The 72,089-nt window shown below is 32.8% G+C and overlaps 1 protein-coding gene across 2 annotated transcripts; it reads right to left on the bottom strand.

Moving 5' to 3' along the window:
* Positions 1-13,378: 13,378 nt before the first annotated feature.
* On the bottom strand, positions 13,379-47,708 carry LGSN (lengsin, lens protein with glutamine synthetase domain). Of its 2 annotated transcripts, none has more exons than XM_074310597.1 (4): positions 47,518-47,708; positions 26,541-27,438; positions 19,396-19,574; positions 13,379-16,645 (listed from the first exon to the last, which is right to left on the bottom strand). In XM_074310597.1, exons 2-4 carry the CDS (start codon positions 27,322-27,324, stop codon positions 15,446-15,448), a joined length of 2,163 nt encoding a protein of 720 aa, XP_074166698.1. In that variant the 5' UTR covers positions 27,325-27,438; positions 47,518-47,708; the 3' UTR covers positions 13,379-15,445. The 2 variants fall into 2 exon arrangements, with proteins under 2 accessions (XP_074166698.1, XP_074166699.1); XM_074310598.1 differs by lacking the exon at positions 47,518-47,708 and adding an exon at positions 32,651-32,853.
* Between the last annotated feature and the right edge of the window lie 24,381 nt (positions 47,709-72,089).

Raw genomic sequence — 72,089 nt, 5'->3', positions numbered from 1 at the left:
AATTACTTCAACCAATGAACTTGCTCCTCCTAAGCATGCAAGCTCTTCCCCAGAAATTCACAAGTAAAACTCCCAATCATGGCCGGAACTAGAGAATTGTCAAGTACCGACTTAGCACTTAGTAAGAACCTAACAATAAATGATCATGAAGACAGAATTCCTAGTCTGATACTTAAAAAGTATCAGTACTAAAAGTCCTCTCTACTCTACCTTCTCTACTTATACTATAACATCCATCCCCCAGAGAAGGTTCCTCTTTAAAATGTACATTCCTTGATAGCAAGGACTCATGATTACATGTTTTTGAATTGTCAGCACTTAGTACCAAACCTAGTACACAGTAAGCACTCAGTAAATGTTTTCATCTATTACCCATCTATCTATTGTTTATCAACTAACTTTGCAGTGTTTTCTAGTGATGGATTCTCAATAAATATTAGTTAAGGCCCATTTATCTTTTATCACAGTGAAGCAGTAAATTAACACAGGTTAAAATAGGCATTTTTTGAAAACTCCAATTTGACCTGTTGTGTGTGTGTATACATATGTATATACAGTGTTTGCTATTTATCATTTTGAAATACATTATCAGGTTGTATGATTGTATATACACATACTAAAATCATAGGATTATATAAGATTTAGAGCTAGATAGTCATCTAGTCTAGTCCCTTTATTTTAGGGGGATGGAGAGAGAAGCAAGCCAGACTGATTAGAAGGTTTATTCAGGATCATTCAGGCAATATGTGAAAGAATTAAGATTCAGATTATTCATTCCTATATTACTATTCCTATACTATGCCTTCTCTTTTAATCATTTAGCTCTTATAGGTTGCATTATATTTCTGCTTATATAGTATTAAGAATAATAGTGTATATATATAGCAATAATAATAATAATAATACATTTTAATGTATACTCTAGGATATAATAAAAAGCACCTACTTATAATGTGGAATAAAATATCTTCAAATATTCCTTAACTTAAAAGTAAGTTACTGTACAGTTTTATATTTTAAAAGCAAATCAAATCAATGTGACTATTATATATTTATACTAAAACATTATTATTTTGTTGTAATAATATTTAATACCCCAAAAAAAGCACACATGGAATTATTCAGAAATTAAGTAAAAATACCAGCCACATTTCAATCATATGTGTTTAGGTCTTTATTGAATTTCTAGATAGAAATTGATTCATTCTATGTCTAACAATTTTACAACTACTTATCTTAATCCTTCAGGAATCCCATGAATCTCATAAGAATAAGCATTTTGATGTGGATTAGAACCAATAATATTCCTTCACATGCACTGTGATTCTTGCTCATAACTTTCTACAAATTGTCCATAAAGGATCTATCCAAATCATTGGCATGCTGCCTCCGGAACTTGAGACAGTAGCTTATACTTTGTAGGGACTTAATAAATAATTGCTAATAGAATTGATTTGGATTAATATATTCCAGAACAACACTCTGATTATCCAACTGATGTTCCTTATGCTTGCAAAAAGAAAAGTGCCCCACTTTATTTCATACTTGTGTTCATTCCCTTGACTTTTTCACCTTCTTTCTTGTGCAAGTCAATACTAGCAATATGCTGCACTCTTTATACCTACTATATGTCTTTCCATTATGCTTTGGATTTTTTGACAATATTTTAGTCTTCTGAGATGAGGGAGTTTTATAATATATATTCCTATATTATCATTAAGAGAATACAAAAATATGGGCTTTGGTGGCAGGGAGTAGCTTGGTAGCATTGAAAGTGCTATTTCAGATTCTAAATCTTATTTGGCCTATTTTCCCCCTATTCAGTTCTGGGTCCATTTCACTATCCTTCTACAGTAGCTATTCAAGACATATGTACCAATATATTACCTCAAAGGCCACTTATTCAGTAAATGCCTGCCATAATCAGAGCAAAGCATAATCTTTATCCATTTAAAAGCTTTCAAGTTTGATTTGTTAAGCAAATTTCTTTTGAATGACTATTGATTTCACTGAAGAACACCTATAGAATGCCAGGTCTTAATGAAACTTTTTCATTTATATGCAATACCATCTGAGAAAATCTCACTACCTATAGAAAATCTTTGTTTCTTTTGAATTCTATGCAGAACATTAACCAATGACACAAACACCTGCATGTCAATCAATCAATCCATATTTATTAAGTCCCTACTATCTTTAGCACTATCATAATTCTGAACAAAATCCAAAACACTTCAGATACAAAAACAAAAAGATACTTCCTATCTTTAAGTAGCTTACAATCTAATGAGGGAATGCAACATAAAAAAGGGGGAAACTGAAAAGAGGAGGGGACAGTACCTTGAAATGAACATAGTGAAAAGTTCAAAGAACCAATGAAGTTAATGCATCTGGGCAAGAAATGAAAAGATGTCTGGCCAGGTTCCCTCTCCTTAAATGGAGATTTTGAAGTGCATGGCTCAAACCACCAATCAGAGTGGGGAAGGGGAATGAGGATACTAATTAGATGTGAGTTCAAAGGTTGATTGAATCTTGAAGGATGATATTTACCAATGATGAAGTTCCTGGCCATATGGTGGAAAGACCAAAAGAAATCCAAAAAAATGTATTTTGAGAGAATTTAGACTCTATCCTCCTATTTTATACTTTTTACAAATAACCATATTTTTATTAAATAAAGTTGTAGCTGTTTATGATTATATTCATCAAAGAATTTTATATAGTTTTTGTGTATTTTTTTGAAATCTCTAATCTTTTTTCTGAGTCAGTTATTCAAATGGAATTTATTAAACAACTACTATGTGCTAAGGATACTAAGAAAAGGAAAAAACCCAATCCCTATTGTCAAGGAGCTCTCCTAATCAAGACAAAATGCAATAACTATGTACAATAAGAGATACAGGATAAATTGGAAATAATATTGGAGAGAAGCCATTAAATTAAGGAGAATTGAACAAAGCTTCCTGTGAAATGTAAGACCTTAAGTGACAACCAAAGAAAACTAGGCAAGGTAGAAAGCAGAGATAAGGAAGGAAAGTCTTCCAGAATCAAAGACACCCAGAAAAAACATTTGGAATGGGATATGGATTGTCATATGGAGGAACAGCAAGAAGGAGAGTAAGGTATTAAAAGTCTGGAAAGGTAGGAAAAATTAATGTTATAAAGGATTTTGAATGTCAAACAGATGACTTTGTATTTAATACTGGATATAGGAGAGCCATTAGAGTTCATTAAATGGAGGGGAGAGAGGTAAGACAATTTAGGAAGATCAATTTGACATCTAAATGGAGGATAGAGTTGAGTGGAGAATTCAAAACAGGGTAATCTATTAGAAAACTATTAGAAGACGTTAGTAATCCAAGCTTGAGGTTATGGGGCTTCAGGAAGACAAAACAGGGTGATCTCTTAGAAAACTATTAGAAGACCCTCGCAATCCAGTCTTGAGGTTATGGGACTTCAGGGAGATAGATCTGTGTCAGATCAGAAAGGGGAGCTTATATGAGGGCTTTTACAAAGGTTAAAATGAAAAGGATTTGGTAACTAATGTGAGCTTCTCATATTTTGTTTTTATTTGTTCATTTATTTTAAATTTTTATCAAGGAAATCCTTAATGAATGCATAGAACTTTCTCACAAAGGTTATAAAAATAAAATAGAAAATGTATGGATTATCAATTGTAGATACCCTTGTATATACTCATATTCTCCATTATCTTTTCCATTCTTCTGTAATTTTTCCCTTGGATATATCTTGAAAGGCAATCCCTGGGTACCTTTAAAATTGATACATCTCCTATACAGATTTCCTCCAAAAACATTTATTTTGTAAGGTCCTAAAATTTTTCCCAGAAATTAATTTTGATGGCTATTTCTACTTCTTCATAATATTTAAGTAGTAGAATTCAAACCAACTTTTCATGATAGTTTTATGTTGCTTAATTTTTCAAGGAATAAGGCTATTTCTCCATAATAGGGATATAATTCATATAGTTGGATTAAAAATGAACACTAGTACATAAGAAATCCCTGTTTTACAACATAATTCATTCCTAGAAACTATGGAATAAAGCAGCTTTTTATGATGAAGTTGACTGAAAAAAAAAAAAAGATGCTATATTTCTGGGATCAATCTACTTCCAAAAAGTAGGATGGAGGAGCATCCTTCCCCACTTGCCTTCTCCAGGTTTGGCTGTTCAAAATCCTTTTACTATTCACATGACTTGGATTATATGGAAGTCACCAATTCTATTCCTTCCAGAGAGAGGGTAGATCACAAGGATTTACCACCTGACTTGTCTTTGTGCCCTTGGAACTCAAAGCACTGTCATTTGATCTACTCATGTAGCCTAAGGACCTAGCCATCCACCCTTAATATACTTAGGACTCATGGATCTTGCTAGAACTTCCTTTTATATGTTATTAACCTTAACTCCTTTTGAGTGGAGTGTCTCTCACTTTTTTATTTGTATTCCTACCACTTAGTTCAGTATTGCATAGGAAGCACCTAACAGATGGAATTCCATTTATTCATTCAGTATATTTGCCGATAAGCATAAAAATTAGTCAGTGAGTAAAATGAAGTCTTGCTGTCTATCAGCCAGGATCAAATGAGCAAAAATAATTATTGTAAATTTCTATAGGGTAGGGACTGGCATACGTGTATATGTATATGTATATGTTCCTTACACTTTTTTGAGGGAAGATTTGGTAGTGATATCCAGACCTCTGACTTTACATAGATAACCAGTACAAATCTACAACTGTTCTGAAAATTAAAATATTTCAGAGTTGCCTGAGGCATTAGATTAAGTGACTCACTCTGGATCACTGAGCAGTATGTGTCAGAGATCTGACTTGTATTCAGACCCTCCTAACTCTGAGGCAAGCTCTCTATCTACTATATCATACTGCCTCATATATAGCATGTATTTAATAAATGCTGAGTGAAATATGGACTCTGCAAAGCAACACAAATCAAAGCAACTCTAAAATCTCACCTCACATCCAGTAAATTGGCAAAGATGACAAAACATGAGAATAGTCAGTGTTTGAGAAATGATGGAAAGATGAACACACTAATGCATTATTGTTAGAATTACAAATTGTTCCAAGCATACCAGAAAGCAATTTGGAAATATGTGAAGAATGTGACTAAAATATTCACAAGCACTGACCCAGAAATTCCAATATACTCCCAAGGAGGCCAAGTTAAAATAAAAAAAATTTAAAAAAAAAGGCCCTATATACTCGAAAAATTTACAGCATCACTTTTTGTGCTAGCAAAGAACTGGAAACAAAGGCATGCTTATTGAATGGAGAATGGCTAAACAAATTGTGCTCGCAAGCATAGTGAAATACTACTGAGCTGTAAAGAAATTATGTAAGAAATAATAGGAAGACATATAAACCAACACAAAGAAAAGTAAATAAAATAAGAACAAGAATATATGACTACAACTAAGTAAATGAAAAGAAAAAACAAAACAATAAAAAATGAATGTTGCAAAACTATAATGTTCAATTTTGTATACAAAGAAAATATCTCCTTCTTTGCAAAGATAGGGGATAATAGTTATAGAACTTTACATATATATTAAGGTCTGACTTTTTAAGATGTTAATTTTGCCAAATTTTTCCTTAAATTGTTTTCAATTAATAAATACAATTCTCTAAAAGGTTGAAAAAGGATACAATAGGAAATGGTTATGTAAAAATAAGAGATATCATTAAAATTTTATTTTAGAAAAATAAATACAAGAGTAAAAATCAAGGATTAACCATAATTATAAGCACACACCAAAAAAAGCTTAGTTTATTTACTGACTTTTCTTTTGTCTGGATTTGTGATTTTCTTGATTTAAGGAATTATCTGTAAGTAAACTTCATGGATTTAAACCCAGGTCTTCCTCAGTGAATCACCTCTCTATCCACTGAATCATGTAATTTTCTCATCTCTTTGGGAATAATGAAAGTGGGCTATTATTTTAATAGACTACAAAATTTAAACTATTTGAAAATTTTTAAATTGGGTAAATATCTTATCACCACTACTCAAATAAAGTCTTTCTTGTTGCTTACATTGGTCAGCATGACCTTTTTCATGAGTATAATTATCTTCCTGATATATATAAGCTTTTTAAAATTAGTCATCTTATGTCTTGTTGCTATTTAAATATATAATCACATAAAATGAAAGCAATTTTTAAATGTGTGGACTTCATTAATATTTATTCATTTATCTTACTAAGATTTCATAAGTTTTTTTCCCTTCATTTAAGAGAAATGATTGGTATGTGAGGTGAGGAAAAGCCTTCTAAAAAAGACTCCAAAGATTGATAACATCACTATTCTTGTCACTGTAAGAGAATATTAAATGTCACATATAGGGCACTGAGACAGAATCTGTATTAAGCAAGTTAAACAAACAGTCCCTGTTGATCTGCAGCATAGTATCAGGGTTTAGAAAGTATATGAAAGATCTAATCCACCTTCTCCACCCCCCTTATTTTTCAGGGGGGAAAATAACACTTAACTGAATTACCCAAACTCACAAAGGCAATAAGCAACAAAGCAAACCAGGACCTAAACCTAGAGTTCTGACTCTATCTGGAACCCTTTCCACTACCCAATAGTGCCTCGGTGGTCAATTGATTGATTGACTGATTGATTGCAAACAAGAACTATTAAATTCCCCTAGGAACTTTGCATTGCTGAGCATAGTTGAATACTTATGCAACAAAAACGTTCTGGTAATCTCTGGCTAAAGCCCACTTTTCTCACACCCTATTTATTTGCTACAAGAAATTAGTAAACCATCATCAAACAAGTTAGATATTTCTTGGGCTTTTTGAAGATCAGGGACATTGCTTTCTATAAGTTATAAAAGCAGAAGTACTAAACGTTATCTAACTTTTTAAGGGCAATGTTTTAACTTGGCTGATCCTTAGTCATCCTGACACCCAGTGATTCTCCAGCTTTTGGCTAGTGACTCTTGGCACATTATGGTATTTTGCCATAAGAAAACCTGGCACAATAAAAGTTTAAATTGGCAAACTAACCAGAGTAATAGAAAACTAGAACACATGTATGTGATTTCAAGTATAAGTTCCAAAATTCTTAATGAAATCCTTGCCAGTGTCATCCTTTCCAGAAATGTATCCCCAAAATGAACTGAATATATAGTTCATTATGGTCAGAACCGGGAATTGATTTCTACAGAACAAAGAATATTTGATTCATAGACAATTTGAATATATTATTCATGATGTAATCATTCCAGTGGAACCCCAAAACAAGAAGAAATGCTACTGTAGCTTTTGATCACCTTCTGTCATAGATTATTCAGTAATAAACTTTTCCCCTTGGGCCCCATGTATTTCAGATTGATTTAAGATTCATTGCAGCTCATCCAAAATTCAGAAAAATCTGGATTAATTTCAGATTACTTCATATATAAGTAATATTTCAGGGATTTCATATTTTCCATGGAACTTGAATGTAATCTTTTAATATCAGTGGTATTCTCTCCTTCCAAAGTATATGCAAATGAGTTTGTCTTAAATGTTTGTTATCCTAAATCACAAGGGAAACAAGGGAAAATATATCCTTTTTTTGACTGTTTCTATTAATCTGCTGCCAAAAATTTGTGAGCTTGGGTTGGTCGAGGTCGGGGGAAGGGGAAACTATTACTTGGTCATTTTAAGAATGATTGTCCTCAGATTAAGTACAGAGGTTTGCCAAAGCCATTAAAAAAAGTTCCTATTTAATAGTACACTGCTGCCCTCTAGCTCACTTTTGAAATTTTGTCTGTCTCTGTTCTAAGGCAATAACAATCACTAAAGATCCGAGATGAATAAAAATCCATAATTTATCAATGAAACATCATTACCACCTCTATAGGATTCAATTTGTGCTTTGATTAGTTAAGGGGCTGCCTTTCTTTTCCTTAAGAGAGAAATAGATTCTGATTATGATAATTTCCATTATTAAAATTGTCCTCTGAAATTCAATGTCACTTTCCTTCAATGAAAAAGCTTTGTCTGAATGTCTGTTGTTAGCATACCCCTTTGTGTCCATCTTTGAACATTAACAGCTCTTCTGAAACCTGATTAATCTCTAAGTTCCTTTGCATTAGCCATCCCCATGCCATACTCCCTTTTTCCTCTGCTTCATAGAGACTGATTCTTTCCTTTAAGATCCCACTCCAGCACCATCTTTCCACATCTCCCTTAACATTTGGTGCCCTTCCTCTTAAACTACCTTGCATTTAATTATTTTGTATGTGTATGTGTATATTCATTAACTTAGCATTTATATTTTATGATATATATTTCTACATATATGTGTGTATATATATATATATATATATATATATATATATATATATATATATATATATATACACACACATATATAAATTCCTTAAGTAGCCTTCCTGAAGAAGCTATATGACACAGTTAATACAGATCTGGATTAGTAGTTCAGAAGATATGAGTTCAAATTCAGCTTCAAACATTTAATAACAGTGTGACTTTGGTCACTTCACCTCTGTCTGCATAAGTTTCCTCAATTGTTAAATGAAAGTCATAATAGCACCTTCTTCCTCAGATTGTTGGGAGGACTCAGTGAATTAGTATTTATAAAAAAGCATAGCATAGTATCTGGCGCATCGTAAATGCTTAATAATGCTTGTTTCTTCCCTTCCTCTCTCTTTAGATATAGGAATTATTTCATTCTTGTTTCCATAGCACCTAACAAAAGTCCTGACATATGCTAGCTAGTAGCTTGATAAATCCTTGTTGATTGACTGATTAAAATGCACCATGTTACACAATTCCCCAGGGGATAAGATCCATAACTATCCATCAGATTTTTCCATATCCCAAAGACATTACAGCATCATTCAAATTTAAAACTTTTGTTTATTCCAAAGGGCCAATGATAAAAAAAAAATGTGATCCACCTCCAGAGAGACATCTGATGAACTCTGAGTGCAGATTGAAGCAAATTTTTTTCACTTTCTTTATGTTTCCTGCTTTTTATTGAAGTGTACTTTTGGGGAGAGGGGTTGCAACATAGTTAATATGGAAATATGTTTTGCATGGCTTCACAAGCATAACTGAAATCATATTGCTTGCCTTCTCAATGGATGGAAGGGAGGCAGAAAAAGAGAATATTTGGAAACCAAAAGACTTTTTAATGAAATATTTAAAAATGAATGAATAAATAAATAAAATAAAATAAATTATTTATGTTTGAAGGAAAAAAGAAAGAGCACTCTCACCTGGTTATATTTTGCAAGAAAAATTTGTTTCCTTGAACAATGTTGGAATGTGAAAACATTTTCACTAACTTAACAATTGTGTATGAGAATACCAGATTAGAAACTATGGCACAGATAAGACAAATGACCTGCCCAGGATCACAGAGTTCACATTTTTAAAAATCCCTATTACCTAATTCTTCTTTAAGAGAAAACATTAAATATTTAAATTTACACAGTATTCGGATTTATCTTTCAAAAATTCAGTTTCCATAATACCAGGCATTTAGAAATTTCTTTAACATTTGCAAAGATTTTCACCTACTTTATCTCATTCAAACTGCATAACAGGCCTATGGTATATGTCTTGAAGATCTTTCATTCCCCCTTTGCAGAGAAAACTAATGCTCAGAGAGATGTTAAAGGCCCCTTTGTGTCAGAAGATGGATGTACACCGGAGTATTCCTGTCTTCAGTGTCAGCATTCTATCTGGTATTCTCCTTCCTGATTAGTGGTCAGTGGAATATATTGATTGAAACCATAACAAAGTCCTTGAAACAAGAAAGAAATTGAAGTCCACAAAGGCAAATAGAAAGACCCTTGAACAACCCCTAGTGTGCCTTTTCAGTGACTAAATTGTTGTCGTGGTCTGTATGTGGAGGCTTGAAATAGGTATCATGAGAGAGATATAAGGCCTTAATGTAACTTGTGCAGGGTTGTGCTTGGTAAAGACTAAAGTTGGAATGCATTTGAAAAGCTGAACAGAAAACTGCTTAAAGATGGCTGTGCGTTTCCTCCAATACACTTAGAATTAGAATATTAGAGTCAGAAAGGATCCCACAAATTACATCATCCAATACCCTCATATCACAGGTTTTAAAAATCAAGACTCATTAATGCTATAGTTTTATATACTAAGGGTAACCAAGAACTTTCAGAACATAAAGATAAATTCTTTCTATAAGTTTGCCTGTACAATTCCTGCCGATTTTAATTTAAGCCTAATTGGCACTAAAGAATTCCATGGGCAGAAAGAAATTATAATATTAATAATATCTATAAATTAGATAGCAATTCTTAAGGATTTATTATTCCTAAAATTCTTAGGATGGCTACTTATTCTTTCTTCTTTAAGAGAAAACTTTATTTTAAATTATTATATTAAAATTATCATAGCATATTTTGATATATCCCATTATCATAATATTGACATTATGATAAAATTATTGTTGTTGATCTTCAAATATAACTTTCAATATATTCTCTTTCTAAAATGTTTACAGAACTTTCTGGTCATCTCTAATACTTAGAGAATAGGATATAATTTACACATATTTTATCAATCTGTTGCTTAAATAATTTTAATTCAAAATATTAAATATTATTTCTTTTTTATACATAAAATTGCCAGTCCCTCCATGAATTTGAGTTTTTGAAGTTTCTTCAGTCACAGATTATTTTTTTATTTACATTTATATTATAGCCCTGTAATTTATAAGCAGTATGATCTTAGGCAAGTTTTCTTTGTTTCAGTTTCCTCATCTTTAAACCAACAAAACTAGATGGTTGCTATATGGATATTCCCAGCTAGAATTCTAAAATAAATATAAATATCTACTTCACAAGTTTTTTGAAAGGATCAAATGAGATACTGCATGCAAAGCACTTTATAAACCATGAAGTAGTATTTAAAAATCAGCTATTATTTACTCAAAAATGTATTTTGAATATCCTGCCAGAATATAGATTATTTACTATTTCTCTTTAACTTTCTAAAGGACCCTTGTGTTGACTTTTGTAGAGACAAGACTGTATAGATTCATCTTATTCTTGCTATCCTCCAGTCTTCTTGGTAAAAACCAATCGAAGACTGCCTTTCTTTGTTTTTTCTATGAGATTTCTGCCTATTCTATGTCCTATTCACTTAGAGTTTTACCCTTTGCTTTCTATAGTCACATATGAAAAATTAATCTATGAAAAATGTTTTACCCTTTCCAAATAACACATTTGTTTTTTGACAGAGACTTTCTGGAAACACAATGTTTTCAGTTTAGAAACGTCCCTAGCCCTGGGGATTTCAGCTTTGTGGCATGTTGTTTGGGAAGATGTTTGGAGGCAAGATAATTTTTATAATGGTTCTCTTTGTACATACTAATGTTGGATTATATCTCTGTCATGTGCATACACATCTTATATAAATAGAAACACAATTTCCAACATTTTTAATAGGCAACCCAAAAGAAAATGTATTCCCTCACTTAATAATTCCACACTACATTGTAAACATCTTTGTAAGTCAGTTTCATCAAACAAGTGACTCCAGAGATGTCAGGGGGTGGGCTGTGCTGCTGATAAGTGCAGACTTCAAAGTGTGCTTTCAATTTGTATTCATATTAAAGTGCTTAAATCTTCCATTTCATTCAAATCATCATTTCAAACTTGGCTGTTATTATATAGCGGTTTCAGACACAGTCAAATGAGATTTGGCATAATAAAATGTCTTTGAAAATAGACACTCCTTACTGTGGTACTAATGTTTTAATTCCTGGTTTCAAGTCATCATACTTTTTTAATTTACACATAGTATATGTACTCATTTAATAAGCAACTCTAAATTCAGTAATCACATTTCCCCTTAAGCTTTGATTAGAACAATTAGAGGAAAGCAAAATAAGAAAGCAATTTCCGAAAAGAGATTCATAAAAGATTATTTTCAAGCTATAAAACAGCCCTCCAAATAGTTTTCAAAAACCAGCAGGCTTACAAAAATCACCCACAGCATTTAAAATATGCATAGTCTGGCAATTCACTAGTTGTGGCACCTTGGATAAGTCACTTTATTTCTCGAGTATTCAATTGTAACATCTGTTAAATGTCAGGGTTGGATCAGCTGACTGCTAAGATGCCTTTGTTATTCTCTGGCCATAGCTATTTTCCTCAGGTTTCCAGAGTTGATCTTGTAATCATTGTTCAAATCAGTAGGAAGTATATCTGGGGTCTCTCCCTAACCTCATTAATAATCTCTTAAGTGCTAAAAACAAGCCATAGTCACCTTTAATATAGCTGATATAGACCTGTAGGTTACTGGGATCTGTCTAATGGACCACAGCCAGTGTTTGTTTTTTCCTTTTACCAAAACATCTTCTGATAGATGTGTTTGGAAGTTAAGAGTTACTAAGCTATCTAGTGAAAGGATTTTTCAGTATTTTTGGGTTGGAATTGTGCCAGGAGGAGACATTAGTCCTTAATGATAAAGTGTATCATCTATCTCCAGAGAAAGAAATGATTCTGTCTAAATATAGACTGAAACTTGCTATTTTTATTTTTTGCTTTATTTCTTTCTTTTATTATTTCTTATTTGTCTTCTTGTACAAAATGACTATTATGGAAATGTTTTACATGTATAAATTTCATTGGACTGCTTACCATCACAGGGACAAGGGAGAGGAAGGGGAGGGAAGGAAAGATAGAATTTGGAACTTAAAACTAAAAAAAAAAAAATTAAATTAAATTAAAAATTGTTTTAACATATAATTGGATTAAAAATATTATATAAAAAAGGAAACAGATCCTTCATGATATATGTATATCTGATACAAGGGTGACATATGTTCATATGATGAAGAAATTTGCCAATTTGAATATTAATAATAATAAGTTTATGAAAACTGCCTCCATGACAAAATAATGTGGTAGGTAATGGAAATATTATCATTTCCATTTTACAAATAAGAAAGCTGAGGCTTCCAAGTCAATCAGGGACCAGAGTCCCATAGCTAGTGAGAGTCTGGAACTGGCTTTCATTACCAGTGCTCACTGGAATCCATTTAATCAAAAGGAACAAAGCCAATTATTTCTTTCTGAGAAAGTAGTTGCAAAATCTTAAAACTTCTTTTATTTATTCATTCATCCAGTTATCTATTTATTTGATTAAGTCTCCAATAAAAAAGAGATGAAAAATTATATCTGATGTCAACTCATCTGTCTTAGTCACCTTTAACAATGACATTGAAAAGAGATTGCAGTGTCTCAGCTTTGGCTTGTAACAAGTGACCCTTAAAATATTAGCAAAGGGATGGGTGGGGTCCTGCAAGAATAGAAACACATGCATCATGTCTCAGATGCCAGTAGAAGAGGTTTTTATTTCTAAATAGCAATACACACTGACAATGAACTGTTATAACTTACAAGTGAGCAGAAAATTATAATGAGGTTTTTTAGCATAATATGAACATGATTTATACAATATGTTGTATGTTGTTATCAGTCTGTGTCCATTTATAAAAGAAATACACAAGTTTTCTGGATTTGCATTTCTTCATCTGTCAATAGAGACTTTGATTAGATTCATCTATTTATTCAATAGATATTCATTAAAAGCTGGCTATAAACAAAGCACTGAAGAAATAAAGTAAAAAAAAAAAATTAGACACTCCCTTTCCTCACAGGAAAAGGACATTTGCCTTCCTCCTTTACCTTCTCTCTTTGCTCCCGGCTGGACCAGAACAAAGTCTTAGTAAAGACTACTACCAGTCCCTTTATCTTCTCACCTCACCACTTTTCTAGACTGGATACCCAAATAAAGTCATCAGCTCTGTGCCTTTCCATGAGACAGAACCGCCAAGGATTCCATCTGCCCTTCCTCTTTATAGCCTTCAAATTCAGGCATTGCCATGTAACCTAGCGACTATCTAAGGATCTCCCCCCAATTTGTCATTGGTCTCCACAAGGATTTCCAGGTTCTTTCATCTAATCTACAGTTGCACTTTCTTTGGTGTTATTTCCCAAGTTTGAGAGCCATGAGAACAAGGGCTTTTTTTTTAGATCCCTAGGGCTTAGCCCAGTATCCAGCACATAGTGAGAATTTAACAAATGCTTTTCATTCATTCATTTATTCACTGATAAATCTATTCCCTCAAAGAAGCTTACATTTCTGTGCATAATCTCTGAGTTACCTTCCTCCTTTAAAGTTCTGTAATTCTATGAATTTCAAATGGATTCTGCTTCAAAGAATGTGATAAATCCAAGATACATCTTTTTTTTCTCTTGACTCATTGTTATTTTTGGATTTTGAAAGTATATGACATTCTGAAATAGCTGTTATTTGGTAAAAAAAAATTTTTTTTTTAAATGGTAGTCTCTTCTAGGTTTACCTCGATCTTCTGATTCCTATTTCTTCTCTTCCTCCATGTGAATTCATTAAGATTATATACATGCACATATATATGATACATATATGAATTAATTTTACTTCCCTATGTGTTCTAGTATAGGTATATATACTGTATTTAGACCTTTAAAAGATTAAGCTATGTCTCTCAGTTAGGTGGGAGTTCAATACACAGAGAACAATAAATGAATGTTTTTGCCTTTCTGACAGCACAAGGAAAGTATGCAAACTTATCTCCTAGAATTTAATCCTCTTCCCTTTAACTTTATCTCATATTTTCAATGTTTGTTATTAAAAGGGTTTTTTCCTAACCAAACATACCATTCATTTTAGTCTGTATAATATCAAATAAAGTCATATTTAAGAAGTTACTGATCAGAGAATTATAGACTCCTAGAGCTGAAAGAGATATCAGAGGTTATCTTATCCAGTTTTTTTCTATGTATTAATCCTTTCTACAACATACCTACAGCAATCATAAAGGGGAAACCATGAAACGTATTTGAATTTGGGTTGTTTGTTGTTTGGGGCTTTGGGTTTTTTTTTTTCTTTTGCTATTGATCACCGATTTATGAGAGATTATAGGATGCTATGATCACAGATTTAGAGGTAGAAAAGATCTGATCCAACCCTACCTTTCTTCATTTACAAATGAGAAAAATTGCATCCAGAGTGCGTTAGTAACTTACCCAAAGTCCCACAAGACCTTTTTTGTTTGCATCCCATCTCTCACCACTACATCAAATGTTAATGTTCTTTCTCTTTTATAATGACTTTATATAATAATTTTTATTTATTTATGCACATATCATATCTTCAAAACACCACCCTTCTCCTACTAAGATCTATATTCTTTGAAGACATTATTTTTGCATCTGATTACTCCAAACCTAATATAGGGCCTTATAAATAGTAGTTACTTTTAATAAACATTTGCTGAATTGAATTAACTTGAATCTTCAGGTATTTAAGCAGTTGTAGTATATTTGGAAGAGAGGAAAATTTGAGTGTCTTCTAAATGAAATACTCTAGGAATTTATTTCTTTCTGATTCAGTTTCTTCATTTTCCAACTCATACTGCTTCATGGCAACAAAATAATGGATAAAGGTATCTCCCAGAGCCTCCCGCAAACATTTATCTTCTCCAAGTGCTACTAAGGCATCTTCCAATTTTAAAGGGATTTCTGAAGGTTTTGTTTGAGCAAGATTTTCACTGTCACCTGAACTATCCAAGAAGTTATTCTCACTTTGGATTCCATCCAAACCAGCAGCAATGGTAGCAGCAAGTACAAGATAAGGGTTTGCTGTGGCTGAACCTAGTTTGTTTTCTATTTGAGTGCCTTTCTCACCATGACACTTGATATTATAAGAACAGCTATTATCATTATACCCCCATGTTGGGGCCACGCATTCCTTTGGTTCTTTGAAATCCACAGAATAGCGTTTTCTGCAGCTGACAGCAGGTGCCATTAGGCAGCTGAGAGCAGCAGAGTGTTTTAAGAGCCCTGTTAACCACTTTTTTCCAATGTCTGTGAGTTGCTGTACCCTGGAACCAGTGGAAAACAAGTTTTTCCTCCCACTGGTATCCCACAAACTATGAGCCAGAATTCCTGAATTGTAAAATCCTGTCTCAGTGAAAAAGCTGGCTAGATAATTATGCTTCTTTGCCACTTCTTTGCTACCTGTCCTGAAAGTGAAGGCATTATCTGCTGAAGTAATGCCAAATTCTGGCCAAAAAGCCACTTCCATCTGACCAGGTCCAATGGAAGAAGAAAAGCTCTCAATATTGACCCCCATGTGATACATTCCATCAACAAGTTCCTGAATGAAGAGCTGGTCATGACTGCTTAGTAGCATTCCCATGGGAAAGGATATTGTCTTTGAATCTATGACTTCAGCAACACCATAAATGCAGAATTCATAGGTAAAGGCAGAAAGCAGAGAAAAGCCTCTGTCCCGTAGATGGCTCAGCTGTCGTTTGGCAATATGCCTGGGAGAGGTCGAAAGAGGGTTGCCCATTATGGTAAAGGGATCACATATCACTCTTGCTGTTCTTTCAGCCCATGGCAGAGGTCTAAAGGTTGATAACTCAGGAATCAGGATGATGTCACTATTAAAACTGGTTACGCTTAGATGATCCACTTCACTGTCTTTAGGATTCAGGGTCAGTTCAAGATAACCTCTAGGTATGGAAATACCATGGATTGCTTTTTCCTAAATAAGAAGGAAATGTTATAGAGCAATTGGGATTAGAAATTTGGAAGCTGAGCAAGAAAGAGTTGTAAAAGAAGTAATTCAAAAGCTACAGAGTTATTACATTCTTTAAAGAGCTAATAGAATTTTTTTAATCTATTATGATGGTTTACATACACACACACGCCCTCCACAAGGTTAAAATGGATCTTTATAACTATATATGGTAACACTCAGGTCTTAATCCCCATCCTGGTTCATATGAATGTTGTGAAAGCAGTTCTAGAATCAAGAAAATTGGATTCTAGTCCTGCATTTATCACTTACTACCTGTGACTTTGAACGAGGTATTTCATCTCTCTGAACATCAGTTTATTCATCTCTAGAAGGATAAAGTTGGATTAGATGGCCTTCAGGTCCCTTCCAGCTCTGTATTTATGATCTTATACTTTTCATCTTTTCAAAATCATTGAGATTTTTTTTTTGCACTGACTTCACATTTGAAAAAAATCAGTAACATTTCTAGTTGGGAACTATTTCCCTTGTTTTTCTTAACAGTTCAAAGACAGATCTCAAAGAAAGAATGTTTCACAAGTTCCTTTTAATGGAATGAATGATTATATTTATCTTATCACCACATTATGACACTGACAAAATATTGGCATATGTATATGAATTACTCATAATATTTTACTAAATTTGTTTAGGGAAGATTACCTATTTTCAAGTCTAGCTGCACTGATTTTCATCTATGGATTGTCAAATATGAAATAGTTTTATTGCTTTATTAGCACCTCTATACTTAGCTCATCTTTGATTTAGCACTTTTTGACAAGTATAGGCTAATTGTAAAATAGGGATAGGATTTTGACCTGTAATTTCATAGGCACAATGATTCTTATATGCATCTCTTTAGTAATACTCATTGCCTAGATCAGGATATACTCTTAACTTATTTTCTTTTTAAAAGTCGCAGGAGTTTTCTATTAAAATAAAATATTCTCATGTGTATATATTCGCTTTATCAAAGTAGATCATATATAACCCTTTTCAGATATTAGTTTTATTATTGTTTTTCAGTCATTTAAGTCATATCTGAGTCTACATGACCCTATCTGGGGTCTTCTTGGCAAAGATACTGAAGTGTTTTACCATTGCCTCTTTCATTAACTTTGAAGATAAGGAACCTAAGTCAACAAGGTTACATAATTTGCGTAGGATCACACAGTAAGTGTCTAAGACCAGATTTGAATTCAAGAAGATAAGTGAGTCTTTTTGACTCCATACTTGGCACTGTACCACCAAATCTCAGTACTACTAAGTATTTTTGAGGTTCCTCCCCCCCAAAAAAAATCATTCTGACAATATACCTCTCCAAACACAGTGTGGCTGGTTCTCAGACAACAGCCTTTCTAAGTGAGTAGAATCATAAGACCTTTCTAAGTGAGTAGAATCTGCCAGAACATTTCAGCAACAAATAAATAAATAATTAAATGAATAAATAAATAAAATAGAGCCTGCATGGATTAGTTCCCAATAGATGATTATTAAATTTTCACCTCAGAAGACAGGAAATATAATAAATGAGGGGCTGGTTTATTATATTATTGACTATCTAAATTTTAGAAAGTGACATATATGTAAACATTATTTTCTGAGAAGTGGTTGTTAAACATTTACAAGCACACCCTTGAGAACACACAGCACTAAAATACTGGGGCAAGAATCATTGGATCATAGTAGGTTTTGAGCTGGAAAGTACCTTAAAAATCATCTAGTTCAAACCCTTTATTATACAAATGAGAAAAGTCAGAACCAAAGAGAGTAAGTGACTTATTTCAAAGATCACACAGGTATTAAGTGGCAGAACGGGATTTAAATTGTCCTCTGACAATAGATGCAGTGCCCTTCCTACCACATTAGGCTTTATTGAATACCTCTGATCAATAATTAACAATAAATATATTATAATCTATTTTCCATTAGAGCTATATCACACTTTTTATACAAATAACAATTATACATTATAGTGATATCCTACAAGATAAGAAAAAAAAAAAAGACTAATTTGGACTTCAGAAATATTTAACTCCTGTATTTGCTCAGATACTACTGTACAATATTGGGAAGAGAAAAAGAGAAAAAGGGGTTTGCTTAGCTGTCTGATTAACATTTTCATTCCTTTGGCAAAATCCAAAGGATATGGCCCAAATTATATTCCACCTTAATCTAAACACTGTTTCTGGAGTGTGAGGGGAGGAAAGAAATGTGCAAATCTTTGTTTTTTAGTATATAATGTCTCCAGATATTTTAAATGTCATCCAAAAACTAATATTTTTATTATAATTAGTAACTATAAAAGGATACTTTTATTTTTCAAAAAATTCATCTCATTGTTCTTGTTTCTTTTGACATTTGCTCTTGGTCTTATAATTTATTCATGTCAAATAAAATATAATCTTCATGAATGTGACAAGCTAGGAAATATAATTTAGTAAAGAGAAATTATTCAAGGGAAGAACTAAATTTCCCACCCTAATTTATGTTGTATTTCTGCTAGGCTAAAGAAGAGGCATTCTTAATTGAGAAGATGTGTTTAGATTCTGGGGAAACATTCAGTGAGCTTGGAGAAAGGCTGAGAAAAGAAACTGAATGAATGCTTGAATTCTAGCTTGAATTGCTTTAGAGATTCCAAGCAATAGATATAATTGTGATTTACCTGCTAATGGTCATAGAACTACATAAAATTATATCTTTAATATAAAACTTACTGGAAAAAAACGAGCTGGAATGCTCTTGGATCTAGACACTCCATGTAGGTCTGTTGCTTCAAATCGGACAAAATGTATATTGTCTCTGGTCATCTCTTGTTTTATGTGCTCCACTCTGGAGAACAAGGGAAGTGGGATATGAAATCTAGGGTTGTTGGTGTCATGATCCTTGGAACCACCTATTTAAGAAAAAGAGAATTCAAGTTATTGAGAGATGAAAGATTTTATCTATGAATAATTTTACTGTAAAGAATGAGAAACCTGAGAGCAACATAAATGTAGTGATTAAAACCATTATATTCTCAGACATTCAAAAGATAGCTATTAAGTGTGGATTCATTATTTCATCTCCATATAATCAGAAGCCTTCCTTCTTGCCCCCACAGCCCCATATATCTTCCCAACTGTGCTGCCTCAGAGCAGCCTAAGAGGTTTTTTTATCACTTTTGCCTAGTTGGGAGTTAACACTATTTGCATAAGTGTATACTATTACCATATGTAGGTGCTTACACAAATGCCCTTGTTTATGTAAATGAGAATAAATTTACATAAATATACAACCTTGACACCTTGCAAGCCTTTCTTATGATGAATATCTTTTAAAATATTTTAATTTTCTTTCAAGGCCTGAGAAGAACATACTAAAAGTTTGTAAGTGCTTAAGAATGGAGTTGGGTTTCTGTCTTTTTCTTTAGTACATCACACATGTTATATCAAAAGTATTTTAAAGAGGAAAATGATTTTAAGAAGGCGTTTTTATTTATTGGATAATACCTACCATCACCAAAAAAAAAAAAAAAAAACTCTCAAAAGAAGGAATGTCAAATCTATAGCATTAAGACTGAATTGATCCTTAAGATAAGACAAAAATATGACACCAGGCAAAAACTTCTTGACTAAATATGAATTACTTAAAGATCTGATTCACTTTCCTCAACTCTAGTCCAGCTTGTATACTAGGGATAGCCAGTGCAAACAAACCTCATAGTCTTGTTTCTCAGGTTCCTTGCCCAGGGTGTCCCTGTCCAGTTCTTTCATAACAATGATTCACTCTGAACACCTTTCTATCCCACAAGAAACAGAAAGCATTGATTCTACACAGACTAATGACAAAAAACTGGGAGAGTGAGGACTAAAGACATGGTCATCTAAAACTGATCCAGGGAAGAAGAGTTTCCATGATCAAGGTAAAAAGGTCCTAGAAATCTACTTTTATTTACTCCTTGCTCATGGAATTTACTCTGGGCAGGGAACAAACAACCTCCAGAACACTTAGAACACTCAGCTTTGGTAATCTGTAAAAAGAAAAAAAGTGTATGCAAGTGCAGTAGAAAAGGAAGGAATCAAAAAGTGAGGAGGAAAACTAAAAACAAGCTGCTAAGAGTATAAGAAAAAAAGAGAGAGAAAGATTAAATATAAGTAAATTATTCAAGCAAATAAACAGTAAGATCTTTTTAAAGTAAAAAAAATGAGTAAAAATTCAAAACAGATTTGCAGTTTCATCTTTTTTTTTTTACTCTACTGTTATGGAAATGCTTTTTTTATTTCATAAACTTATTTTTTATTTAAATTTTAAAAGAAAAGGAAACCTTCCAAAGACAACCCATTTCATTCTTTCCTATTCCTAATTGATAGCAAATTTTTCCTTACATTATATATTTTGTCTCTTGGGAGCTTACACCTATTTCTTCTACTTTGACTCCTTTAGGATCAAAAAGAAAATCCAATCCCTTTTTCTACAACAAAGTAGAATCTTATAGATCACTATTATATTCCTCTTAAGTGCTCTCTTTTCCAGGCCAAATAAATCTATTTCCTTCTATTAGTCCTCATGTGCGATCTGTTGATGATTATCTATTATCTATGATTATAGATGATTATCTATAGCTTACATAGATAACCTCTAGGGTTTATCTTGTCCAAACCCTGATTTTGCAGGTGGGAAAAACAAGACCCAAATATGTTAAATATATAGTTCATGATCATGTAGCAAATAATGATACAGCCAATATTTACTAGTCAGGAACTTTTTAAAACTCTAAATATATATTTCTTCTCAACACTTCAGTACCTTTATTTTGCTATATCTGTGATCCCATTAATATTGGTAGTCTCTCCAGATAATGCAAACTATAACCTGTCCATGCCTTTTCAACCTCTGTGACTTCTGCCCATGCTTTTTAATAAATCCACCGTAGCTGTGATTGGGTGGAGGGAGGTGAACCCTGAAACTAGATTCGGGATCTCAGACTCTCCCATGGGAAAAAGCATACCTTCTTCCCAGACATCGCCCTCCCCAAGTTAAGTGGTCTCATTCAATTGGAGATCTCTGTCTGATCGTCCTGTATTGATTAGCCCAGCCAGCTCCCAGACCTAGACCAAAATTTTGTTCATAAAACAGGGGTCTGTCAAACACACCTTGGCCAAATTCCTCATTAGGAATTTGCTGGCTAAGAGAGCTCCTTCTTAGTGAACAATAAACTTTCCTTTTCTGCCGATCAGACTTTTTGAGGTTCCCGAATTCTTTTCCATTGGACCTATGCACCGACCTGAGGGGATTCCCCACCCCAGTTCTCACAACTCTCTGCACTGCCACTAACCACATCAGCTGGTCTATACAACATTCCCAAATATCTTCCTCTAGATCTCTTGACATTAGCAGTACAAATGTAACATTAGAATTGTCCTCACTCTTACTACATAACCTGTCTATGTTCTTTTTCAGGTCATACATTTCTAAAAAACATTACTTAGTATCCTATGCTAAAGTATAACTTCACCATGAAATGAAGGAAATTCTGGAGACACAAAGACAAAAAAGTATGATTATTTCACCAAGCCATCAGGACTTCAAGTACAGAACTGACAATTAGCTATTTATTATAAGATATACACATATGGTATGCTATTTACTAAACACCTACTATGTGTCAGGAACGATACTAAGCACTTTAGAAACATTAGTCTCCTTTGATCCTCATGGTAAACTTGAGGAACAAGTATTATTTTTTAGTTGAGGAAACTGAAGCAGGCAGAAGTAACTTGCCCAGGATCATTTGTTGTTATTGAATTGTTTTAGTCAGATCCTCCTCTCCCATTTGGGGTTTTCTTGGCAAAGATACTAAAATAGTTTTACATTTCTTTTCCTAGCTCCTTTTATAGATAAGGAAATGAAGAAAACAAGACAAAGTGAATGTCTGAAGCCAGATTTTAACTCAGATCCTCCCGAATCCAAGACTTATATCCTAGTTCCTGTACCACCTAAGTGCCAAGAATCATGTATCTAGTAAATATCTCAGAGATTACTTGAACTCTGGTTATTCTGATTCCCAGCCCAGCATTCTAGCCACTGTATCACACAACTGATGATATATATTTACATTGCTTTGTATATGCAATTCATCATTTGTAATACACTGTAATAGACAAGCTATTTTGCCCATTATTCATTCAATATAATAAACACTGAGCAAATATCACATTTAAGGAATCATGCAAGGTTCTAGTGATATACAGACAAAAACAAAATAATATTTGCTCTTAAGAAGTTATATTCTCTTGGAAAGATAAAAACATGTACAAATAAGAAAATAATTTCAAGAGGAAAAAATCCCAATAACAGGGTTGGAGAGGGTAAAAAAGTCAATAAAAGCCTTATTTAGAAGTAATGTATCTGAGCTGTGCTTTGAAGGAAACTAGAGATTAAAAAAAGCAGAATTTATGAAGAGCAAGTTGGCAAGTATGGCTAAATTAAAGAGAACAGAGAGGATAATAATGTGCAACTACAATTATCTCTTCCATGTTGAAACTTTCTTCATCCTGGATTCAATATACCATGGTTTGGCATTAGAAATTAAATAAGAATTTTGGGGGAATTTCACAGAAGCTGCAGATGCAACAAGAAGGCCAGAAGAAAAAACAGAAAAGATTTAAAGACTCAGAAATGTATAAAATATATATATATATATATATGCATATATATATATACATACATATAGTATTACAAATCAACATATTTTATCTTTTAATACTATAATAATTCAAAAAATTTTATATGGATTTTCCAGTTCATAAAAGCACCAGATCTCTAACTCCAGTGAAATACAAAGGATAACTATATTGGAAAAGTCAAAAGGGGACAAATTTTGAAGGGTAGTAAATGCCAAACATAGGAGTCTATTTGATTCTAAAGACAATAGAGAGTTAATGGAGTTTACTGAGTGGAGGGGTAACATTGTCAGAACTATGCTTCAGAAAAATAATTTTGTTAGCTATGTATAGGATGAATTAGCAAAGAAGACTTGAAGAAGATAGAATAAGTAAAGGTTCATTGTAATTATGTAGGAAAAAGGTGATAAGGGCCTGAACTAAAGTGGGAACTGTGGGAGCTTAAAGAAGATAAATTACCTGGAAGATATTGAGGACATGGAATTAGAATTATGTAGTATGAGAAGTGGATAAATCAGGGTGATTGAGGAAATGGTACTTCTTTCAGCATAAATAGGGAAGTTCAGGAGTATTAGAATAGGAGGGAGGTTAGGAAATGAATTTTGTTTGCACTATGTTAAATTGGAGATGTCTATAGAACAATTTATTTGAAATGTCTAAAACTGGTTCATGATCTAGATTAGAGCTTAGGAAAACATCAATGATTGGATATGTAGATTTGGGAGTCACCTTTATAAGAGATGATAATTAACCTCATAGGAGTGATATCACCAAGGAACAGAGTATAGAGGAAAAGAAAAAAAGAAGAGAGCCCAGGAAATGTCTTCAGGTACACTCAGAGTTGTTGGGTTGAATATGAATGGTGAACTGGTTAAGAGAAGGATCAGGCAGGCAGGCAGAATGAAATTAGGAAAAAGCAATGTCATAAAAACATAGAGAACTGAGAGTATCTAAGAAAGATCAACAATTTCAAATGCTACAGAGAAGTCAAAAAGGTTAAGTATTAAGAAGAGGCCAATAGATTTGGCAACTAAGAGAGCACTGATAACTTTGGGCAAAGTAGTTTCAATTGAGTGATAAGATTGGAAGTCACAATAATGAGTATTAAAAGAATGACAGAAGAGAAAAAGAGGAGAGACACTAAGTATAAATAACCTAAAGAGTTAAGCTGGGAAAAGAGGAAGTACAGCTAACAGAGAGGATAAGATCTGGATTTTTAAGTATCAGGGAGATTTGACCTTATTTGTAAGAAGCTAGGAAGGAACAAGTAGATAGGGAGAGAGACTAAAATGAGATGGGATGAGGGAAGAAAAGAGAGAGAGAAAAAGAGGGAGAGAAAGGATGGCAGGAGGGGCAATCTACTGAAAAAAGATGGGAGGAGATAGCATCAATTTTTTCTCATATCTATAAAACAATTTTAATTATTAAATTTCATTTTTAGATAATCAAGTTCCAAAATATATTAAATAGTATTAAGCTATATTTTAAAGAGATTTTCTGGTCATTACTTAATATCCCTTGATATAGTGCAATTTCACCATGATATAAAGGAAATTCTGGATTCACAAAGAAGAAAAATATGATGATTTAAATCAAACTATCATGGCAAGCACAGAACTGACAATTAGCTATATGGTATATAAGGTATGCCATAAAATTAGACTATTAGGCTATGTCTATCCAATATTCTACATATCTATATTCTATACCAATGGGTAATTTGGGGTATACATGCATTCAGAAGCAGAAACAGAACAATTTTATTACTTAGAGTCTAGAATCAATATATTATAAGGGGTACACATCATAAGTCTGTCTACTGACTGAAAATGTTTGTTGATTAACTGGTAAATTAATCATGAGTGGAGATGGAAAAAGGGACATCAGTTAATAATGAAGACTATGTACAGCATACAGAAATTACAATGAGAGTCAGCATGATGTAGAAGGTAGAATAATAGACCTAATGTCATGAAAATCTGGGTACAAATCCTGACTCAGATTCTTACTAGCTGTGGGACTCAAGGCAAATATCTTAATTCATCTGTCTCTATTTCTTTATCTATAAAATGAAAGGGTTGGATGTGGAACCTAAGGTCTTCCAGTTCAAAATCTATGATCCTCTGTGGGATACAATATAATCTACATGGGATAGAGTAAGCACTCACATGAATGAAATTATAGATCTTTGAAATTAAATTTCTTTTAAAGTATTTTATAAAACATGTAAGATGGCTATCTTACACATGTAAGATCACAGCTATGTTTGCATTTTGAGTTACCATTGATAGAGTACTCTTGTCCTGTGTGCACTGGCCTTGTCTATTCTAACAGTAAGAATTATCATTAGATAGTCTAGAATATATCTCAGCAAATAAATTAGTGCTTTGATCTGAAGCTTTTTCATCAAATATAAGCACCCTAGCCAATCTATTTTCATTTTTATAGCATCAACTGATTGGGCTGCATCCTTGTTCAAACTCCTTTGTTTCAAATAAATCATACCTGTTAGTAACAATTAAGCCCTTTGGTCAACACTTCCCAAATGGACATGATGAATAGCATGAAGGTAATTGCAAGCTTTGTGGTTCATTTGTTTTCTTTACAGTGCTGTTCATATTCGATGTTCTTGCATTCCAACCACCTCACAGGACTAATAAATTAAATCAATGTGCCTTCATGGGAGTAGTTTTACTGCTGGAAATGTTTAAGGGGAAGAAAAGGAAATATAAAAAAATCACCAAGCTTTATAGCAACTGGAAGACCTCAGAGACATGTTGCCTTTGTTCAGTTAAAATGAGGAAATATTTCAGTTATAGTGAACAAGACATGACGACTTGCAAATGGCTATTTTGGGGACAGGTGGTTGGACTTCATAAGTACCTGCTGCTACAAAAAAAAAAAAAAGAGAGAGAGAAAGAACTGTTTTTTTCCTCAATTATATAATAGACTCTCTTATAAAACATGTCACTTAGAATCACAGAATGTTTAGAGCTGAACAGGACCTTAGAGATCAATTAGACTAACCACCTCACTTTACAGGTCAGAAAACTGATATCTAGCATGAGTATAGAACTCAGGTTTCTTGATTCCTAGAAGTACTGTTTGCACCATCCCATGCCACCTCCAAATAAGGAGACATAACTTTAACAAGGACCATGAAAAGTACATGAAAATTGAAAATCTTATATTCTTACCAATATGCCTAGTATTGGAGTCAAATTCAAGATTTGATTTACTCCCTGTTGTCCGGGAGGGTGTTGTTTTAATTCCAGTGGGCTGCTCTTCTGGGCCACCTGTTTGCTGTTCCTCAGATTCCACAAAAATGGGTCTTAGGATTGTTTTGCTTGGCATTCCTATTATATCTTGGTTTGGCTTTGGATCTTCTCCATGATGAGGGTAAAATGTCTGGAATGTTTGCCATTGTTTTGACTTTGCCATTGTTTGTTTGCAAGGTTTGGACAGGAATACTCGGGAAGACAGTGTGTCCCTGGGCTTGCTTCCATGTCTATTTAAATTAATAGCTAGTGAGCACTCTGGGAGTAGGGTATCAAGTTCTTGCCGACTTGATCTGGGCATTCCAAGGTACAAAGCAAATGCTTGTTTTACACCTTTATCATGGTTTCCCAAATGCTCAGTTGTTATCTCTGTTTCCATTCTCTGAGAAGCATTCTCATTGTCAGCTTTGCCTCCCACAGGTTTATCTTCTCTCATTGCTACTCCTTCTTTATCCCCTTTGAGACTAGTCTCCATCTGCTTTAGTTGATTGTTTTCATGTATTTCTTTGATAAGTCTAGATTTGCCGTTTTTTAGACTTGCTACATGGGAATAATTTTTATTTCTTTCTTCCTCTGGTTCCTGCTGTTCAGGAGAAATGCAAGCTGTTTTTTGGAGAGGTGGACTAACTTGGGTCTGCAAATGACCACCTGTTATTGGGAGATCATAATAGTCTAAAATATCTTGTGAGAAAGATGTGTCCATTTCTTCTAATTCTGATGAAGAAAAGAGCTCTTAGTAACTTTATTTTCTTTTCCTCTTATTTTATATATCCAGTTGCCATCAGTCCATTTCTTCCTCTTCACCTCTTGTGGCATCCTATAATCAACAGAGTCAACATATCATATGATAAATATTCATAAATGACATAGTAGAGATTGAAAAGTCAGATTTTAAAATAGGTATTAAATTCTCATCAAAAATAATTAGTCCCATATAAGATTATTTTATATATTTATGTTCCTTATTTCCCCTGTTTCTTTGCATTCCTGTCACTTAATACAATGTCTGGCTTACAATAAATAACTTGATAAACATTTATTAACTAACTGATTGTTCTTTTCTTTTTATGGAGATCTTTTTTATGATATTAAGAAAATTAAGCTATCTGTTATCTGTACTTCACACAATAGCATATTTTGTTTGTTTCTTTGGTTTTGGCTGAGGCAATTGGGGTTAAGTGACTTGCCCAGGGTCACACAGCTAAGAAGTGTTAAGTGTCTGAGATCAGATTTAAACTCAGGTCCTCCTGACTTCAGGGCTGGTGCTCTATCCACTATGTTGCCTAGCTGCCCCTACTATAGCATATTTTATATAATTTGCATTTAAAACTTTCACTATATTTACACTCTGATGTCTCATTGTATTTCAAAGGTGATTCTGCATTCTAATGAGCTTTGAAGATTGAGAATAAGTTCTGACTAACCATAATGAGTTTGACTATGAGCTAAGTAAACAAACTTATGACCACTGAGGGCCACTTAAAGTGGATTCTGCAGTTCTTCACCAATTCCACTTCTGGATAGCTCTCATTTTTCGAAGATTTTCCTGACGTCAAGCTCAAATTTGGTTCTTTGATTAATTGCTCCTGATTCTGTCCTCTGAGGCCCAACAGAGAAAGTCTAATCCCTGTCCTACAAGGCTGTCCTTTAAATACCTAAAGAGAACTATCACATTGCCTTTAAGTCTTATCTAAGCTAAAAATCTGCATTTTTTTCAACTATTCTTTATATCCAAAATATGGTTCCTATGGTTTTAGACCTGACCTCTGATTTCATTGGTATAGAGGATTCTTAATGGGAAAATTCACTCTGCCCCATGAAAAGTACCACCTGCTCTGCAACTTATAGTCTTAGAAGGTTTCCTGGAGCATTAAGAAGTTATGTGACTTTTGTATAGGCCAGGGTCAGGCATCCAGCATGTGACAGAATTTGAACTAACTCCATGTTGGTTCTTTATCCAGTATACAACATTGCCTTTCATAGCCAGTTTAAAAAAAAAAAAAAAAAAAAAAAAAGGTAGAAAATGAAAATAAGTATATTATCACACATTTAAGTTTCCAAACTACTTTTATATATATGCTCAGAAGAACTTTCCAAAATAGATGCTATCAAGGATAGATAATGCCTTATTCTAGTTTGACTAGAAACTGAGACATAGAGAGTTTAAAGGACTTGTCTAATATTGTATAATTAGTAAGTATGTGAGATAAGATTCAAATTTAGTCTTCCTAATTCCAGTTCCAACATTGCCTATTATACAGCTAATGCTACTAGATAGAGATGGGAAAGAGGGGACTACTTCTTATTTACTTGTTAATACACCTCTGTATTCCCTCCCACTCTGAAATAATACATAGTCTTTTGACAAGTGCATGATAATTGTTAAATTGGTATAAGGACTGGATCTATGATTTCTTTTACATAGGGAACTCCTGAATAAGGAAAAGAACACCTTCTACCTCTACTGATGCAAGTCTATACCTTCTCTGCAACTTATTAGAAAGTTAGAAAGTCAGATGAGATGTTAAATGACTTGCCCAAGACATACTGCCAGTATATGTCAAAAGCAAGGCTTGAATTCTGGTCTTCCTGGCTTCTTGGCCAGCCGTCTATTCACTATACCAATGTGCTACTTACACATAATAGCTGCATAATAAATACTTTTTAGATTGACTTGGATTGAACACTAATAATTGAAGATAATGAGAAAATGCATTTCTAAGTGAAATTGTAAACTGGCTAGAATTCACCTGAATTCAATAAGAACTCCCTAATAATTACAAATGGAATGAAAAAAGAAAGGGAAGGCAAAGGAAAGTAAGGGACAACAAGGAAATAATTAAATATTAATCCTTGTACATCAGAGTTTAAAACCTGTATAACTCCTTTCTTGCATTACTCTCCCTTATGCATAAACCTAGAACAATTGTGTCAAAATCAAATAGAAATGGAAACTACCAATTCATACATAAGGAATTAATGTAGGTTCACATATTGATATAATTTTAAAAATGCATTACTATCTATGTTTTAATATATTTATATTTGTTTATTAAATATTTCCTAATTATATTTTAGTCTGGTTTGTAAACATTCCACTGCCCATGCATGGGCCCTGTGTTTAACACCTCTAAGACAGACCTAGGTTCTCTTTGCATAGTTCTAAAAGCAAAAAGGGAATTATTTCCTTCTTTGAAAGACTTTGAGTTTTGAAGTAATATCTGAAAGATCAGGACTTCTTTCGAGAAGGGGAGCATATTGCTTAAAAAGCAAAATGAGACATAAAGTTTTTGAAAACATGGCAAAAACTACTTTAAGTATTTATAGAAATTGTGATATCAATCACCAAGCTCCAACTTTAGAACTGAAAAATCAAAATGTAGAAGCCTGTTCATACTTTTATCAAAAATGTTTTTTATAATTTTAAGAATTTCTTTTGTTTGAATACTGAACTCTTTATCTTTGAGGACTTATGCTGTGGTACCACAGAAACTGAAGCAAGATAGAAATTAGAGAGTTTTTAATATTTTATTTGAGAGGGAGAGATTGTGCTGGGAACAAAACAGGATCCATGTTGCCCCCAGAAGACTGAATGGGATTTGAGTCTCAAAGCATTCAGCAAAGCATTCACTCTTCAGTGAAGAATTCCAGGGATTCTTTATAGGGCTCCAGCATTTAGGAGAGACAAAGTCAGGGAGGGGCAGTAAAGCTCTGGTGAGCCAACTAAAAATTTGGTTCTAACAGGTTGGGGAGAGGACCATAAATTCTGATAAGAGGAAGAGGCTAGGAGCCACTGAATCTGAGATAAGAAATATGCTTACCTATCTCTAAGTAACCTATCTACAATTTATGGTTCTATGGAATGCTAATGGTCAAGACTAGTATCTCTGTCCTAATTTATATCAGTTCTAATGGTCAGGGAGGCGGGGTTGCAACCAGGGATTTGAAGCAGAACAATTAAGGGAAACTGAGGCAGAACAATTAAAGGAAACTGTGGCATAACAATGCTTAAAACAATATGGAACATCAAGAAGATGGAATAAAAGAATTCTTGACAGTGAAGAAAGGGTTATTTTTTTCTGTTGCCTTTCTATTTTAAATTCATTTATTTATCAAATATTCATTCAACAAGTTAATTCTACATATCATATGAGGTTATGTAAAATAAGCCAACTTGCTTGAAGAAAAACAATACCCCCAACCCCATCCCTCTACCTTTACCAATCTCCAATAAGTCTTTAGAGTTGGAGTTTTATTAATATGGCACTAGAGGAATGTAGAGGGCTGAAACTCTGAAAAGGTGTGCTTGAATCAGACAACAAAGCACTTAAAGCTAATTACCTATTTGATGTGAGTTCATGGTTCTATATACATATATTTAGATAAGATGGTGATGTGATGGATCTCCTCACCATTGATGCTTGCTGAATGTGTGGTGGTGAGGTAATCATAGGCAAGGATTGGAGGACTGAGGGAGAGAAGTCAGAGTTACTTGGCTGCAGGATGAAGAGGAGAGAGGTTGGAGACTCCGGACTCCAGAATCCAAGATACAGCATTGTTAAGCCACATGGCAGCTTGCCTGCCTCCTTCACTTCTCCCCTTAAAGACCAAAAACTTTGATTGTTCCTGACTCTGACTCATCCTGAGGCCCTTCAGGGAGCTAGCCTGGACATTATAGAGGCATATCTTTGCCATAAATCCTATTACAAAGATTGAATTTATAAGGAAGGATTTATTATTTTATTTTCTATCCTATAGTGATTAGCTATAGAATATTTAGGCACTTTCCATGACAATATCTCTGCCAGTTGAAACAGCAGCATATTTGTCTATTATGTAGGATGCCAGTTTCTTCAGTGCCATATATTGTATTCATCTAAACCTTTCATTTATATTTAGTCACATCATGAAAGAATTAGATACAGTTCAGTGAGAGCAATGGCTGAGAGGGGGTGAAGGAGAGGGAAACACATACAACATCTTGAAGTGAAGAGATTTACTTAAATCTTGTTCCAAACTTCAGTATGGCTACAATATTCTTGGAGTTTTGTCCCTGCGGCATTGTTTTAGAATGCTAAACAAAGTGTGTTGCATAAAGTAACTTAGTGGTATAATAAATAAAGCTTTAGGGTTAGAGTAAAATAATTGAAGGTCAAAACCTGCCAAAGAAAATTCCTAGTCATGTGATTCTAGGCAAATCATTCAGCCTCAGTTTCCTATCTCTAAAATGATTATGTTGGACTCAATGGCCTCTAACATCAGCACTTAGCACAATGCTTGCTCTAAAGAAGGTGCTTATTAAGTGACTGACTGTGATCTTTCTCAACTCTAAACTTCTTATCCAATGATTCTACATGGAGATAGCCAGAAGCAGAAAGAAATGAACTTTGTTAACAGTGTGGATATAAGTCACAATGACAGAGCCAAGGAAAGGGTCCCAGAAGCACACATAGGCCTAAATTGCTAATTCCTAGAATAATTCTCATTGTAGTTGAAAAATCTTGTGTTTTTTGAGTTGTTCCTTAACATTTACATTACTCTATATCAATTAAAATCTTTTGATTGATTTGCGTAATCATTTCTTTAAACTTGATAAAAGGAAATTTTGTTTTGATTACATGGGTTGAAATTCTCAATTTAACAATATTTTGACTCTCTACTTCAGTTTCCTACCATTGTGGTAATACACTCCAAGGTCCCTAACACTGAAATTCTCCTTTTTGAACAAAATCTCTAGTTTCATATGTGTTCTACTTTTCTCATACTTCTCTTTGTCCCTCATCATAACTACAAGCTTTTTGTTCTCCTTTGTTTTCCCCATCTTTTGGCCTTATTGTGGCATTAATTATATTCCTCACTAGATCTTGCCTATAGTTATATATGGAACATCTAAGGAGCACACACATGAGTCTTCAAAGCATATATAAATAGGTTTCAGAAAGACCAGGGCAGGCTGGAATGCTCTGATCTCCTTGGAAACCATATACCCCAGAGGCTTTATGATAGGTCCTTATCAAGAGGACACTTACCTTGTTATAGCAGTTTCAAAAGTGGATATTGCAGGTACACAGGAAGTTTCAAACAGTAAAAATTGGTTGTGTAGGTCAAAATTCCCTTCTGTAACCATTAGTACTTGTATATTCATTTTTTTTCCATGTAAACTCAATTCCCTCCTTTGTCTCTGTCCCACTGTTTTTCATTGTGCCCTCTATAAACTCTATATCTTAGCCTTATTCCTTCCCTTTAAAATCATCTTGTGTATGTTTTGTATTTATGTCACATGTTGTGTTTACCATCCCAGCATGCAATGCCTTAAAAATAAAGTGCTACAAGTAAACAAGGAAGTAAAAAAAAGTTACTTTTCCCTTCCTTTTGTTTTATCTTTGTATTCCTAGCATAATGACTGACATATAATAGTCAAATACTAAATAAATACTTGTTGGATTGTCTGTCCTTTAGTAAACTGAGATTAGATAAGCAAGATAACATGTATATAGTGAAATAATTATTAGCATTTCATTTATATTCTCCAGAAGCCATCTTGGGAAAGAAGACAATTGTATTCACCTCAATTTGGGAACAAGGGGACAGTTTAAGATCAGTCAAGATCAAGCCAGAGAGCTGGGGAGGCACTAAAAACAGAAATATTAGTTAAAAGAGAAAACAGTAGGAGTGATGGAGGGGGGAAGGTAGAAGCTTATGAGCTTGTCAAAAAAGGGTCTATCACAGTTTGAGATCTGAAAGTCAGGTTAAATAAAATACCTGAATTTAATTAATGTGAAAGTCACAAAATATCTTAAAATTCAGTGGTAATATGTTGGTTCTCATTTCTTCTGACAATCATTTCTATCCCAGAAATATATTCAGCTCTTCAGAATGATTCTACTTCAATTACATTAAATGATTCCTTTGTCTCACCTTAGTAGAGATTTCAAAGAAAGAATTCCTTATAGCTCAATAAATTTTCATAATTCATGAATTTTTTTAATTACATCTTTTCTTTTGAAATCTATGTATACTTCTTGCATACATATGCCATCTTTATCCTTATCTCATTTACTCTATCAAATTAAATACAAATGGATTTCACTAAAGGAATTCTCCATGCATAAAATTTGAACCTAGTTTTAGCCAATTTAACTTTCTATACTATATTGGGTAATGTTATTTAAATCCTAAATATCACTGACTTTATTCATTTTAGTGCTCATTTTCTCTAATAGCTGCATCTTTAAGAACAAGATCTCTTGAATAAATATTAAAAGAGGTAAAGAACACCATAATTAGAATAGTTATATTCACTTTCCCAAGCTTCCTTGGTATTATTAATGATGTTGATACCTTATAAAGTAAATTAGAATTTCATATCAATTCTAATTTCTGATGGAAATTTTAAAAGAAAATGGGATCAACATTTACCAAATTTGAAAGAACAATAGCAAAAGAAATATAACTCTGCATTTCTTTATTGGATACTATGTGAAAAAGGGGAAAAAAAATCAAAGTTATACCAAACTATTCATTGAATAGTTGTTCAAAAGCATAAGCATAATAAAAATGTTACCTTTTAAAAATTCCCCCACAGAAATTTCTGATATAAAAATCAATTATTTTAAAACTGATTATGGAAATATACCTCCCTCTTCTCAGTAGAAAAGAGGCAGATACAGATATAGAATATGGTATACACTGACAAATATGGTCTCTGAATCACTTGATTTTCTTCAAAAGTTTTTTTTGTTGTTTTGTTTTTTTGTTTTTTTGCAACAAGAAAGACGTCAAATTGTAGGAGGGAGAAAGGCAAGAAACATTTAATATAAAATTTCTATGGCATAAAAACAAAAGGCAACCAAACTTTTTAATGATTTTTAATTTCAAAATAATTTTGAAGAAAGAAAGTAACTTAGAACATCTATTTCATGCATATTTTCTTATGTACTACTGACAAGTGAATTTTTATGCTACTTTTCTTATCTTCAGAGCCCAAGCAGCAGCAGACTAGAAAAAGATGCAGGCCCCATCTCTAGCATAATAGACCAAATGTAGTATATATGGAACTGATAGCTAACAGAGGTACCAATATAATAATATTCAGTGGTCTTTGTTTTATGATTTGGATATACAATTGTTCAATAATAGCTCAAAACCCATCTAAGTGTTAAAAGGTCCTTTAGAAGACTTTTAGGACATTTCCACCAAAAGGTACATAGTAAGAGGATATATATATCAGAATCCCCTGACATGTAAACAAGGCTATGTTTTGTATTGTTTTTCCTTAATGGGAAATAAAACTATCATCTCAAGATCTAATTGGCCCAAGAGATTGTAAAGTCTTGCATCATTGGAGTAACTTCCTTATTTCCTAAATACAAAAAAGCCAAGTGATGAAGAACTCCTCCCAGAGACTCCTGACAAGGATTAGACAACATGACAAACATTGACACAGGGAAACGACACAGAACTAAATTAATACTCTATCCTAATAGCCATCTTCTTCTTCAGTTAAGTAAGCCTCTCTTTGTTAACTTTGAGAAGGACTATATGTCTCAATCTGCTTCTATCTCAAATCCAACGTATTAAACCAATATCAGTAAGATCTGGTTTATTACAGGTACATATAATTTTGTTTATTTTTGGTATTCTATGATTTATTTCATTGGAGAAATTTATAATCATAATTTAAGAACTGAAAGAACCTCAGCGATTACCTAATCTAACACATTTATGAAAAGAATCCCCACTATAACATAGCAGATAAGTATTCATTCAATTTATGCTTAAAGACCTACAAAGTGACTTTTCAAGACAGCCAATTCTGCTTTGGAATAGATCTAAATGTAAGGATGTCTCTGATCCACCCCTGCACCCCAAACTTAAATATTTTCCTTTACAACTTCTATATATTGCTTCTGGCTCTGTCCTCTTGGTCAAAGTAGCAACCATGTAAGTGGGAAAATGAAAACAACAAAGTGTTTTCTAACTCTGAAAGTGTTAGAACCAATAGCCCCAACCCCCCAGGAAAACTGGATTTGAGAATTCAAAATGACCCAACAATCTCCTTTTGCACACCTAAAAGACCCTAGTCTCCTCTGTCAGAACCTTCCTGTATAATAATTGCAAGGGAAATCTCATAGACTGCTGCCTTTCTGCCCTTGTTTTTGATGCATCATTTTAACAAACAGTTGCAAATGTGTCAGATAAGGAAGCAGGCTAACTTGTTTTCTGGTCTCTGTGAAACTCTATAAAAAGCCCTGTGTTCTTTTGACTGGAGACATGCACTTTGGATACTAATCCCAAATTGACTTAATAAATTCTCCGATTAAAATGAACATTTTCCAACTCATTTCTATACATTGGCACAACAAAAACTATATAATGTTTACTTTTGGAATCCAAAGAAAACATGAAAAAATGCATCTTCCTTTCTTCTTTGCAGAGGCAAGGGATATGTATATGGAACATAGTATTTTCTATAAGTTTGAATTGTCAGTATTGTCAGTACCTATGAAGAAACTACCTCAACTAATCCATCACCTTCTCTGCAACTTAACATTTTATAGAGCTACCTGGGGCACCAAGACATTAAATGACATGCCTAGGGTCTGTATGTATTATTCTTTCCATTCTTTCTGACTTTTTCACTCTCTAGTCTCCACAGCACACTGATTCTCATAAAATTTTAATATAGAATAAATGAAATTAACTTCCATCTCATCCTCCTTGCCACTTAGGTATATTGTTTCAAATGTGGGAGCACTCTAAGACATTGTACTATCAATAAATCAGTCTGACAAATATCTATGCACCCCTAGCACTTAACTAATCATCAAGTAAAGCTTGATACCAAATGATGCAAACTGCCATGATGTTCTTAAGCTTTCTTCTGAGGGATTCTGTTTGCCATGCTTTCTCAATATCCTTATTACTTTCATAATCAATAAGCACCATGTCCCAAGTACTATATTAACATCTGGAAATACAAAGAAAGGCAAAAATATAGTTCCCATTTTCAAGGAGCTCCCAATCTGTGAAAACTTTCCACTCATCTGTTAAACTCATCTTAATACTCTGATTCAGTGGCACTGGCTTTTCTGCTTTTCCTCCAATATAAGATTCTATCACTCAACTCTAGGATAATATTTGTAAAGTCCTAGCACAGTGTCTGGTGCATAGTAAGCATTTGAGTGTTTTCTTCTTTCTTACTTTTCTGTCTTCCTTCCTTCCTCTAGACTCCATTTACAACCTTATCACATTTCCTCTACACATTTTATAATTCAGTTTATTTCCAGTCACGTCTGACACTTTAGGGCCCCATTTGGAGTTTTCTTGGTAAAGCTATTGTAGTAGTTTGCCATTTTTTTTCTCCTCTTCATTTTACAGCTAAAAAAACTGAGGCAAACAGCATTAAGTGACTTAAACTGGATTACACAGCTAATAGCTATCTGAGACAGATTTGAACTCAAAGATGAGTCTTCTTGAGTCTGTCCAGTACTCTATCCACTGTGTCACCTAGTTGCATACTCTATGTTCTAAAACAACTGTACTATTCTTCATCCCCATTCTGGTCCAACCCTTCCCCATCCGCATAACTTTGTTCATTCTGTCCCCATATCTGGAATGAACTATGACAATTTATTTACACTTGTTGAAATCTTTCCAACTACTTGTCACCTCAGCAATCTGCCAGTGGAAGTTGTTTTTTTTTTTTCCCTCCTGATACCTTGTATTTCTCATGACACTACTTAAACCTGTACTTTTGTACTTTATCAGATTCTCCTGTAGCACAGCTTTTCATGTACCTATCTTCCCTTATGCCAATAATAGATTATAAAATCATAGGATTTTGAGTATGAAAGGACTTTAGAGGTTATCTAGGACCTGTGTTTCAATCTATGATCCAGGAAACTAAGGTTTGTGACTTTCTTAAATGTGTTAACTTTCTTAAATCATATAGGCAATAATACAGTTGGTCTTTCAAAATGAGGTGATCTGACTCCAAATCCAATGCTTTTTATGCTTATTAGTTCCTTGAGTGCTAAGCTTTTGTCCTAACAATTTTTATGACCCTGTTACCTAGAATGGCAGTTGGCACTTAACACATATTTATAACAGTGGGTACAATTGAATTTTAAGAAAAGGATTTGCTTAAGTTCTTACATAGAAACTATATTTAATCACTGACATTATCAGAGAATCAATAACAGTGCCTAAAGTTATTTGACTTTGAAACTTTCCTACCCTTCTTGCTAAAAAACGGTTACTACATTGGATGCTGGTAAATTGATTATGTGCTATTCTTGTGCTATATACAATTGAACAATTAAATGGCAACAAGGACCACAAAAAAGTTAAGAAGTGAGCAAGACCTTTACATGACTACTTATAAGCTATACAAACTATTGGGATTAAAATACTTAAAAAGTTAAATACATTGACCTTCAACAATAGCACACATATGTTTTCTCTGCTAAATGTAACTTACTCTGTTGGAGAATCACTGATCATTAAAAGTAGAAGGAATCTTTTAAGTCATTTAGTCAATCATTTTATTTTGCAAATAAGAAACTAGAGGCCGAGATGGGTAAACTTATTTGACCAAGGTCAAATGTAGTTATTAAATGACATTGGTAGTATTTGAACTAATGTCTTCTGATTCTAGAAAATTGTAATAATTAGTATTTATACAATGCTTTAAGATTTATAAAGTGCTTTTTAGAATCTTCCCAACAACTTTGGAAAATAATTACTAAATAATTACTTTATTTAAAATAATTACTTTTGTCAGATGAAGAAACTGAATCTTAGAGAAGTTAAGTCTAGGGTTACTAAAAAGTATCTGAGACTATATGACCCCTCACCTAGGTCCAGAATTCTATTGGCTACACAACTTAGCTAAAATCCAGTAGTCAGAAAGAACTTTATAAAAGCTAGCATAAAGCAAAATTATCAAGATAAATTGTAGCTAAAGGTAGGTGAAGGCAAGAAAAACTTCACAGTATGAATCCCATTATATAATTATACATACAAATATATATGTACAAAGATAATTTATAGCTTATAGAGATTTTATAATGTTTAAATATCATATGTAATTATTTTAAAAAAACTTAGTAGAGGAAATTATATTTTCCTTAACATTATAATATGAGAACAAAGATATATAGCTACTATTCAAGCAGACTTGGTAGGATTTGGGCACTCTATTTTATTTCTGAAACAGTAAAGGACTTTAGTTAAGGACCCACAATCTAAATTTATATCACTGATATAGATTTTAAATTTGTCCCCATTAATCTTCACAGTTATATCTATTAGTGAGCCTTTGAGTGGAAAAAGGTGATACTTTAGAGTTCTACAGACCTAGACAGACTATATAAAAGACATTATTGAATATTTAGAGTAAAGGATCATTGCTTTTGTGGAATTACTTCAATTTTACAAGACAGTGATTTTAAGGTGAACTATAGCTTGCCAACCAAGCTTAAAAACAACATAAAACAAAATAGTTAAATGAAAATCACTTTACCCATTATTTTAGCTCAGACATTCTATATCTATGAACATGAAATATATTTGTTTTCAGCATCTGATTCAAGGTATTGATGATGTTCCCAACCAATACAGAAACAAAAAGCATCATATTCAGTAATGATGAAATTATTTTAATGACTTTAACTTATGTTTGTCATTTTCAATTACACAGGCATTCTATATTTTGTCCAAATGTTTTCTAGTTTCCATAAAGCTTAATAGTCAATATCATATTTAATTTGAAAACACTCCAAAAAGTCTGCAGAGTGACTTATAATTCTTAATGGAAAAAGTGATAGTTGGCTACAAATTTATTTTACATACTTTATGTCCAATATAATACTGGAAATAAAAAGTACTATTTTGAAGAGATAAGCTAAATGTTAAAAATAAAATCTAGAGCTGAAAGAGACTTTAGTCCGTCCAACCCCTTTATTTTACAGATGATAAAACTAAGAGGCAAAAAGGATAAGTGAATGGTTTTCCCAAAATTGCATGAAAAGTAAGCAGCAAGGACAGAATTTGGACCCAAGTCCTTTGCTTCCCTCCAAAGTCATATTCATTCTATTAAACCATGCTGCCTTCTGAATGTTATTATAAGAAAAAATAGATTAAAATACAAGTGCTATGTAATTTCCTTGAAACTATATCTTTCAACTTTTGTCCTTACTAACATCTGTCCTTTTAATTTAGTTAAATTAAACTAATATTTATTATTGTTAGCAATCAGTCAATAAACATATTATTAATAAATTCCTACTAGAAACTTAGAATATAAAGATAAAAATGAAATAGTACCTGCCTTAAAGAAACTCATTAAATTGGGGGTGGAGGAAGAAGGCAGACAACATATAAATATGTAAACATACAAAATAATTTGATGGGAAAGTGTAATGTTCAGGCTAGCTTTCTGGATGTCCTTCAGACAGGCCTTGATCTCAGCAGGATAGTCACCACGAGGATGGACAAGAATAGAGTCCAAAGTCTTTATTGTCTCCTTTACAGTCTCTGTCTGTCATAATCTGACCCAGTCTCCTACAGCAGTCTGACAGTCTGACAGTCTCAACTAGTCTCAGTCTGAGTCTGACTTTGTCCCCAGATCTTTCAGCCCTTAAATCATCTTTAACAATTACATCATTATAATATACTGAATATAAGCCAATCAAGAGTGATTAAATCATTATATCAAACTAGAGTGATTACATCATTATATCATACTAGATATATATAAACTAGAGAACCATTATCTCATTAATTCCACTGAGTTAATACCTTGTTTCAAGTATACTTCTCTAGAGTTCCAGTCCTCTACAAGAAAGCATACTAGTAGTAGTTAAAAGATAAGGATGGGGGGCAGCTAGGTGGCGCAGTGGATAGAGCACCAGCCCTGAATTCAGGAGGACCTGAGTTCAAATCTGGTCTCAGACACTTAACACTTCCTAGCTGTGTGACCCTGGGCAAGTCACTTAACCCCAGCCTCAAAAAAAAAAATTAAAAAATAAAAGATAAGGATGCAGAAACATTTCATGCAGAAGATGGTGTTTAAAGTAGGTATTGAAAGAAAGAAAAGAGAAAGGTGGTGGAGAAAAGGAAAGAGTAGCTTCCATCATGGAGGTCAACCAATACAAGGACTTTGGGGTCTTGCTATTTTCCTTCAAATTTATAAAGCTACCTCAGTGATTTATAGTCTTCCATCAAAAAATACATATATCAAAAGATTAAAGGATAGCTTTGTTGAACATAAATGTGTAAAAGGAATGGAAAAGAGAAAATTTAAAATAGCTTTATGGTCAACAGTATACTTGAGGCAGTACTTGCTAATATGTAGTACAAAATGTCTAGTATTTTTCTTAACCCAGTTAATTTATTTCAGCTTCTATGTAGTGTCATATCAACAAAGGGACAGATATAATTCTGAATTCTGAGACATTCCCATGCTAAAGATGAACATAGTTCCCAGAGTTAGGCTTGCTACATCTCCTACTCCTCTCAGAGTTTGAGAATCATTTAGTCAATTAATCTCAAATAGCTTTAAAAAGGGGTATTTGTTTTACTATAAGAACAATTAGAATAAAATCTTCCCTCAAGGAAGAGCTCAAGGGAAATTAAGTTCAAACATCATGTGGTATGAACCTAGGCGGTTCAGTGGATAGACCACTGGCCTGGAAATCAAGAGGATCTGAATTTAAATCTAATCTCTGACACTTATTAGCTGTGTGACCTGAGCAAGTCAATTGACCCAAATTGACACTAATAAAAAGATAAGAAATCCAAAATCTTCAAGACCAAAGTAGGGACCCGAGAAAAAAACAGAGAAGCAGAGAAACCTGGTCAAGATCAAAATCAAGGCTTTAATTTCCCAATATCTTTTAGAAGAATTCAGTTAGAAAGCCATTACTAATCAGAGTTCTGAAAGGAATTTGCTTAATAATTTATAGATAATCCCTAGGGCATCTGAACCCAGATTTATTTCCTAGGTCTATCTGAAAAGGTATTCCAGTTCAAAGACCTTTTAGCATATAATCTCACCAAGTTAAGGTACTTAAACTAAAACTGGGTGGGAGGGTTATGTAGTGTAAAGTAGTCTCCTTCCCTACAGAGAAGGAGAGTCTAAAATACCATAGGAAATTGAAGGAAGGAGAATAAACTTAGAACTTTGGAATTTTAGGGGTGGTGGACCCAGCAGTAATGAGATTACAAATAACTTGGCATGAGTGCCCTAAAATGAGTATAATAATGAGTGGTTGAAATCTCATCTGACTCACTGACAATTAGGTAGTACAATGGATATGAATGCTGGATCTGAATTCAAGAAGACTCATCTTCCTGAGTTCAAATGCAGCCTCAGACACTTACTACCTGTGAGACCTTGGATAAATCACTTACCCCTATTTGCCTCAGTTTCCTTAATCAGTAAAATAAATTGAAGAAAGAAAAGGAAATCCACTCCAGTATCCTTGCCAAGAAAACCTATAATGGAGTCATGAAGAGTTAGACATGACTAAAAATCAACTGTACACATTGACTCACTGACTCATTTAAGCAGTGATTTGCCTAGATAAAATTTACTGCCAAACCAGGCCCCTCTTCACTTTCTCTCTCTTCACTGCTTGTTGAACTACTATTTAACCTAAGGAATTTCCTGTTCTCTTTAAATCTTGCTTATTTACTTTCATGTTTTATAATAAATTTTTCCAGATAAACTCATTTTTATTGCATTTAAGAGTTCTCTCATTCTCTAACTTTGTGTGTCTCTGTCTGTGTGTGTGTGGGGGGGGGGGGGTGTGCCTCTTTTTCTCTATCTCTGTCTCTTTTTTCTCATTAATATCCCAGAAAGGAAGGCATTTTATGAAGCTCATAAGCATAAGGTATTGAAAATAGTTGGACATATTTTTCTCCTTTTTAATTGTTTTTAATATCCTTCTCCTGTATTCCCAAGGCTAACAGAGTACCTGGAACATAGATGCTTAACAAATATTTGTTGGCCAAATGATTGATCCAAGTTATCAAGTAGGTTCTATTGTCAAATTAGCTCTTGTTCCTCTTCTCTCCTCTGATACTATTATCATCCTGGTTTAGGTCCTCATTACTTTGCAATTGAACAATTCCAACATAGCCCATTGCTAGATTTCAATTTTTTCTCTTCTTCAGTACAGACTCTATTTCACTAATTGATTTTTCTAAAGCACACAAAGTACCTCATCTTTCACACAAGACATTCCATATTCCAACTCTGGGCATTTTCACTGGCTGTCCCTCACTTCTGGAATGCTCTTTCTCTCTTCTCATCCCTGCCTTCTAGCTGCCCTAGCTGACCTTAAATCTCAGATAAAGCCCCACTCTCTATAAGAAGCCTTTCTCAGTTCTCTTCAATCTTAATGTCTTCCTTTTGAAATGGTACTTCAATTTATCTCTGAATATAGAGCTAGCTATAAAGATAATTGTTCATACATCATTGTTTGCATGTTGTCTCTTCTGCTTTTCTTTGTTTTCTGCTATCTAGCACATAGTAGGTACTTAACAAATGCTAGTCAATGTACCTACTACTAGACTGACATCACCAGATATTTGACGTTACATTATGAAGATAAATCTGCCTTCCTCCATGAATCCTTTAGTAATCTTAGCAGATTTGTACTGGACTATACAAATCACTGTCTTTCATGTCTTCTTGATCATCATGTTTGGTTGTAAAAAAGATATACTTTGTGTCTACATGAGTTAATGTTTCTATCTTGATTTCTCAATTTGTCAAGAGCCTGGAATGTTTTTTCTTGTTTAACTTGTACTATAGGGCACCAAGCATAATTTCCTTTGCAGTTCAGGACATGAAAAATAGATTTTGAGGATGATTATGTGACATCACTTTCTTCTATTTCATATTCTCTGATACCTTTAGGGTCTGCTTATGGGAATCTGAATGTCTTTCCATCTTTTTTTTCTGGGCACCAGTCCTAAGAAGTTGACTGAAAACATTGCTTTATGACATTGTTTTGATTAAAGATCTCAGTAGCATATCCTTAGGGGAAGCTATTAAATCCAAGATTAAGAAGTGTTCATTTTTTAGCTGAAGATTCAGCCAAAGAAACTGTTAGGCTTGGGAACGTTCCTGTCCCATTTTTCTCATCTAAGTAACCTCCCCTCTTGTATGAGCACATCCTTTTTTATGTTATATTTTTTCCTAGTCAATCCTTGCTGCCACTCACATTTCCAGAGCATATGGTGTAGAGTAGCAACATTTTAATCACTTTTCCTAACATTTGTTGTTGCTGTTGTTGTTGCTCAATCATTTCAGTTGTGTTTAGCTCTTCATGATCCTATTTGGAGCTTTCCTGGCAAAGATACTTGAGTTGTTTGCCATTTCCTTCTCCAGCTCATTTTAGAAAGTGAAGAACTGAGAAAAATAGAGTTAAGTGACTTACCTACAATCACAAAGCTAATAACTACCTGAGGTCAGATTTGAATTCAGGAAGATGACTCTTCTTGATTCCAAGTCCATCATTCTATCCACTGTTCCACCTCATTAAAAAAAATGTTGTACATGTTTCCTTCAGTTAATATATCACCCTTATGAGGCAGCTAGTTAGTGACCTACATTAATAGAAGGAATTTCTTAATCCACTGATTTTCCTACCAAAAAGATTCCAGATCCTGTCCCTATCTGAAACACTAGGTAAAATGTAAGATCGTACAAAATAAGTGGCCAATGTAGACTTAGATCTATCTTCAGTGCTTTGAGGACAATATATGTTATTAGCTTAAATTATAACTGAAGATCAGAATGAGACAAGAAGAGACTGAGCATTACTTTGGGGGAAAAAAAATTCAAAATCAAATTCCACTGATTTCTTTTTTAAAAATTACATTGTTTTCCTCAACTACAATGAAAAAACTAATATTATACAAATGAATTAATATTTTTATAGTACCTTACCTATATTATCTCATTCAGTCTTTACCATTATTCTATCACATAGGCATTATGCATGGTATTTTTCCCAATTTACAAATTAGGAGGTTGAAATTCAGAGGTTCAATAATATTAATACTCATAGAGCTTGCAAGTGTCAGAGGTGGAATTCAAGTTGTTTTTCAGTCATTTTCAGTTGTGTCCAACTTTTTGTAACCCCAACAGCAGCTAGTAAATCTCAGAAATGAGATTTGAAGACAAGTCTCAGTACAATGCTTTTTTTAAATATACCATGCTGCCTCTCCTATCTTCAGTCACTTCTTTCTACAGACATGTCTGTGTTTACTATCTAGGCAATGAGTTCTTCTGCCTCTTTGCATCTCAGTTTTTCCATCTACAAAATGCAGGGGTTGCTCTAAATACTCTAGTACTGACTCTAAAGTTAAAAGGACCTAGATTCACAACACAGCTCTGCTACCTATAAACTTTGTGACCTTAAATATATGACTTAACTTCTCTCGGTCTCAGTTTCCACATTTTTTTAAATGGGGAGAGTTGACCTCTGAGGCCTTTTTTACCTCTCAAATATGATGCCATAAACTTCTTCTAGCTTAATTCCTCCCTTTTCAAAATTACATCCATGGTTCAGTGGTATTGTCAACAGTTTTGATTGGCTAAGCCAGTAGTGCAGTTAATATGTCTATTTCTGGGGAAAACAAAGTAACTCCCTAAATTCCCAACAGTATAATGCCTATACTAATACCTGCTGACATTGTAGCCCGTACTTTGGACTGAAGGGGGATTGTTAGAGGTATAAGTGTAAAATTGAACTCTTCAGTAACAAAACATGAATCAAATTAATCACACCTGGTCAATTTGGGGGCTTAATAGGGTGTAAAATACATTTGCAGCCATCATTGTTTGAGAACTATAGTTGAGTCACCAAATTCCTAAAGAACCATGATAATGTTGTCTATATCAAACTGAATAATAAGTACATTATGAACTAAGATCAAAAAGAGTAATTTCTCAATAAAATGATTTTTAAAAACTAGAAACATAATGGGCTTGTCCTATAATGGAGCAATTTTTATTTAACTTTATAACATTATTTTACCAATAATAATAATAATTTACAATTATATAACACCTACTATGTATCAAGAACTATATATAGTAAGCACTTTTATTTCATTTGATCCTTACAACAACTTTGGGAGATAGGTGCTACTATTATCTCCTTTTTTACAATTAAAAAGACTGAAAAAAAAAAAAAAAGTTAAATGGTTTATCCGAGGTCACAGCTAGCAAATGTCTGAGGAACGATCTGAAAGTAGATTTTCTTGACTCTAGGACCAGTACTCTATTTATTATGCCATTAAGTTACCTATAAAAATTAGTAATTTTATTTCTGATTTTAACAGTATAGCAAATCCCATGCGTATTTAAATCATAAGACAATAGTCTCTTCTTAAACAGAAGTGTCTGAAGAAGAGAGGTTTAATGACCTTACAGCTAATACTTTTTATATCTAAGTCTTTTTATGTCTAAGTCTATAGATTACAAGTCCAGTATCCTATCTACTACTCCCAATCAACTTGTCTATAATTTATAATTCAGAATTTATGAAGCACCTAGTATGTGCTAGGCAAAAATGAATCTGCTTTCAAGAAGAAACAAAACATATATAACACAAAATAACTGGTGTGCAGGGACATGCCAAAAACTTAGAGGGGAGAATCAATCTAATCTTCTTGTAGAAGGTAGCTCTTGAGCTAAGTAAGTTTTGAATGAAACTAGAGATTCCTGAAGGTAGAATGGAGAAGGAAAACAATATCTAATAATGACAGCTAACATTTATACAGTGCTTACTATGTACCAGGTACTGTGCTAAGTGCATTACAATTATTATCTCATTTGATCCTTACAATAAACTTGGAAGATAGATATTATTATCCCCATTTTGTTAATGAAGAAATTCAGACCAAGAATTAAGTGACTGGCCGAGGACCACTAAGCTAGAAAGTATCTAAGACTGGATTTGAACTCAGATCTTCCTGACTTCAAGTTTAGCAGTGTATCCCCACCAACAGGAGTAGAAAAAAGCCATTGCAAAAGTTTGGAAGGAAGAGGTGAAATGTCATGAATGGGTACCATTTTAGTGAATTTCCTTAGTTAGAGAGAAAGTATTTATACATGGCTAGTATATACCAAAGGAATAGTTTCTCAACTCTAGTAGCCACCTTTTGCATACTATGCCATCTCTCATAGTATAGACCTGTAGCAACTACAAATCTTTGACAAATGCAGAAATTGAAGCAAATAACAATCCTCATCCTTACTTCTACTACCACCACCACCGCCTCCAAAAATTATAGAAAAGTTTTTTTTTTTCCTTTCTTTTCTTTTTTCTTTTACTTTTTTTCATTTTCTTTTTTTTTATCTCAAGGTTATTATTCTATAACTCAATAAAAATTTTTATTTAAATTTTGACCTTAATCCTCATTCTACTAAATTCTATTTGTTTTTAATATTGATGAAGAGCAACGTTGTGCTGTAAAGAATACACTGATTTTAGAGTCAGAGGAACTGGACTTTAAATCCCAATTCAGCCCCTTATTATCCATATTATCTTGACAAGTCATTTGACCTCTCCAAGCCTTAATAGCCTCATTTTTAATGTGATGAAGTTGGACTAAATGGCCTCTAAGGTCTCTTTCAGATCTGGATTCCTGAATCTATGAATACTGTTTTTTTGTTTAGTTTTTTAATGTCTGAGTTTCTATAATGTAAGTGGAAAGAATGTTCACAAACTTTCCCAATGGAGACATACAAAAGAATAGGAAAATTCTGCTTTTATTTGTACTGGCATTCAAATACCATGTTGATTCAGAATACCAAAAAGACTATCCTCAGTCTTGTTGTAAATAGCATTATTAATAATTAACACCTTACCTTCTATAGAGGCTCCACTTCATCATTCATCTCAGCACATTCTGTTTTAAGTCAGCCTCAGAAATCACAAAGGCTGTGGTCAAATGAGCACAATATTTATATCTATCCAGACAACAAAGATTGTTAGGAAATTCAATGGTGGCTCTCACCAGAAGGTCCTGGCAGGTAATAAAAGATAAATCCCACACTCTGATGTGTCATGTCCAAAGCACAGTGTGCTAGAATAATTCTAGAAGAGTACAATGACAAATACTCATTTCTGCCTGACTGCCTTCAAACAAAGGGCTCAGAAAGCCTAAAACTGGGTTGATTGACTTCCCCTATCCAGCCCACCCTCAACACAAAGAGTTAGACTTTTGTTTATTTTTTCATAACAAACACTCTTATTGTGGAATAAATTCTTTTTGTTAGTCTCTCAGAAACTGAAACCTTTATTAGACTATCACATTATCCAAACTCAGACAAAATCTCAAAAGGGAAAATACAATAACAAGGTCCACTATAGGACAATGTAATGACCCACATTTTTTATAGAGCTGCCCCTTTGATGAGGGAGTAAAGTTTCAGATTTTCTCCCAGTAATATTTTTTGGCACTTGATTCCATATTTCCCATTTTCCTTTTCATTGTCTCATAATAAACCTGAGTATTCTTTTTCCCATGCCATCTCAACAAATATTTTTGTTAACTGCTTTTATTCCAACAAAATAAGCATCATCTCTGAAACAAATATATGAAAAAATCAGGATTTTTTTTGTTTTTTTTTTTAACTTAAATGTAATGGAATACTATCCATACAAATACATATGGATAATGACTAAACCTGTGATTTCAATGGGATAGGTAACTTCCCAGTTGAAGAAATGTCCTCTGCCAACTGAAGGCAGTATTTCTTTGTAATTTATAGTAATAAAGCACTAGTACTTAGCCCTGAGAAGTTGCCTATATACATATATTGTTTGCAGGTTTTTAAATTCACAATAAAAAAGGTGGAAAGATAATTGAAAATATGTACAATGGAATTTTAAAAGCAGAAAAAATATTTCTTGTTATGCAATCATTTCAGTAGTATACAATTCTTTGTGACCTCATTTGGGATTTTTTCAGCAAAGATAATGGAGTGGTTTGCCATTTTCTTCTCCACCACATTTTACAGATGAGAAAACTGAGGCAAATAATGTTAAGTGAGTTGTCCAGAGTCACACACCTAGAAAGTAAATTGAAACCCAGGTTTTTCTGACATTAGGCCTGGTTCTATATTTACTATACCACCTAGAAGGATTACCAGAGGTCATCTAGTCAAACTTTCTGTTAAAGAATTCTTTTTAAATCATCTTTGATAAATGGTCATTCAAATTCCACTTGAAATTATCTAGTAACAAGTAGTTTACTGCTTTGCTAGGCAAACTGTTCCATTATTTGTCTATTAGTGAGAACATCATTCTTTGTATTGAATTAAAATCTGCTTTATTTTAATTTATTTTTCATAGTTCCCTTTTCTGGAACTCCATACAGAAAGTCTAATCCCTCTTCTAAATGACAGTGGTTCCGATAATTAAAGATTGCTATCACGTGTCTAAATCTTTTCTTCTCTAGAATAAACATCCCTTGAGTTCTTCAACTTTCAATTACTCTGTCAATGTTCTGGGACTGGGAGACACTGAAACATCCATGGCAACCAAGTCTACAGGTCAAAAACCTGATTAAGACCATTTACTTTATTTTGTGTCCCTCTATTCTTCTCCCCATCATCTACATACCCATGTATATACCACCACCACCACCACCATACATTTCCTAGTGTCATATTGGTTTTTGTCTCAGGTTCTCTTAGAGATATCATAATACCAAAAAAAAAAAAACATTCTTAGTTAAAAGATCTGGATTTTAATCCTGGTCCCAATATTTATTAGCTGTGTAAATCTAAACAAGTCATCTAATATCTGTATCTTGGTTTTCTAATTTATATAATGAAGATAAGATTTGCATTACTAAGTTTATTAAAATAAAACCACTCTGTAAATTTCTATATAACTGTGAATTAATAATATTATTTCTAAACTGTGCTTTTTCTTATCTTCCTTGATTCTATTTGCTTTAGTTCCTGTCCTACTTCCATAGCATGGTAAATCACAAACTAGTATCCCAATGTGTTTCCTTTCTATCCCTTCTGAGGATATATCCTCATTCTTCCCATCTTCCAGACTCAATCAAGCCTGCTACCCATGACACAAATATATAAGCTTTTGTAATGACAAAAATTCTGCATGATTTTACAGGCAATTATCTAGTCTACTAAATTTTTAGGTCACTGCTAAGCCAGCCTAACTACCTGTTTGTCATTTGTATTATTCTTTCACAAAGCAACATTTTTTTATCAATTCAATTGTTCCTTTATTTTTTATTGTTTTTCTCTTTTTATTTGAAATTTTTTTTCAATCCTAAAATTCCTTCCTCACTTCCATCTCTTAGAACCTCTAAATCCCTTCAAAGTTCAATATAGTGTCACCAATTAATCAATAGCCAACAGGGATTTATTGTCTACTTCGTCCCAGTAATGATGTCATTGGAATAGAGAAACTGGAGCAATTGATGGAATTGTTCCCTGGGGCAGGGAGAAGGCTCTGATAGAAATCAGTTTAGTTCCATGGTCCCACCCTTTGTGGAAGTTGTCCAGTCAGAAATCCAAGTTATGTCAGCCCCTGAGGCTGACCCTCTGTGGGCTATGCCCTGTCAGAAATCCCAAAGATGTCCCTAAGATTAAAAATTCCCTTTAAATCTCCTTCTAGCACATACCATCTTTGCTACCCAACTTTGGGTCAGTCACTCAGGACATTCTACTTCATGGTCTTTCTCCTTACCCCTTTCCCATGTCACATGGTATCTCTCCTAACCTCTTCCTTATAACTAACTAAACTCTTTTAGAGTGCTAAATCCCTTTTAGGATTTAGCTTCCAGCTAAGGGCAAACACCAACCTTATAGAGTGTTTCCTTTCTCCTGGCTAATTAGGGTTCAACTAGGGAACCTGTGTTAAAACCCCTTTTTTTGTTATGTAATCTCCCATTCTATTTCATATTTACCACTCCTGGTGTCTATTGTATCACTTTATTTTTTTTGGTAACCTCTTCTTATAAATAAACCTATTTTTTGCCAAAGAGAAAGGCCGTTGTGAATTCTTCACATCTGTATCCCAATATTTTGTGCTCTCATAAAGGACATCATCTGTTTCCACATCATTTGCTACCATATTATCAAGGTGTTGTAGTGCACGAATACAAAGAATGATTTGTCATATTCCCTTAGTAGGCTGTTTACATTTCCTGCTATTGATTTTTCCAGTCTTTTTTTAAATTTTATTTTATTTATTTATTTATTTTTTTTTTTTTTTTGCAATTTAGCTGGATTTTCATTTAGAAATTTATAAACTAAGAGCAGCTAAGTGGCACAATAGATAGGACACTGGATCTGGAGACAAGAAGGCATGAGTTCAAATATACTTTCAGTCACTGACTAGCTATGTGACCCTAAGCAAATCACTAAACTTTTGTTTGCCTCAATTTCTTCATCTATAAAATGGTGATAATAATAGTATTCTACTCCCAGGATTGTGCTGAGGATCAAAGGAGATAATAATTGAGTTGCACTTAGTATAGTACCTGGCACATACTAAATACTGTGTAATGTTATCTATTATTATTATTTAGTTGCTTTCCTCTAGGTACATATGTGTTAAATATTAATATTTTCTGTCAATGGTACTTTTAAGCATCACATAATTTGCTTAGTTCTCAGTTATATTCCATTTTATCAAATATTTATCACTGAAATTATAGTTTTGGAGGAGTTCACTAAAGCATATTGTATCCATCTCATCATCTAAAAACTTATGACTGTAATTCTTATAAGTTACATGGTATTTATTATGTCTTTTAATGAATTTCCTTTTGTATAATTTTAGGATCTAGTATTTAGGGTTCAGAAGAGTTCTCCAGTCTTCTGATAACTCTCCTGTTTACCATTTTGCCCCAAGTATTACTGATAGTTCTTTAGAAATTTAAATGGTAATTTTTTTCAGTAACATGGGATGTGTTCAATCTGGCCTAGAGGACTTAAACTCAGTTAAAGAATCTAAATATTCACACCATATCTTCAAACCTATTGGATTTCAGTACTGCAATAGTCCCTTGACACTATTCCAAAGAAAATATGTAGCCAAATTAGACAAATAAGAGCTTAGACTTTGAAAGTGCCTTTGAGATCATCCAGAAAAACAAATCCCAAGCATTTGTGATTTAAGACCCACAGCAATTTAGTGACAAAACTAGGATAAGGCATACATACCCTTTGATCCAGCGGTTTCTTTACTAAGTCTGAATCCCAAAGAGATCATAAAAAAGGGAAAAGACCATATGTACGAAAAATGTTTGTAGCAGCCCTTTTTATACTGGCAAGGAATTGAAAACTGAGTAAATGTCCATCAGTTGACGAATGTCTAAATAAGTTATGGTATATGAATATTTTGGAACATTATTATTCTATAAGAAACAATCAGCAGGATGATTTCAGAAAGGCCTGGAAAGACTAACATTAACTGATACTAAGGGATATGAGTAGAACCAAGAGAATATTGTACATGGCAAGAATAGGACTATGTGATGATCAACTCTGATGGATGTGGCTCTTTTCAAAAATGACATGATTCAGGCCAATTCCTATTGACTTGGAAAGATGCCATCTCCATCCAGAGAGAGGAAAATGGAGACTGACTGGATTACAACATAATATTTTTACTTTTTTGTTGTTTGTTTGCTTGCTTTTTCTTTCTTTCTCATTTTTTGATCTGATTTTTCTTGTGCAGCATGATAAATATGGAAATAGATACAGAAGAATTGCACATGTTTAAAAAAAATTGGAACAAGAATCCAGATGCTATACTTTATTATGATATCCTCTCTTTCTTATTCAAAAATTACCAGAGATTTCTACTAGGAAATTTTACTATTATCTTTCTATCAAGGTAATTAAAATAACCATTTCTTTCTGGTCTCTTTTTATTCTCTCAGTTCACTATTTAGACTGTTCTACCTCCTCCCCAATTATTTTATGGAGACCTTACTGCTCTTCCCCTCTACCACCTTTGAGCTCCCCCTTTACTTTCTGACTTAAAATAAGCTCCTAGATCCTAAAAGTATTTGCTTATGTTTGTATCCCCAGAACTTAGCACAGTGCCTACCACATAATATTTGCTTAATAATAAATGTTCTATCTCTCTAGGTTGACATTTTTTCAAAGATATATTTTTCATCTTCCCACAGTTTTCTTTCCATGCATTTCTTTCATCAGATGTGAGAAAACTCCAATATTGCTATTTTTTAAACTTAGTATTCCATTTTCCTTTCTTGTACCTTTATATATAATGTCCGCAAGTGTGAAATGCATACCCTCATCATTACCTCTTAGAATTTTAGTTTCTTTCAAAACTCATCTGAAAGACCACCATCTAGTGGCTTTTCCTGATCCCAAAACTGCTAATGGCACACACACCCAAAAAAACTCTATTTGGTGTAAAATGCTAAGTATCCTTTTTTGTGTGTGAAGAATTTGGTTGCTTAAAAAGATTGACAATAAACATTTGTGCAAGCAAAAGTGATAAAAACCAATTTGTGAAAAAATAAAGTTTTCCAAATAGACCAGAATGTTGAGTCAAATTAAATGTGTTGTTGGGCAATATAAGTAAAGGGTAATATAAATAAAGTAAAGTATGTATAAAATCAAGTAAGCTGTAGATAACCTCCCTGGGCCTTTCCATCTTGAAATTCAGTTAGCCAACAATGATAGATGCTTACTTGTGTGTTAAATATTAAAAGAGGCTCTTTCTGAAGATTATGGGCTAGGATACATGAATCTTCATAGCTCTTTCTTTCTTTGAGTTTCTATAAGAAAACTCCCAAGGACTAACATCACTGAAGAAGGTCATTTTAATACTCCTATATTAAGGTTCTAAATAAAAATTACTTAAGTTTAATTTCTTCTTTAAAAGAAGAAATTTTGGTATTTTGGTAAAAAAAAAACAAAACAATGAATATGAAGCACATGTGGAACTTGGATGAATTAATGCAGTTAAATAAGTATAATTAGGTATAATATTCAAAATAGCAATAATGTAAACAGAACAGTAAAAAAAATTCAATGCTGTATAATTGTGATGTCTAAGCATGACATCAAAGAAAAAAATATGAAAATTTTCTTCCATCTTCTTTTTGCAAAGGTGGGTACTGTGAAAGTAGATAGGATTAATATGTTGAATAGTTTACTAAGCATCTTAGTATCTACCCCATAGTATAACCTTGGTTATGGTTCATCAGTCTCCCAGTTCTGATAGGTGAACTTTAACCTTAACCTACTCTGCCCATCATGCCATCAAATCTAGACTCCCCAGTTCCAGCTCTCCATTAAATGATCTGTAGTTTTTACCAGACCCCCTTCTCAGAATAAAGTTTTTAATATATTAAGTAAAATACATAGCAATATAAAGAAAATCAATTATGATGAAGAACAATGTTAAAATGAGTTCATGGACTCTAGGCTAAGAATCTCTATATTATATAAGGGATAGTTCACTGGGGGAGATGGGAAAGAAAGATATTGAGAAATTTTTTTTGTTTTGTTTTTTTAAATCAACAAGCCTTTCTCTCAAATAAAAAGAGATGATATTTTGATGGGTTCCAGATATGTTTTAAAATTAATTGTCAATCTTCCCCTAAAATGGTTCTGACATACAATATGGATTATATTCATCCTTGTAAATATTGTGTTTTTCTTAACTTTCTCTTTCTTAATGAGAGAAATGGATTTTGCTATCTGGGTGAATGAAGAGAGGGTGTACATTGCCTTGGAATGAAAAATATTTCAAGTAATTTTGAATAGAATGCTTCTAATTATTTGACTGTGAGATGCCCTCTACTAGAATCAATCAATACAGCTCCTGAGATAGAATGCCTAACTCTTTTCTACTTTTTGAAGAACTACTAATATTTATGACAAGATATCTTTATCTATAAGTTGCATTTTGATTTATCCTACTTTTATTTTCTCAGTTAAAATCATAGTCCTCTGCTCGGCTTTTTCATTATGCAAGCATATTATGGTTTTATGGCTGTTTTTAAATGGTAATCTCTATTACCTGTTCCCAAAATCTAATTTGCTAGGAATTATGTTAGAGATGCCCACTGAAGATTACCTCAGAAACCAAATATCATTTCAACATTTCTACCACACAGCTGACTGAAATACTTGGTCAAAAGTAGATATGACTCATTAATATAGTTTCATCTAAATACATATCAATAAATTTCACACACAAAAAAATCAAGAGGGAAGTAAATCTGAAAACATTATTTAATTTCCTAAATAAGATTAAATTACACTATATATTCTGACTATATTTGAAGCTAATTCCTTACAAAAAATTATATAAAATGTTATTTTTTTTACATATCAAACTTTAAAACTTTTAGCTTCAGATTCTATGGGGTTTATGCTGTCTAGCTTGGTGAGTGTTTCACTGTCATTATTATTACTAGTTTGGCATTAGCCAACCTTTCTACCTCAGTTTTACACTGCTGGAACCATAATCAAATGAGTACTAACTGAAAATAAATATGCTAATCTGCTCCTCTATATCCCATTCACCACCTCTATTGTTTTGTCCTTCATTCTCAAAGAGGACCAAGATATCAGGGAGGTGATGCCATGACATGAAAGTGAATTGGATTTGAGTGAGGGTGAGTTGTCCAAGGTCACCTGCCTCAATTTCCCTTCCAGAGCCATCTGGATCCAGTGGCAAGATGTAGATTAGAATGACTGGAGATGGCCCTGAAATGGAAGACTTTGGCCTTTTTAAGCTAAGGTCTTCAACAGGTTTCAGTCTGACTGAGGCTGCATCTATTCAGTAATTAAGCCTAGATATCAATTGAGGGAAAATCTTCTCTTTCACTTAATCTAAAAACAAAAAAATCTAAATAAATAATGGTTCATACCATCTCTATAACTTCCCAAAATAAACTATTCCTCCCAAGCAAATACTCTTTCTTAACTCTATAAATTAGAATATAAATTCTGTGAGGGTAGAAAATGGTTTTGAATTTGTATTTGAATGGGGCAATTAGGTGATGGTGGCTCAGTGGATAGAGTACCAGTCCTGAAGTCTGGAAGACCTGAATTCAAAAGTGACTTCAAACACTTAACACTTCCCAGCTGTGTGACCCTGGGCAAGTCATTTAACACCAATTGCCTGGGGGGGGGGGGAAGTTGTATTTGAATCCACAGAATCTAATTCAGTATTTGGTGCATAATGTTTTATAAATGTTTATTTTTTAATATATTCAAATATATAGACTTACAACAGAAAGATTTCTGGCTATCTTTTAAGCCTGTTAGGAGCTTAACACTGAACACCATGCAACTAGACTTACTTAGTGCCTATTTACATTTAAATTAATTCATTTTAATTCAAACATATCATAGCATAGTTATTAACTCTAAATCCTAATCAGAACATTTTGTCTATTTTTATTTATTTTCTATGCTTTGTATGATAATAGTTCATGTATATTCCATGCTTTTTTTTTTCCCCACACTGTCTTATTTCATAAAGATCATTTCTACTTTTTTAAAGTCCAAATAGTTCTTAATTACATCCTATTGTAAAGTTGGGGTTGATTGAACTAATCAACTAGCCTATTCCCATATAACTTTGATATCTCCATCAAGCAAGAATACTAAGGAGTGAACCAATCAATCAGAGATATAAACAAGATTTGAATAAAGTCAGAGTACCTTTCAAGTGGATAACAGACTAAAAGAAAATTCAGATTTCTTAGGGTACTTGGTTATGCCCTGTGGGGCTTACATAAATGTATCATATATAGGTCAGGAGAGAATATTTCGAACCAGTTACTCTTATTATAGAACCTTAGTAAATAGTGCTTTCAAATTAAGGATATTCAAATAATGGATGTAAATTTACAGTCATGTTAGATAAGCACACTTGTAGAGGTTTATGAGTTGTAGGAGTAGAGAAAGACAGACATGTTTCCCTAATCCAGAGGGTTATCCCTACAACCCAAAGAACATTCATAGCTTTGGTCCAGGGAGTTGACTAGTCAGTAGAAAAGCATTCCCAAAAGCATGCATTACAATATTATTACATTTCATTAATGTATAAAATTAAATAATATATAAATTTTTAAATATATTAAAATTTTTAAATGTATAAAACAATCATTTTTTCTATTGTTAGACATTTAAGTTGCTTCCAGAACTGTAATGTTGCCCTAAAAATATTTGAACAAATCACTCATTCTTTTTGTTTTTGATTGGCATATTTTCGAGAATGAAATTGTTAGGAATTATTTCACTAGATAGTTGGGTAGTACAGTAGTTAGATAGAGCACCAGCACTAGAGTGAAGATCTGTGTTCAAATGCCACATTAGACACTTACTGTATAACTTTGAGCAAGTCACTTAACCTCTGCCTCAGTTCCCTCATATAAAATGGGGAATAATAATACTGCCTAATAATAGTATGAGTCTTTGGAAGCAATGCAATGAGATGCTAGATTGTTTCTATTTATGTATGAGGAAAAAAAGCTCTTTCTACCATAGTTCTTATTTTACCAGTTTTCTGGATGACAGAGACTCAATTGACCTTCAGTTATTAAAAACACTATTCTGAGTGCTAATTTTCCAGAGTACATAAACTTAGTTTTTGGATAGTCTTTTCTACTTTCATTATTGGTCAAGGCAACTTAGCATATATGTATGCATATAGATATATACATATAAATATCTAATATTGCATTATATATAAAATACATGTCATCATATATGTACTCATATGTGTGCATATGTGTATGAATTGTATGTATACATGTATATATTGCTATATATTTATAAAACCCCAATAAATTTAGTATTGACATATGTAATCAAAGGATACAACAATGATGAACTAGTGTTAATAATTAGCCTAAAATAACATATAATAAATGACATCAGAGACTGGTGGCTAATAAATATCCTGAGAATGACCTAGACAAAAGATACTGCTATCTTAGTTTGATGGGTTTTTTATAGAAGTTATAAGAGAGAAATATGCTGAATTTTCAGCAAATTTATGAGGCTACAAGAGAAAGTGCTTCAATGAAAACTTAAAAAAAAAAAAAGGGATTACAAAAAAAAAAATAGTAAATACAAATATTTTTCCTACTTAGAAAGAGTATTTCCCAGAATTAAGATTGAACTGAAGTTTTAGCAGCTAATAAATATAGCAAGATCATGAACAACAATAATAATAACAAAACAACTACTTATATCTAACATAGCTTTATTTCTAGTTAGAAATTCAAACCAAAGGGAGATTACTGCAATTAGAATAAGGTACTGATTGATGGGGGAAAAGAGAAGACAGAGACAGAAAGACAGAACGGGAAAAATTACACAGGATTAGTTGAGAAAACATGTTTAAAAAACAAAAGTGTGACAACATAGTAAAATATCCAATTCATTTTTTCAAGGGTGGGGTGGACATGAGTATGGAAGACAGGGAAGATAATGGTATTATTGGCTGAGCAAAAGCCAGTCCTAAAAACAATTATGAGACATGATAATTAAAGAATAACAATTTCTAGTGGATAGAGCACCATCCTTGAAGTCAGGAGGACCTGAGTTCAAATTTGACCTCAGACATTTAACACTTCCTAGCTATCTGATCCTTGGAAAGTCACTTAATTCTAATTGCCTCAACACCAAAAAAAAAAAAAATGACAAATTTTGCCTTCATAGCATCTGATGAGAGTAAAACTCTGCTTGCTCTGAGTGAGCCCTGTAAAAATATGTAAAATCACCAAAAAACTGTCTCTTTTGATCTATAAATCCAAATGATCTTGTATCCTCTCAGAGCAAGATAAGCTTTCTTGGAGAAAGTCATGACCCGCGGCAAGATTTCACATCCACTGGAGACTTCCCTTAGACTCATGCATAAAATGGGTCTTCAGAAAATGACTCTTTGCAGATCACTTCTCTCTTGAGAATGGCATGCCTGCCAAGAGAGTTCCTCTTGGTGCTTCTTTAACAATAAAGCATTTTTTTTTTTTTACCATAGCCTTTGGGTTTAGCGAATTCCTTCTCAGGAACCAGAACCTGGCCTTAGAGAACTGAACCTCACCCATTCCTGTTTAACCTCTTCTTTGGTACCCTCATCCCTCATCACCATCTTCTAAGTTTTAGATAATCTATGAGCAGACCAACAGTACTATCCCTATCATGTAAGCTTGGTTAAAAAAAAAAAAAAAAGGAATAGCTACAGATTTTTGAGCAGTGAAGTAATGAATGTCTTAAGGAAATTGTGTTGAAAGCTATTTAGCATAAAATTATAGTGTCTTGAATTTAGAAGGGAACTTAAATCATTGTCTCTCAAAAATTCTGTCTATTATAAATAAATGTATTTGAGGTCATCATTCTCCTAACCTTGTACAAGCTTGACATTACTCTTTTGTGTCCTTTTAAATTCTGTTGAACTCGGTTGCCCAAGATGGCAGAAGGAAAAGGTTACAATTCATTTTCTCCTACCAGTAAACAATGCAATTGCCATACAATTCACCCTGGCCCTTTAACAAGCACTAGATCTGATCTTGATCCTTTTGAAGTATAAAAGGAAAAGGAAAGGGTTAAAGGATGAAAGTGATAGTGTAAGATCTTGGAACAAAAGAAAAAATTCAACGCAGAAAAATGCCTCAGCTCAGGAGATTGCTTTTTTTTTTTTTTTTTTCCTCTTGGAGGGAGGGAGCTATAGCCATAGCTGATGGGGGAGGAGGGGGAGACCATAATAATAAAGGTAACATTGTTTTGTTAATTACCTAAATAATAAGGTAAATTAAAAAGTCCCTCCTTCAGTCTTCCTAAGAAAAAACCTCAGCTGGTTCCATTCTGCCATATGAGGTTGCTACTCAGATTTAGCCATGGATTAAATAAAAGGCCTCTCCATCTTTGTCCTTCTCCAAAGGAAAGGACTTCACACTGAGCAAATCATGGAACAAAAACGATTCTTGGTGTTCCCGATGAAATAAAAATCATAGGATAAATAAAAGGGTTCTAACTTAATCTGAATCCCAAAGAAATGGGAAGTGTGTAGAAAGTAAAAAAAAAAAAAAAAAAAAAAAAAACCTATGGATGATGGTAGAAAGGGCCCAGGAGCAAAAGAAATTTATTTCATTTGTTCTGATCCCTGGAAAAGAGGAGCCTAGAAATCAGCTCCTGTGAGCCTAAGAACCAAATCTTAATGTAATTAGTTAATAAGTTGATAGATAAATAAAAATAATTAAAGAAATGTATGTGGGGGAAACACACACACAAAGAGAAAGAGAGAAAGACAGAGAGAGAGAGAGAGAGAGAGAGAGAGAGAGAGAGAGAGAGAGAGAGAGAGAGAGAGAGAGAGAGAGAGAGAGAGAGTTAGTTAGTTTTAAATGTGTATGATGTTAGGAAATCCAAAGATAGAACAACAGAAGAGATTAGCTTAATAGTACTTTTTAAGCTCTAATAAAAAAAATTTTTTAAGACTTTTCCTCAGAATAATTAGGATTCCTACAGTAAACAATGTAACCTTGAAAAAAATTTTGAAGTCACATTATAAATAAAATGAGAGCAATAGTGGAAAGAATTAGAAAAGAACTCAAGAATTATGGGTGAGAGACATGGGAGGGGGGAAATTTTATCTTTACACAAGAGGCACAAAGTTTTACTATAATAACAAACTTCACAAAACTTATGAGACAAAATGGAAATTTGGGGGAAGGAATTATATTAATTTTGCATAAGAGACACAAAGGTTTAAGATAATGACAATCTCCCAAAAAATATAATGGACAAAATGGAAATTAATGCCTCTAAGAGACAACAATAAATATTAAAAATTAAAAGACTAAAAAAAAAGAAATATAAGGTATCTCAAAGCAAAACCCATTGACTTAGAAAACAAATCAAAGAGTGATAACTTAGAATAATTTGGCTACTTGAAAATAATTACCAAAAAGAAAGTCCTAGATATCATATTTCAAGAAATTATGAAGGAAAACTGTCCAGGCATATTAGAATAAGTGGACAAAGTAAAAATCAAAAGAATTCAGTAGTCACATCCTAAAAAAAAAAAGGAAAGGAAACTTCCAGGAATGTCACAAACAAAAAAAGCTTCCAGATCAAAGAAAAAAAGTATGGCAAACAGCCAGAAATAAAGAATTAAAGTACCAAGAAAGCACAGTTGGTCTTTATAAGGATGAACTGTTTACATTCTAATGAAAAAGGATATGACACAAGATTTTCTTCAAAATTGTGATGTCCTTAGAGATCCTAGAGAGAGTCAAATAAGACTGTCAAATTCACAAATACACACACACACACACACACACACAAACACACATCTGGAAAATAATGTTTAATGTCTTTAGCATAATAAATGAAGAAATGAAAGGAAGAGGAATATATTTGGTAGAAATTATAAAATTAAGGGGAACTCATAATTAACATAGAAAGATAGAAATCTATATAAACTTGAAAGTAGTATATGGATTATATTTCATTTAAACTTCACTTTTATCTAAACTGTTCAAGAGTGCAGAACAAGGAATGACAATGAGAGAGGAAGAAAGAGACAAAGAGGGGAGAGAGAGAAGAAAGGAGAAGAGAAAAACAGAGAGGAAGGAGGTGGAACGGATTGATAAATTGGGCATGAATTTTTTTAAAAATGGAAAACCAAGAAATATATTAAATTAATTAAACTCTGAAATAGAATTCTAGGAAAATATAGAAAAAGATTTTTTTAATGAAAAAAAAAAGAATTAATAAACAAAATTATGAGGTATTTGTTAAATAGTTAAACCATTAGCTAATTTAATTTTTTAAAGAAAAACCAAATTACCAATATCAAAAAAAGGAAAAAAGCAGTATTTCCAATAAATGAAGAAGGGATATTATTAGAAACTCTTTTGCCCCCAAAAATTAAACTTAAGTCAAGCAATCAATATCAACAAAAATAAAAATTACAAACATAGATTAATAAAATATAAAATAGAACATTATAAAAATTAAATGTCAGAAAAAAAACAAATATTTTTAATATATGACTAATATGGAAATGTTTTACATGATTGCACATGTAATCTGATTCCTTATTATTTGAGGGAGAGGACAGAGAAAGAAGGAAGGGATACAATTTGAAACTCAAAACTTTTAAAAATTTTTTGAAAATTATTTTAACATTAATTAAATTAACATAATTGGGGGAAAATAAAATATACATAACTTTTTAAAGAAAGAAAACAACACAACAGTCTAGAAATTAGTTTTAGGCCAATACGTAACACTTTTACTAAGAAGAGTTTCAAATGGATACAAAATACACAAATTAACTATTCTGAAAGCTCTCTGATCAATTAAGTGATCAAACACCATTTCAAAGGCCTGACAAAAATGAATATTGCAATGGTTCTCTCTAGGATGCCTAAAGATATCACAATTGTGAAGAAAACCTTGTATTATATTCTTTTCCATTAGAATGTAAATAATTTGTCCTGGCATCGAGATGATGGAATAATATTCAGAATAAGAAAAGTTTTTGGACATGATCAATGTGAGAAAATGTTTATGTGCTATAAGGATTATGAATTTCTTAATTTTCTTATTTTTCTTTTTTTTCCCTGAGGCAATTGGGGTTAAGCTAGGAAGTGTTAAGTGTCTGATGCCATATTTGAACTCAAGTCCTCCTGACTTTAAGGCTCTATCCACTACCCCACCTAGCTCCCTCAAGTTTCTTATTTTTCAACCTTTTTTCCATTGGATAGGAAAAGTAGAAGGAAGAAAAAATGAATTAATAATAGAATAAGAATTTTAAATAATATTAACTTTAAATTTATATAATACTTTTAAAAGAAGCTCTACTGTGGCATTTGTTTTAATATAATATTTAAAAGCCACAACAAATACCTTTGAACAATCTATATATGTATTTTTATTTATATTATACATAACTTTTCCAGTTTGATGAAATTTCTAGGAAGTTTTGTTCCCATCTTCCTATAAATCCTTCATAGATACTTAACTCAACATTCTGAAGGTCTTCCTCAGGTTCGGTCAGGATTCCATGGGTACCGGTTCAGCAATTAAATTGTCCACCTATTATTACTTGTTTTCTATTTTTAAAAATGCTTTATTGATGTGTTTTGCTTTTAAATTACAATCATTGTCAGATTACTCCAATCCATGAAGGAGTCTCTAGTAACAAAGTAAAACAAGTAATTAAAACTAATAATACAGTAACCTCATATGAATGTTCATGCAACGTTCCATAACCATAGCAACACCCTGATTCTCTATTTTTTTTTTTAATTAACAGAAATTTAGTTTTCCCTCTATGAAACTGCAATCCCTTTGGGGGAAAAAATACATTCTTTGCAGTAAATATGCATAGATAAGCAAAATAAATTCCTTCAATAGCTGTATACCAAAAATATCTATGTCTCAATTTGCACTTTGAATCTACTTCTTTGTAATTAGTAACATGTTTGATCATCAGGACCATCAGTCCACAGATGGACTAATATCATATTGATCATAGTTAGCGTAGGTTTTTTTATCTTTTCTGAGAGAATATTCTCTGATATAAATTGTTTTGGTCCTATTCCTTTCATTCTTCATTAGTTCCTTTTTATAATGTAATAAATTAATATTTTATAATATATTTATATCATGTTAATAATATTAATATCATAATAAATGTTGTTATTCTGACTCTTCTTACTTCACTCTGATATAGTTAATATAAGCATTTTCATGTCTGAAATCATTGTTAATCTCATTTCTTATAGCATAATAGTACTGTTACATTCATACTCCACAACTGATTTGGCTATTCCTCAAATGATGGCATATCAATCGTTTCCAGATTTTTGACACCAAAATATTGCTGCTAGAAATATTTTTGCACATATAAGACCTTTTCATCTTTCTTTGAACTCTCTGAGAAACAGGACTAGCAGTGAGATAGCTTGGTCAAATGATATAATCTCTTAGTATCTTCCTATGCAATTCCAAATTGCTTTCTAGAATGTTTATAGTCCTGTATAGATCTACCAAGAGTACATCAAAGTGTCTGTTTTCCCACAACTCCTCTTCATTTTCTTTTGTTATCTTTTTTGTCATTCTGATGGATGTAAAATAGGATCTCAAAATTACTTTAATTTGCATTTCTTTAATTATTACTTATTCTGGAGTATTTTTTAAAATGTTTATTTATTGAAGTAAATACAAAATTAAAAAAAATACAAAAAAAGACAGAAAATACAAATGAAACAAAACAAGATATTGCCAAGCGCCCAGCAGAATATCAGGGAGGATTCAAAATATATAACAATATATAACAAAACATATAACATTTCCAGATATCATATGTAATAATAGAAGAAATTACATATATTCATACTCCCTCCACACGCTCATAACTCCACTCTATATACATATATTTATATACATATATATACCCACATATTCTCAGATGCATATATATATATATGCATATAAACATGCATATAAAATAATCTTACTATGGCTGACATACAATATAGATTTCTCTTTTTATTGAATCTTTAAGTTTGACTTTGTATGAGAACAATGATTACTAGCCATAATAGTGTCAGTGTTGCTATCACTAAAGCAGGAAAGGCAGACCTTGACATCAGTACTGACAGCTGCTAAAGATATGAACTCAGTCTTGAAGCAGAGGGTGATGACTGCCAGGTCTCAGATGGACAAGGCACTGACTTCTCCCCACACCATAAGACCCCACCCATCTGGCAGTAAATTGCAAGAGCAGATGTAGTTGTTTCAGTTCAAGCAATCAAACTATGCCATGGGAATCATGATGTCTGGCTGGGCCATGTCCTATACCTTCATACAGCCTTTGTCCTCCATGCTGGATGGAGTCACTGATGGTTACAGCACAGATGACTTTGCCATGTGTCAGGATGTATACACCTGTCAGACATTTGTATAGAGATGCCAGTATTTATTCCAAACTCCTGTCCAATTTTCTCAGAAGTTTTTGTCAATGATTCGCTAACCCAGTAGTTTGGATATTTCTAATTATTAAATACCAGGGTAATAGATACAATTGCTTCTGTATAAAATCTAATCTATTTTATTGATATCAATCTCTCTTTTTAACTAGTACCAAACTCTTTTAATAATTACTATTTGAGATTTGCCACTGGCAGGGTTCCTCTGTCCCTATTTCTTTTTATTGTTTTTATTTTCCATATTAATTTTATTTTTTTAGTTCTAAAAAAGAATCCTTTAATATAGCAAAAGATAAAAAGCAAATAAGGTAATAATAACAATTAAAGAAGAATTAAAGTTCACTTTTTGCAGATATGACAGCATATTAACAGAATCCTAAACAGTCAAATAAAAAAATTAATTGGAACAATAACTTCAGCAAATTTGCAGGACATAAAGTAAATCTACACAAAGCATCAGCAATTCTAGATAATACTAATAAAACCAAGTAAGAAAAGATAGAAAGAAAAATTCCATTTAAAATAATTATAAATATATAAAATACTTTGGGAGTCTAACTTCTAATATTCATATAAAGACTACATAAATGCACCTACATACAAACTGTATACAAAAATAAAGACAGACCAAAATAATCAGGAAAATATTAATCTTTCATGGGTAGGTTTAGATAATATAATAAAAATGACAATGTTATCTAAATTAATTTATTTCCTTGTTTTCAATGCATGATGGCCCTCTTCTAGTCATACATTTCCAGGTTAATTTATTTTATCTATTTCTTAAATGCAAATCATTATTGGCAATATACTACAGTCATTTTATATTCACTGTATGTTTCTTCTTTGTCCTTTGGCTTGGCCTCAATTGTAATTCTTCAGAGATTGCAGAGCTCTGTGATTCATTCATCGCCATAGAGCATCACTGGAAGAATATTAATATAAAAAGGATGTGCACATATTATGAAAGAATAGATCACAATCACTGAATATACTATATCATGTTCTGTATACAATCCAGCTTCCTCCCTTTCTCCTATTCATACCTCATGGGATTATTATAAGGAAATTGCTTTATGAATCTTGAAATGTGCTACAAATATTAACTAAAATTAAATATTAATATTCTAGGATGATGGATCTCTTACTAAATTTTTATATTAATGCCTCGTTGGGCAATGGAAAAAATCCTAGGCTCCCAAAGGCTATATACTAGTGAAGCCCAAGGTCTTTCAGACCTTAGCAATGGGAAAAGTTTTGTGTAGAGGCCCTGTGATAATATATTGTATCTTATTTAACTACTTTTAATAAGTCATCCTAAAGATATTGGCTACAGAGTGATGATACTTTATTTTCATCACAGAAATTCATTATGATAATGAATAATAATAATTTTGCTTTATAGAAGGTCTCCATACTAATGAAATTGTGACACTTTTGAAGAAAAAAAAAAGGCCATTCCATTCTTGAACCTTGAGATAAATAAGTTTAAAACAAATAAAATTGTGTTAAGTAATTAGATCTGGAGGGGGAATATTTAACCATTGAAATTTACACCAGGGAGAAAATACAGGATAATTCTACAGATACTTTGAGGTATTATCAAAGAAAGAATATTGAACTCCTAAAAACTGGCTTTATGTACTGACTTTTAGATGTTATTCTGGTAGAGCAATTAACAAAAATAAGAAAGTTGGGAAGGAAATTTTCAGGGGAAAATTGAATACAGTTTACAACGATACAGTTGTGGGTTTGAATAGTTTTGAGTTATGGCAGAATATCTAAGGTGGGATATCGCTAACATTAGTTGGTAATAGTTCTAGAACTTGAGAATTTAGGTTAAGAGATATAACTTTAGAAACAAAGAGATGATAACTAAAGGATAGAGACAAGACCAGTTTTTAAAAAGATTATAAAAAGAAAAGACCAGCACTGTGTTTTGGATCTCATTTAGGGGCTGAGAAGAGAAACAGAGTCTTACAAATGAATAGAATTGAAAATGAATTAAAATAGTGCTCAAAAAAGAAACCATATCTAATCAAGGAAATTGGAAGACTTATTAAACTTATGGTTTAAAAAAGTTATCATTGAGGAGATAAGATGAAGAAGTAAAATTGAATTCTATTCTAAAACTCTTTCATAATGATCTAGAAAATGTACAAAAGTTATGACTGGGAAAGTGAAGGAAAAACCATAAGGAATCATTTTTTCAAACAGGTCATCATAGAAAGAAGATAGGCTGAGGAATCTGTGGATGTTAGGGACATAGTTTAACCAGGAATCTCCACAAGGAACATTCTAATATAAGAACTAACAAAAGGTAAGGCTTTGTATCAGAGTAAGAAGAGGCTCCAGACAAATCCAGAAGCGTAATATTGCTCAAACTACAGGAGCAGATATCAACTGCCTAGTTTTAGATCAGAGATTTAGAGTCGACTAAGAAATATGAAATTCTAAATTTAGGAGCAATCACTGACCATAGACTATGGCCTGAGTAAGGAAAATTTTCAGAAGCAAGCAGCAATTGTTTGGCTAAGATTCCAAAAGTTAAATAGCATGGATGAGTCTCATTTTTAGCCTCCAGACCAGTTTAAAACCTAAAGAAGAATAAATAAAACAGAAAACATAGACCAAAAAGGAAGCACTGGTTCTGTAATTCTAAACCAGCAGTTTTTCTACCAGGCTGACAGTGGACAAATTCAGTAGCAATCTAGACGGACTACAATCAGGGCCAACTTTACAGATATGTTGTTTGAATGCAAAACCAAGTCATACTCTTGTAAAGGTCAGACAAGAAGGAAAGTTATCAGATTTTGTTCTGGAGAAAACACAAACTTAAAAAAAGAAAATGACTTCAAAATATCTATAAACAAAGCCTTAGAGAAAAACAGAGCTTAGGCAGAAGTTCAACTAGAATTGTGGGAAAATATGAAGCATGATTTTTTAAGAGTTTTAAATATTTTTACAAATGGAATGAGAGGACTAGAAGGAAAAATGGATAAGATAATTAACAGTTTGATACAAAAGGTATAAAATCTTACTCAAGAAAAATCTCTCTGAAAATTAGAATGAATTAAATAGAATTGAGCGATTTTATGAAACAACAAGAAAAATTCAAGATAAAAGACTAAATAAAAGAAGAAATGTGAAGTATCTCATGGCAAAAAAACACTAACAACAACAAAAAAAAAAAAGTTGAGAAAAAGATGTTTAAGAATCACTGAACTATCAGAAAGTCTTGAGCAAAAAAATTTATATTTCAAGGCATCATATTTCAATAAATTAAAAAAGAAAACTAAATAAATCTTTTAGAACCAAAGGGCAAAATGAAAATGGAATCCTCCATGCACCTCCTAAAAGAAATCTCCAGAAATATTATGACCAAAAACCAGAGCTTGCAAATCAATGAAAAACTATTACAAATGGACAGAAAAAAAAAATTCAAGTCCAAAGAACTCAGGATCATACAATTCTTCACAGTCACCACCTAAAAGAAACAGAGAGCAGGAACATGATATTCCTGAAGACAGAAATTTACACTTATAAACAAGAAAACATCATCAAAACTGAGTATCATACTACAGAGGGTAAGATGGATCTTTAACAAAAATAGAGGGCTTCCAAGTATCCCTGAAAAAAAAAAAACAAAACAAAACACCAGTACTGTGTGGAATCTTTGAATACCAGCAAAGGAATCAAAAGAAGCATAAAAAGGTAAACATGACCAAACAATCATAAGGGACTAAACAAAGATAAACCATTTGCATTTTAATATGGGGAGATGAAACATTGCACTCTCAGAAACCTATCATTTTCAGGGATCACAAAAAGATTCTAAACTAAACTAAACTAAAGATTGGAATTAGTTTTTGAACTATCTTTTTTATCATCTTAAAAGAAAAAATATCAGATAAAGGAAAAGGGAAATATTGGGTGAGGAAGAGTGATGGGATGATAGATGAAAATGGTCTCACATAATCATGATGAGAAAGCAAAAATATAAACAGAGAAAAAGGGGTTATAGGAAATCAGGTAATATTTGAATCTTCTCATCTCAACTAATCAAAGGAGGGATAAATACTCAAACACATGGCATTGAAATATATTTCATTAAACAGGAAAACAGGAGAGAAAGAGGTAACGAGAGAAGAAGAAGAGGGAGTACAGATTAAGTAAGAGAGTAATGCTAAGCAAAAGAAAACCTGAAAGGAAGGGGAAAGAAAACTTAAAGCAAAAGAAAAGTAATACTTGTTAATAGACAAAAATAAGATACATTTTAAAAATAAAATACATGGCACAATAAAGCATGGTTGTTGTGCTATTTTAAGTATCAAAATGATATTCATTGGTCTAAAATAGTTTAAGTTATCATGAAGTAGAAGTAGAGAATTTGCATTTCTCTTTCAGTGCTATATTCCATATTTCTATATCTGTGAAGAATTTAATACTACGTGAAGGAAAGGACAATAATATAAACTGTCACATCTTAGAGATCAGTAATAATATGGAAAATGAAATTATAATTACTCAGTCCACTGAAACTTTAAAAAATTCCAAATATAGTTCACACAACAGTAGAACAGATTAGATAAAGAAGAATTTGGGAGAGGGGAAAACTCATAGAATCATAGATTTAGAGCTGTAAATGCCCTTAGAGTTCACTTAATCTAGTATGATACAATAGATAGATGATTAGTTTTGGAGCAAAATTTGAAATTAGGTCTTCCTGACCCCAAAATTATTCATCTATCTATTGTATCATACTACTTCAACACTGACTCTCTTTAAAATTTCAGTGGTACTAGAGGTAATCACATTTGCATTGTATTTATATATGTATATATAATAACTATACTCTAACATATGAAATACATGACTATGACTGACAAGATTGCAAAATGGAAGGAGAACCAGATTTAGAGTCAGGAAGACCTAAATTCAACTTCTACATCTGATATTAGTTGTATAATCATAGGCAAGTCACTTAAACTCTTGCTTTTCCCCCAAAGTCTCTAAAACTCTCAGATACAGATGAGTTTTTAATATGAATTAGTGAAGAGTTATTTCCATATAAAATCATGTGTAGAACATGAACTAGATAGAACAAAGAGACAGAGACAGAGATAGAGAGACCTAAACTGAATACTGCTGTTCTCCATATAGGACATTCTCTCTCCTACTATTAAACCTTTATACAGGCTGTGAATTACATTGTCTCCTCATTTTCATCTTTTATAATCCCTAATTCAAATGTCATTTCCTTCACAAAATCTTTCCTGATCCCCCCAGTTATTACTGTCCTGCCTTTATCGTACTTTGTACAATACTTTTTGTGTGTGTTTCTACGGATGTATGTGTGTATTTCTATCTACTTATCTGTGTATATATTATTCCCACTACCACTACCCAGTCCAATAGAAGCTCCTCAAGCCAAAGAAAATTTCATTGTCATTTTTGTATTTTTAATGCCTAAAATAGTTCTCTATACTTATTAGGTGATTAACAAATGTTTTTTTGAATGAGTAAGGAGAATATACATGTATGCACCCATGTATGTGTATATGTTTACAAATACATATGATATATGTTTATGAATAAATTTGTTTTATATGTATGTGTTAGAGAAAGATTCTGCTAAGAATGAATAATAGTAAGATAGGGTCCTTATATTCTGAAATTTATTTTGTAAGTGTAAATTCAATTTCAACTCAATAAAACATCAGAACTAATTCCCTTTGTATCCCCATTAAAAGGCATAGGAAAGAAGGGAGTGAGAGAATGGGGCTATAAATTAGCAATAGGTCTCTATTTGGATTTTTATGTTAGTAAAGATTTGTTGAGCATTTAATCGGTACATCCTATTAGGCAATGTGTTATTATATATGCCCATTGAGTAAGAAGGGAAAAGACAACAACATCTTCATATAATCCTATAGAGACAACATATGGAAAATTGTATTCAGAATTGAGTGCCAAAATATATATAAACTAATTGAATGGATCTAAAGAATGACAAAATATATATATTAGAGGAACCAAGGGATACATTTTATAGGCATAGATTATAGAAATTAAAATTTGACTAAGTAACAACAAGGAAAACAGTATGTTGTTTACACTACTCAAATGTCTTCTAATAAATCATTTAGCATGATTGGAGAAGCCAATGAAGAAAATTAAGGAAAGCAAAAACTATTCTGAGAGCCTCAAGAGAAAGAATAGAAACTTTGTCTCTTGGTCTATTTACAACCCTACTAACAAAGACCAAGGGATTCATGAAGCTTTTGTTATTTTGCTTTTCTTAGATGTTGACTATATGAAAGGACAAAATAGTGAAAGGAAAGGATCAATGCCTTTCAAGTCAAAAGATCTTGGTTTTAAATTCTACCTCTGCCACTTATTTCCTGTATGATTTTGAATGAGTCCTAACAACAAAGGACCTCAGTTTCCTTATCTGTAAAAATGAAAAGATTAGACTAGAGCCTCTGAAGTCCCCTTCCAATTATTCATTTATGATGCTCTTTCTGTAAAATACATAGAAGTATTAAGCTATTGTTCCTGCTATCTCAGAATAAAAATGTTGAATTGTCAGGATAGGTAAATATATACTTCATGAGAGGGGGTGAAACAGGTTATTGTAGGAAAAAGATGAGAACTCAAAAAAAAGAAACTCATCCTCTTAAGTCAAAAACCTAAGATTCACAAAGGACTTTGAAAATGTCTACATTTTAATTGCCTAGATTTCAGCCCGTGGGGATTTTTCTTTTAACCATTGTCAAACATTTCTCCTTCATTTCCTAACAATGAAAAGTAACTAGATGAAGTTTCTTTTTCTTACCATATAATCTCTATGTAACTGAAATCATTCTATGCTTTCTGGGTCAGCATCCTACACACCAATTTTTCCCTGAGCAGGGTGAAAAAGAGAGGTGGGTACAATAAATGGATTATTAAATTGGAGTCAGAAAGATCTGAACTTGAATCCTTACTCAGATCCTTTATAGCTGTTTTAAGTTTTAAAAAACTAACATTTATTAAGCAATCTACTATGTACCAGACATTGTGTTAAATGCTGATGATATAAAGAAAGTTAAAAGAGTCCCTGCCCTCAAAACCCAATAAAGGAAACAACATGTAAATAACTATTTATAAATAAGCTACATGCAGGATAATTGCAGAGGGAAGGCCCTAGTAGGTTGTTTTTTTTTTTTGTTTGTTTGTTTGTTTTTTGTTGTTGTTGTTTTTTAGATCTTACACAAAACAAGTTTCTTAAAAAAAAAAAAAAAGAAAAGAAAGAAAGAAAGAAAGAAAAGATAAATCACCTCATAATAGATAATAATATATTAAAGCTAATGCATAAACAATAAATTATACTCTATTCTGGGAAGCCAAGTGGTACAGCTTGAAGGGGAAGGGGAACAGTTCCCTTTAAGATTATCACTCTGAGAT

The sequence above is a fragment of the Sminthopsis crassicaudata genome, chromosome 4, assembly GCF_048593235.1.
Source record: "Sminthopsis crassicaudata isolate SCR6 chromosome 4, ASM4859323v1, whole genome shotgun sequence".
NCBI lineage: Eukaryota > Metazoa > Chordata > Mammalia > Dasyuromorphia > Dasyuridae > Sminthopsis > Sminthopsis crassicaudata.
The sequence above is the reverse complement of the archived record's forward strand: the minus strand, read 5'-3'. Positions and strand labels throughout refer to the sequence as shown.

Excerpts from the sequence above, each read along its gene's own strand:
- LGSN (XM_074310597.1), bottom strand. The coding sequence starts at position 27,324 with ATGGACACATCTTTCTCACAAGATATTTTAGACTATTATGATCTCCCA. Across the intron at positions 19,575-26,540 it reads CTCCAATACTAGGCATATTG|GTGGTTCCAAGGATCATGAC; the intron begins GTAAGAATATAA and ends TTTCTTAAATAG. Across the intron at positions 16,646-19,395 it reads TTCCAGCTCGTTTTTTTCCA|GAAAAAGCAATCCATGGTAT; the intron begins GTAAGTTTTATA and ends CTTCTTATTTAG.